The sequence below is a fragment of the Lampetra planeri genome, chromosome 49, assembly GCF_965212315.1.
Source record: "Lampetra planeri chromosome 49, kcLamPlan1.2.h2, whole genome shotgun sequence".
In the NCBI taxonomy this organism is placed as follows: Eukaryota; Metazoa; Chordata; class Hyperoartia; order Petromyzontiformes; family Petromyzontidae; genus Lampetra; species Lampetra planeri.
The window spans coordinates 3,659,474-3,718,019 of NC_136155.1; the positions used below are offsets into that span (position 1 = coordinate 3,659,474).

At 53.4% G+C, this 58,546-nt stretch overlaps 1 protein-coding gene across 1 annotated transcript; it reads left to right on the plus strand.

Moving 5' to 3' along the window:
- The first annotated feature begins 9,571 nt into the window (after window positions 1-9,571).
- LOC144734053 (roquin-1-like) lies at window positions 9,572-55,721 on the plus strand. The gene is given in 25 exon segments (XM_078616102.1): window positions 9,572-15,329; window positions 26,748-26,829; window positions 30,539-30,789; window positions 31,855-31,981; window positions 33,138-33,371; window positions 34,166-34,341; window positions 35,036-35,236; window positions 35,684-35,816; window positions 36,291-36,409; window positions 37,224-37,336; window positions 38,177-38,524; window positions 40,523-40,875; window positions 41,928-42,274; window positions 42,276-42,503; window positions 44,109-44,291; window positions 45,069-45,251; window positions 46,212-46,310; window positions 49,637-49,799; window positions 50,297-50,420; window positions 51,205-51,313; window positions 51,876-52,034; window positions 53,455-53,562; window positions 54,369-54,508; window positions 55,284-55,335; window positions 55,337-55,721. Coding segments are annotated over 23 exon segments (4,152 nt in total). The 5' UTR covers window positions 9,572-15,329; window positions 26,748-26,829; window positions 30,539-30,558; the 3' UTR covers window positions 55,559-55,721.
- The last annotated feature ends 2,825 nt before the right edge of the window (window positions 55,722-58,546 follow it).

Here is a 58,546-nt window from a genome sequence, read left to right on the forward strand (position 1 = left end):
GGAGGTGCGAGGTGTGTTGGTTTTCGGAAGTGTTTGATTAGCGGTACGGAAGGCAAAAGACGAAACACGTTTTGGGCAATAGGCCTCTGATGAAAGTGACTGTTTTTTCTCTCTCGGGCGAGAGCCCTGTGAGCAACATGACTTCACACCAACGTCCCGTTCACATTGGACCGTCTTTACGAGAGATACGTATGGCAAGACCTCGCTTAACGCGGTAGATGCGTTCCAGAGCGAACAGTTCTGCGTGCAGCAAAATCATTTTCCCCGTAAATAATGATCACGCTCGGCGAGATGCGATGTGCCACTGCGCACGTACGCGTTGAGATGGCGGCACAAATAACTGAGCGTACGCCACCACGGTGGTGTGTCCTTCAGCGATGCTGTATCACTCCGCTGAGCAGCGCAGCTCAAGAAATTCGTTGGTTGTCGGCTGCTCAGAAACCGTGTTACAGCGGAGCGCGTTCCGCGTTGTGCGAAAAGTGTTTCCCGAATAGAAGAATCGCGTCATCGCGAAAGCACGTTGTCGTGTGAACACCGCCACGCGTTCAGCGAGGACTTGCCGTATAGTGACCACCACCACCCCCACCCACCGCCCACATGACGGACGGAAAGACCCCAATGCATCATCGCTTTGAAGCTGAGAATACCAATTTATAAAAATCCAACGGGGATGCACGTTCGTCATTGACAGATTAGACCTGCATATAATTGTATTTCAGCGACGGGACTGACGTGCCCCCCCCCCCGCTCCATCTACCTGTTTTACAAATTTAATGGGTTTTTCCAAACACAAAAAAAACAAGGCGTTTTACTCATACCTTGCGCAGTCGTTGGCAAAGCAGACGCGCGAGGCTGCTCTAGTCAGCTGCTTGGAATGCGTTTGCGCGTGTGTGCGCGCGTGTGTGTGCGTGCACGCTGCTTCTACTGCTAAATTAAGAATGCCCGAGCCAGCCCCGACGCAATGGCGCGATGTTGATTTGCAGCTCGGCGACCCGATTTTGAGCCGGCACTCTTTACGGACACACTGTGCCCAGTGTCTTAAGTCTGTCGCACTTTTGCTTGCCAACCGCGAGCATAATTGTGATGCGGTCGGGGTGTTTGGAGACCCGCGCAGCTCTTAGGCCGCCTCCTCATTGCGTACGGCTGAGCGAATAGCAACTTCGCGACACCTTGAGGTGAGCTCGAGTGAACGGCTGCTGCTGCTGCTTCTGTGCCCTCCGTTAAGTTTGTGCAATTCTCCGTGGTTTGCGATGCGCCCCACGGTTTGCAAAGTGCCCTGTCGTGTGCAATGTGCCTGCCTATGATTTGCAACGTTATCTGAGGTTTGAATTGTGCTCTCTGGTTTTGAAATGTGCACTACGGTTTGCAATGTGCCCTACGGTTGGGGAAAATGTGTTAGCCCTGCTCCTTTACCCTGATTGGGCGCCCGAGCGAGATTGACACGTCCGCTTGTGAGACAAGGCGTTATTATCATCACGGTTCGGTTCCTGCTCAGCCGGTGGGGAATACCTACCGTGCTATGGGAGTCCCCTGGTGCTGGTATGGCTTGGATGGATGTGCCAGTGGAAAAATGGTAATGGGAGTCTTCAGGCTTTCTCCCGATAAATAAATTGCGAGGGCATTATAATACGCATAACAATTGATGGTGTACAGCGTATGCAAATTACATATGCAAATCAAATGCAAATGCAACATTCACGCAGATAGAACCAGTCAAATAAGCACTACAAACAATACAACCGGAAGATACAAACGATACAACAAACAACACAAAACAAAATTAGATTACTGGCCACCCTGTATTTATCCAGGAAAGTGCCGTTGAGTCTCAGGACTCTTTTATCGGGAGGGTCCTGCCTGCATTGGCAAAGCCGGCCAATTTCCTTCTGAACGAGTGAGGAAACCCGCGATCCTCCCGCAACCATGGAATTTGACGACCCGTGATGTCATTCGGGGCTGTGGGTGGTGATCCCATTCATGCCCCCTATCAATTAGCGATGGTAAGCTGCGCTTTGTCCCAACAACGGTTGTGATCGTGGCAATTAAGCATGGGCCAATTGTACGGCGAGCGTGCTCCACTCTGAACCCCCGTGACCTGAGTTCCGTTCCTGGCCACGACTAACATCAGTGGTGAGTAATATGGATGCCTAGTCGCGTGACGCCTCGGGTGGCTGCATGACCACGTGGTGGTTGGATGCAACAATAGCCATTGTTGTACCGTACTCCTGTTTCTATACTCCCATGCTTTTGAGCCCCGCCTTGACCAACCAGCACAGTGAAGTATGGTCAAACAACCCCCATCACGACCCACATGGTGTGGGTGTGGGGAGCCCCCCCCCCCATAATCCAGCAATGGATTGACATAGCGCTTAGAAGAAAAAAATCTTCTGAATATGATTTAACAGGCATGCGATAGCATATCGGTAAGCACTGCAGATGCTTGTTGCATTCCGTAGCTTGCTTACGTGAACCTATTTCTCAGCAGGACGCTGTGTACCGTGGCGTGTGCTCCTTGGCGAAGGATGTTTTGTGGGTCGGTTTGCCCTGAAAATAGTGATCTGCATTGAATCTTGATTTGAAGCTTTCGTGACTGCAGGAATCCATACTCTTTGGTTCTTTCGGTAAAGTCACGTAGGTATAAAATAAAATAAATCACTTTTTTAGTTATATACTTTTTTAGTGATTTATTTCTACGTGACTTTACCGAAAGATCCAAAAAGTATAGTGATCTGCATTGCTCGGTTGGTCACTCGGCAAAAAAAGTTCAGGCTAGGGTTACCGGTTTAATCCACCTTCACAATACAATCGTCTTCATCATCGTCGTCAGCGTTAGACATGCTCTTTCCACCGCTAGACCGCTTGTGGTGCAATATTCCTCGCTGTTCTCGTTCTCTGCCATGTTGACGTTTTTGTCTCATGTTGTTTTGTTGTTGTTTTGTTGTTGTTTTGTTGTTGCTCAAGCAGCACCAAGGATCTCCGGTGTAAAATAAGCGAGGCAACCGGTTAGATGGGACCATCATCCGAGCAACAGATAAAAAAAAACTTTAACTTCAATCTGTCACCGTCGCTGCTGGCTTTTTAATAACAATGATAACAATTGATTTTTTTAAACAATTGTGAATATCATCGCAATTGCCCCATCGGCGTCGCGTCACGGGATGATGAATCCACCGCTTGGCGTCACCGCGTTTGACATCGTGACGTAATCGCTCGTGAAACACCTCCGAGGTGGACGACCGCGATGTTGGGGAGCGTAACAGAATCCACGCATTGCGCGTTGTCGTGCTTCCCTGTCTCCGTAAAATGTTTTCTTCCGTGGGCGGCGACGTGGCCGAGTGGCGAAGAGATGTTAACTACCTCGCTTGGTATACAGGAGGTCGTGGGTTCGATCCCGACCTTGCCACCTGCTGTATATTTGGAGTTTGCGTCTCTCTCTCTCATCATCATCACAGTGGCTAGGAGATGTTAACTACCTCGCCTGGTATGCAGGAGGTCGTGGGTTCGTAACGTGGTTGTGTGGATTTTTCTCCGGATCCTCCGGTTCTTTCTTCCATTTTTTGAATCAACATCACACGTCTTAGAGTATTTTGCTGCTAGAAATTTCCACACGTTGATGATAAGCCCAACTTCGTTGATGACCAGGTCGCTTCTGAATAAGAGCTACGTAGGCTCAGTGGGCCTTACCTGGTCAAATAAATAGTTTATAGTTTTTATAGAGTAGTGGTAGCGGGCACCTTCATAGCAGAGATTCACGGTTTCAGCTCGGTGGTCACCCTGGTTAATACTGCGGTGGGCGGGGTGTAGTCACCGTAAAATTAGACCCAACTCTTTAATACTCCACGACTTGGGCCATGCATGCCGGTGTCACGGCCCAACGTTGCTAAATTACTCACAAACTACTCTTTTCTTGTTTGTTTACTTAGCTATGTCGCTTTTTTGAGAAGCGGCGTATCATCACGTGGAAATTTATAGCTGCCAAATACTCTTAAACGCTTGATGTTGAGTCCAAATGTGGAGGGGAAACCCCTGGAGGACCTTGAGAAAAATCCACGCGACCACGGGGAGAGAGAGGGAGAGAGACACCGCAAACTGCAAATATACAGCAGGCGGTCAGGGTCGGGATCGAACCCACAGAACCTCTGTATACCAGGCGAGGTAGTTAACATCTCGCCCTCAGTTGGCGTAACACACAGCAACGTCGCTACCTGTTGTCAGACGAATGCCCCGATTTGCAGGACGATGCCGCGTGTTTTAACCCCAAGTGCCCGCACAGAGACATCTGCCACCCCGGGGGGTGGGGGGGGGCAGATGCCATGAGTGGTGGCGGTGGCTGACGCACCGCGAGATGTAAGGCATGGCAGACGCGCGGTATAAATATTAATTGGTGCGGCGATGGCGATGACTGCGATAACAGGATTACAATTAGCAAGGCGAAACAGTTGGCGGAGGGGTATGATGGCTGGCAGCGTGGGAAGTTTACAGATTTTTCTATTATTGCCGCTCATACCCGCGGTGACTGCGACGTCAGAGCAGATGGTCACGCCCAGTACCCCCCCCCCCCTCATCGCCCCCCCCCCCTCATCGCCCCCCCCCTCCTTGCCCCCCCCCCCCTCGGCCAAGATCATCCGAATAGAAATCTGCGGAAGCCCCAACTCTGTGCCAGCCAGTTTCTTAAGTTGCGTAGCCCTTTCTCTGTAGCCAGGTCAGAACCAAGGCTACAACCCAGGCCTTCCGAGTGTTTTGAATATTTATCTCACCGACACTTATACGGGGGGGGGGGGGGGGGGCTTTGAATGATTCGCCCGTTTGTGATTGAATTAATTGTCACGTTTCAAGGTGATGATTTGAGTCAATTATTTTTTCAAAATATATAAAGTACACTGTATATGTACTGTGATTAATGTAGCGGCTGCAGGGGGTCACGTGACTCCTTTAAATACAATTCATCTGAATCGGAACACCACTTGAGTGTGTGTGTGTTGAACCTCTTTTGCCCTGTACGTGGCCAATCGTGCTAATCGGAGGTGCGGGGGAAGGACAACAAACAAAGTGGGTCTGTGTGTGAGTCTATGGATCTCGGAGGTGGCAACCGTGCTTTTATGTATCCGATAGTGAGCTATAAGAATCGATGACTTGACTAACGGTGGAACTCCAGAAACAAACTGTATACACGTTCGTCAGTGTAACACCGTAGCCTTGAAAGGAAAAAATATAATAGGTGACGTTTCAGGCAACGGCCCTTCCTCGTAGCACGTTTAAATTAAGTATGCATTAAATTTCGATATAAAGCTTTCGTGACTGCAGGGATTCATCTTCTTGGTTCTTTCGGTAAAGTCACGTAGAAGGGAAGTAATAAAATAATAAAAATAAAACACGATAAAATAATTCTCACGACGTTTCGGCCACAACGCAAGCAGCATTCTTCACCTGAGGACGGCTGCTTGCGTTGTGGCCGAAACGTCGTGAGAATTATTTTATTATGTTTTAGTTTATTACTTCCCTTCTACGTGACTTTACCGAAAGAACCAAGAAGATAAGTATGCATTGTGAAGGACTGTCACCCGAAACGCCGCCTATTATATATGCACATTTCCTTTTTAAGCCCACAGTTATTGATGAATGTGAGTTTTGTTCGTTTCGTTATTTAATGTTTGTTGCACCACTGCCATATCAGTATCATCAGATAATGTACGACTCGAGAAGAAATCTGCAGAAGCCACAACTATGGTTTTTTTCACCATTGGAACCACATTTGCCAGTAAAAAATATGATATTTGTTTTTTTTTACCCTTCTATCTGGCAACAAAACTGACACCTTTTTTCCCCCAGTTTTTTGTACGCGTCACTTTTTGTGTCAAGTTAAGAGAGTTAAATTTGCTCGTGTCCTCTGAAATCTGCGGAGACGGGGCCAGCGAGCTCGTGTGGTTCCTTAACGAACTGTGGGGGATTGGCCTTCTTAGTGTTTCCATTCAAATGAAAACCTTTCACGTCTTAATTGACCCAAGTGCTGTCATACTCACGGTCAACACGTCTGTAGATCTTGATTGAAAGCTTTCGTGACTGCAGGGATTCATATTCTTGGTTCTTTCGGTAAAGTCACGTAGAAGGGAAATAATAAAAGAATAACAATTTAAAACAATAAGTCACGTAGAAGGGAAATAATAAAATAATTTTAATTTAAAACTATATTTTTTATTATTACTATAATAATAAAATAATATTAATATAAAACAATATTGTTTTATATTACTATTATTTTATTATTTCCCTTCTACGTGACTTTACCGAAAGAACCAAGAATATACATCTGTAGACGTAGCAAACAAATATCTAATCTTGGTTTGTGTGAGGGGGGTGGTGGAAACATCGTATTAGATTCAAAAGATACTTGCAAACTTGCCAATAATGATTGCTGTTATTCAACCAGGCCCAGCAGACGAGCCCATTGTTTGTACAATTCGCCTCCAGATGGTTAGGGAAAGCGTCAATAAAAGCCGTGAATCTAAAGTCCTGTTTAAGACAAACCCTCCGACTTCCCCCTCTTGAAAAACTAAAACCCATCTGCCAGGCCCGGTGGTACATGCCCTCTGTGACCCAGTCAGTCCGTGCTTTGGGGGCCGTCCATAAATGACGTCACGCGGTTTTGGACGATTTTTGACCCCCCCCCCCCCGTCATCACACGGCGTCACAAAAAGTCAGACCCCCCCCCCCCTCAAATATGACGTCACAAAGCTCTGCCCCCCCCCCCCCCAAATAGAACACGTTTCAAATCGCTTTAAACTATTGTCATTGTAGTGCGTATTTAATGTGGCGCTGCACTCTGATGTAGGAGAAAACATTTAGTAAAAAGTCTATGTAATTAAATAGAACGTGTTGTCTATATTTATTTAAAGTTGCGCATTTTGATGTGACGTCTCAACCCCCCCCCCTCGTCACACATCGTCACAAATGTCTGACCCCCCCCCCCCAGGTGCGTGACGTCATTTATGGACGACCCCACAGTAGGTAGCACACAGGATGGGTGCAATCTGCCAGGCATCTGTCAGTCAACCCATGGGCACCTGTGTCTGTCCCGTTGAATATACGTACTGTATGTTGAACTTCTTTTAGTACCAGACGTAGCCAATCGCGCTCATTGGAGATGTGGGGCAAGGACGCTGTTGTGAGTTGTATCAGCTGATTTGAGCGTGGCCGTGGTCAAGATTTTGTGGTGGTCAAGGTTGGGGTGGGCCTCAAGTTGGCACGGTAGGGGGTGACACAGGTGGTGCATCTGCCAGTCATCTGTGTCAGTCAACCCATGGTCACCACCTTGGTCTGTCCCGTGACCTGTCAGCGAGCCTTCGACGCTTCACTTGGCCTCAAGGCGCCGTGGTGACATCACCGTCATTTAGTGGCGAATGGCGGCTATTGGTGGTCAAGGTGGTTGTTGTTGTGGGGAGCGGTGGCGCAGCGGTTAGCGCGTTGCGCTACGAACTCGGCGACCAAAGCAGATCTCCGTTGCTGTTCACGGCCAGCACCAGTGCCGATGCTCGTAACCGGTCCTGGGCCTCCCGCTAGTTCGACTCAGCCTCACACATGAGTCGTGTGCGCGACGTGTAAACATCCCCACGGGGGGAGACACGATGCGGCCTTGCGTGGTGCTGGTCCCCCCCCCCCCTGCTTGCGCCGTGCGCCACCTTTCATAAGTGCTGCCACTCGCTAACAGCACTTGCCCCTAGTCTGTTATAAGGCAATTGGGGGGGGGGGGGGAGAGATCTTTTGGTGGTGGTTGTAGTGGTGGACGATTCTGACACCGATGATGTGAGCCCCCCTGACCAGGAATTCAAACTCGGGTCTGTCCGCTTCGCAGGGCGGGCAGTGCGCTCGAACACTGCGTCGCTGTTTTTGGGGGTGGCGGCTGCGTGGATGTCACGCTGGTGAGCTCGGGGGTGGTGTTGTGAAGGCGGTCAGCCGCCTCCTCGTCCGTCCCGACTCACGTTGAACAACATGGACCTGGGGAACCTCCCTCCCACGCTTTCACGCGACATTCGCCCAACCGGATCGAGCTGGTTGTGCCCGCTTTGCTCGTTTTGGACCCGGCGTTCGCTCCCATTCGCTGCGTGCGTGTGGCTCTCCTCCCTCCCTCCCGCTCTGTCGCCTCCCACTCTCTCCTCCCTCCCCCTTCTCTTTCTCCCCCCCCTCTCTCCTTCCACTCTCTGCTCCCTCCCCCTTCTCTTTCAACCCCCTCTCTCCTCCCACTCTCTCCTCCCTCCCCCTTCTCTTTCTCCCCGCTCCTCATTCCCTCTCTGTCTCCTCCCACTCTCTCCTCCCTCCCCCCTCCTCCCTCCTACCTCCCCCCCTCTCTGGCTCCTCCCACTCTCTCCTCCCTCCCCCTCTTTCTCCCCCCTCCCTCCCCCCCTCTCCCCTCCCTCCCTCTCCCCTCCCCTTCTCTCCTCCCTCCCACTCTGCAATGTCGTGCCGCCTCCCTCCTCCCCACCATTCCCTCCCCACCCGCTCGACTGTTGCTCACTCGCATTGTTGCCACTGCGGCTCACCACCACCGCCTCTTCACCCCCCCTCTCTCGCTCCCCACCCCGCGGTCCCTCGGTTGTGCGTAACGCTCACACGGTTCGCTCTCTCACGCACGCACGCACTGGCGTCCTCCTCCTCCTGCCCGCCTGCCTACTACGACTACAACACAAGCTCTACGACCACACGTCTCCCTCCGCGTGCGTCTCTCTCTCTCTTCATCCTGCGCCGTGCCGTTCCACAGGAGATATTCGTCTCGATCGACAGTCGCACCCCCCCCCCCTCTCTACCCCGGCCACACCGCCGTCTTCCTCCACAAGGATCGGATCTATCGGCCGCTCGCTGCGTTGGGATTTTTGTTTGTTTGCTCCGACGTTTGCTGCTGCTGCTGCGTGCCGAGGGGGTTGGTGTGTGGACGACCCCGGCACCTCGACAGCACTTGCCCGCGTCCCGTAGCCACGGGCTGACTGGGTAGCGATCTCGGTGGTTGTGGCATTAACTAGCTCGGTGGCTACCTAGCTTACTGGCCTACTGGGTGAGTTAGCTAGCAAGCTAGATGATTGGTTGACTGACTGCCTCAGTATCTGACTGAGTATCTGGCTGACGTGTTGGTTAGCTGGTACTCTGCTTGGCTAGCTGACCGGTTGAGTGGCTTGCTAGGTGACTTTACCTTGCTGACTAGGTGACTAACTGGCTGGGTGGTCGACTGGCTGTCTGAGTGTTAAGCTGTTAGGCCGATGGCCTCACTATCTGACTGGCAACATTTTCCTGCCCGCCTTAGTGGCTGGTTGGTTTAGGTGGCCAACTGACTGGCTGGGGTCGACCGACTTGGCTTCCTAGCTGTTTGGGTGACTAGTTTGGTGGCTGGCCCGGGTGGCCAGCCAGTTCGGGGAGAGAGTGGTTGGTGGTGGTGGGGGGGGTGACGGTGTCCGGCCAATGAGCTCGTCTTGGACAAAGGGGCTTTGAGAAGGCCAGCTGTCACACGTCCACGCTGCTCCGTTGTCCGCTGAGCGAGTCACGTCCAGGGATGCTGCTGCTGCTTCTGCTGTGCAAGGTAATGCGCACGCATCTTCATCTCCTCCTCCTCCTCCCATCATCTCCCTTCTCTCTTGCTCGGCTCATCTCATCTCCCCGTGTGCCGCTCGTTCTGGGGCCGTTGTGTTGTCGTCGCCACGGTGGCTTTTGTTGTGGTTGTGCGGTGCGGGATGATACTCTGGGAGATTGGCACAATGAGTGGTGTGATGGTTAGGGGGTTGGGCATAATGAAATGGTGGTACGGTGTTTTGGTTGTGCGATGGTGTTGTGGTCGAGTGTGTACGGTGGTGGGGTGATATTGTGGTACGATGGAATGGTGGTATGGCGGATGGTGATTTGTGTAACCATGTTTATGGTCACCGCGGCCGTGCGTGGTGAGATTGGCGTGATGGAGGTGTGTGTGGTGAGACTGGCGTGATGGAGGTGTGTGTGTGGTGAGGCTGGTATGTTGGAGGTGTGTGTGTGTGCGTGGTGAGGTTGGTGTGATGGAGGTGTGTGTGTGTGGTGAGACTGGTGTGATGGAGGTGTGTGTGTGTGGTGAGACTGGTGTGATGGAGGTGTGTGTGTGGTGAGGCTGGTGTGATGGAGGTGTGTGTGTGTGTGTGGTGAGGCTGGTGTGATGGAGGTGTGTGTGTGTGGTGAGGCTGGTGTGATGGAGGTGTGTGTGTGTGCGTGTGGTGAGGCTGACGTGTTGGAGGTGTGTGTGTTTGCGTGGTGATTCACGAGGGGAGCTGTAGTGCAGCGGTTACCGCGCTGCGCTACGAACCTGTCAACCAGAATTCGATTGCCGCTCACGGCCAATACCAGTGACGATTATCTGAACCGGCCCTGTGCCTCCCCTAGGTCAACTGGGCCTCAAATGGGTACCTGGTGCAGTGTGTAAACGTCGCTCTTTGGGGAGACAATGCGGCCAGGGGTGGTGTCGTTCCGGCCTTCATAGGTGCTCGCTAACAGCACTTGCTCATAGAGTTTGTTAAGGTTATATGGGGGATCTTTATCTTTGTGGTGTTATTGATTTGTGGAATGACTGGGTCACTGGTTGACTAGTTGTGTGACTGGTCGAATAACTAACTGGCTGCCTGGCTAGTCGGGGTTGAGTCCCTGGCTGGGATACCTGACTGGATGAGTGGCTGGCAGAGTAGCTGCCAGCTGACCGTCTTGATTGACTGCCTTGATAGCTGGCTGGGCTTTAGGCAGCTTGGCAGCGCAGTTGGCCGTCTGGTTGCGTGTTTCGGTCGCCGAGTTAGCCGTGTGGTCAGCTTGTCTGGGTGATGGGCTGGCAGAATAAGCCTTGTCAGCGGCTGGCTATCCGGTTGATGGTGCTGGCCGAGTGTGACTCGCCTGTGCAAGGAGAGCACTGGGGGTGCGTGCGTGCGAGCGCTTGCGTGCGTGAGTAAACATCCATCGTAACCACCAGCATCGACCTCCCCCCCCCCTTCCTGCATTTCAAACGAAAACCACGGGGAGATGACATCGCAGCTAACGGCGGCAGCATATATAACCGAGCAGGGCACGCGGCCGCACGAAAACGTCGGACAATGTTAGGCCCCTCGTTTCGTCCTGAGAGACAAATGCAGCTCAGTGTGAAGATCCCCCCGTGTGGTTCTTTAACAGGCTGTTGGGGCAAGGGGTTTTTGGAAGGCCGGAACGACCGACAACGCCACACCTGGGCCACCTGTCTCCCCATTTGCTGATGTTTACCCACCAGCACCAGGAAACGAAATTTTAAGACCGTGCTAACCTTTGCCTGGTTGAGGGTGGGGAGTTAGGTGGGAGGCCTAGGACCGGTTCGAACACCGTGTTCGTTATTGGTCGTGGGCGAGAATCGAACTCGGCGGGGGCCGTCGTCTCTCAGCAGTGGATCGGAAGCCCCCTGTCCGAGACGACAAAGACCTTCCCGTATAGCCTTCACAGACTGTTGTGTCAAGTGCCGTTAGCGAGCAGCAGCAGCAGCACCACCACATGTGACATGTGAATGGCAACACGGCGTACGGGATGAACACACAGAGAGAGGAGATGCGGCGGCAAGCGCCTTCGGTTTGGCCCGCGGTGGGGAACCCTCCGCGTAGAATGTTCCATGGCTTTGCCGGTACACGAGCGAGAGGGCGGATAATAACACACACACACGAGCGCGCAAGCGTGGGAAGCGTGACCCCCGGTTCGCTCGTCTTGCTGCGGTGGGACGGAGAGAGAGAGAGGCGGGGGAGGGGAGGGCCAGGCTGCTGTGATTGGCTCGTTCCATCGTGTTTTTGTTTTGGTGGCCATTAAGCGCGCTGCCTTGTTTTTTTTGAGATCGCCCTCTCCTCGCTCCCCGGTTTTGCCATGATCCTCCACGTGCTTTGGGGGAGTTCGCTCCCGAGTTGGTGTGTCGGTGGCAATGTTGAGCGACGGATGTCGGAACGCTCGATGGTGATGATGAAACTATTGATGATAATGTAAAGCCGTGGATTGAATTGCCATTATGGTGAATTCACGGAGAGCTGCTGTGATTTTGTTGTTGGGTTTCCTGTCATTTGAGGACAAAGACTCGAGATTTCGCCCCCCACTACAGCCGTACATGACTGTTGAATGCTGACAGCACCATTAGTTGGGTGTCTCATCTCTGAACAGACACACGACCTTGACAATCACAATGTAAACACCCAACCACACTGCAGACACACACACCTCAACCACAATACAGACACACACCTCAACCACAACACAGACAGCAGAGACAATCACAATGTACACACCCCACCACACTGTAGACACACACCTCAACCACAACACAGACAGCAGAGACAGTCACAAGGTAGACACACCACCACACTGTAGACACACACCACAACCACAATACAGACACAACAGAGACAGTCACAAGGTAGACACACCCCACCACACTGTAGACACACACACACCTCAAAATCACAATACATACACAGACAACATTAACACCTCCATTTGCCACTAAGTGACGGTGATGTCACCACGGCGCCTGTACCAGGCCAGGTGCACTTTGAGGCCACGTGAAGTGTCGAATTCTCGTTGGCAGGAGGTCACAGGACAGACCTCGGTGCCAAGGGTCGACTTACTTGAGTTGGCTGGCAGATCCGCCAGCTATTCACACACAGACAAAGACCCCCCGTATAGCCTTAACAGACTGTAGGGGCAAGTGCTGTTAGCGAGCACCTATGAAGGCCGGCACGGCACACGAGGGGGTGGGTGGCCAACACCACACCCGGCCGCCTTTGTCTCCCTAGTGGCAATTTTTACACATCGCACTAAGTACTCATTTGAGGCTGAGTCGACCTAGGGGAGGGCCCGGGACCGGTTCAGATAATCGTCATTGGTGTTGGCCGTGAGCGGGAATCTAACCCAGGTCGCCAGATTCATAGCGCAACGCGCTAACCGCTACACTATCGCTCCCCACGTCAATACAAACACAACAGAGAGAGTCACGAGGTAAGCGCACGCACACCACCACAGTACAAAGACAACGATCTCCCTACAGCCGTACAGACTGTTGGGGCAGGTCCTGTTTGCGAGCACCTATTAAGGCCGGCATCGCGGATGATTGAATGGTGAGTTTTGTTCAATCCCGTGCCCGCCCACCTTTGTCGCCCCATTGAAGAGTTTCACACTGCACCAGGTGCTCCTAGGGGAATCCCAGGGACCGGTTCGCACAGATGTTGACAATGGGCAGGAATCGAAAACCGAGTTGGCTGGGTTTGGTCATCGTAATATTAATCACAATGTACACACCCCCTGATGACGGAGACTTGTGTTGCCTCCGAAACGTCGTGATTTTATTATTTAATTTTTTATAAAAATTTTAATTAATTTTAATTTAATTTTTTACCTACGTGACTTTACCGAAAGAACTAAGAGTATGAATCCTTGCAGTCACAAAAGCTTCAAATCTAGAAGTAATATTAATTATCAACGGATGGACTCGAGCAGACGTCGTGAACTCACGGACAATTTGCTGCACTCGCTGTTGCCTCGATTTGAGTTTTGATGTCATGTGAATTACATGCGTGTGGCCTATGACCAGATCACCTGAGAAACTGAGCAGGCTTGAATCCTGGGTAGGGCTTCGGATGGGTGACCACTGTGCATAACAGGTGTTATAGGTTCGCAGGGGTTATGTTGTGGGCCCATGCAGCAAGATGCAGTCTCGTGTACGTCCCTCGCGATAAAGTATCAAACCTTGTGCGCGCGCAAGAAAGTCCATGTTTTTAGATTTGTACATGTCGTATGTAACGAGTTCCCTTTTCCCCTGCAGCCACTAGAGGCCGCTACGTTCTTCCGGAGTGCAAAAAGTAAATAATAGATTATTAAATGGAATAGAGACCCAGGTTCGCAAGCAATTCGGGGATTGGCGACAGTGGCAAATCGTTGTAGTTAGATTGCCCGACTCACGGTTGGAAGAGTAACAGTTTGGCCCTGGTCAGGGGTTCAACTCACCTTTCCTTTGTGAGACGGGTTGACTTGCCTCCGTCACGGGAACGTGGAGTTTTCCCAGTAAGGAGACGCATTCGCTCCGAACCTGGCTCATGAACTTCAGCTGTTGTACACTCCTTGGCGTATACTCTGCATCAATGGCCACGCACATTCCACTGCTGGATTGGGGCCTACGGAGGCTGTCCCCACCCTCCCCGTCTCTCACAATCCTGCGACGTAGCGATCCGCCCGGCTCCACTCGAGCTGATCAAAATCGCTCCGTCTCCACGGCGGACGTTTCTCCTCTAGGACGCGTCCACTCACGTAGCTGCCTCCTCCGTCGTGTCGCGACTGCCGCCCCCTTTTTTATATTATACAGTTGGAGCGCCGCCGCCTCTAGCCCTACGCGTGCTCCGTCGTCTCTGTCGCGGATTGATGTCGGTCAGATGCCAGTCGTCTCAGTCGGTCAGATGCCAGTCGTCTCAGTCGGTCAGATGCCAGTCGTCTCAGTCGGTCGACCCATGGCACCTGGGGTCCGGACCCATGACCTCCTGGTCGTCGGAGCCTTAGACACATCACGTGGCCTGAGAGTGCACCTGGCCTGGCACAGGCGCCGTGGTGACGTCACTGTCACTTGGTGGTGAATGGCGGGTGTTGGTATTATTAAGCAAACCTCCCCATTCTTATTTTCACACGTTTCAGCTTTCGTTTTTATAAAATCATCGAGATTGAAAACTAATTTCTTTAGAAGCGCTTTTTGTGTTTCATTTGTTGTCCTTCCCCAGCACCTCCAATTATCACGGTTGGCTACGTATGGTGCGGAAGAAGTTCAACATCCTATATGTACAATTACCCACGTCTACCGACTTGCCGAACTATCCAGTCACCCACTTACCTGTCCACCTACCCAGCATCTCATCCGCCCACCTACCTACCTACTCCGCTGCCCACCTTATACGATGTCTTCAACCTGCTTACGCACGTTCTTGAATCCACGTTTTCCTCTTCTGTCGGTCAGTGTAATTCCAAGTAGGCGCCTCTCTCCCTGCACGCTTCTTTGCCTCGCTTGAGACGTTCGCATGGGTTGAACATTGAACTTGCGCTCGCTTAGTGGACTCTGGCACTGTGTTCATGTGTCCGGTTAATTGCTCCAATAGCCTGTGCCGACATGGGGCCGTGGGTTTAATATTCGCATCGTTGGCTCGGGTTCACCAGGGTTCACCGGCGCCTGACTCTCTATTCGTCCATTTCTCTCTCTCTGCTTTGTGCAGTTGATGGTGATGGTGTGTGGCTCCGGATAGAGGGGGGCGAAACGGACACGGCATGGGCGATGGAAGAAACGGGCTGTCGCGTTTTACGAGGTGATTTTGAGCTGAGTGGACTTGACGAGGAGGTTCGGTTCGTGAAGGACGCTCCTGGGCAGTTGGGAGGCAGTCGTGGCGGATCGACGCTCACAACAACGAGCAGAGCGCCGGGCAGCTAAAACACGGCACAGGCTGTGCAACTGCCAGTCGTCATCGCTACGACCCCTCGGTGAATCTTTGTATCTCTCGTGAGTCCGTGGGTCTCTATGCGAGTCCATAGTTCTCTTGTGATGCCATGAGTTTCGTGAATCTGTTGTAGTCGGCCTGTAACTTCCCACTGCTGGGTCAACGCCTTTTCCCTATTCTCTTCCATTCTCTCCTTGCTCCTTAGCAGTTGCTCTTGACCAGTTGCGACTTCTGAAACTCTGCGACTTCTACCCCGTGCCATCTCATCTGCGGTGGAGTGTGTATGTTCGCCCTCTGTTCTGCATGGATTTCTTCGAGGTTCTCCCGTTTGCTTCCCATAGCGATATGTGTAAAAACACCCCCCCCCCTCCCGTACAATGTAACTGATATTGATCAAAGCATACGAATGCTGTCCAAAGAAACCCGCTGTAAATGACTCGGTTGGGATCATCATACGCGGCAGCAGCAGCAGCAACATCACCCTCTGGCAGCAGCAGCAAAATCACCCTCTGCTGCGGAAACAAAAACTTGGCAGGACCCTTCTGAGAATCGGCGAGGCTTTCCTGCGTAAACAAATTGTAAATAACAATAATAAATAAATCTTGACTTAAAGCTTTCGTGACTGCAGGAATTCATATTCTTTGGGTCTTTCGGTAAAGTCACGTAGATAGAACAATAAAATAATAAAATTATAAATAAAGTGAATAAAAAATTATAAAAATATCACGACGTTTCAATCGTAACACAAGCAATCATAATCAGGTGACAAAAAAATGACGATTGCTTGTGTTGCGATCGAAACGTCGTGATATTTTTATAATTGTTTTATTCACTTTATTTTCATTTATTATTATTTTATTGTTCTATTTTATGTGACTTTACCGAAAGACCCAAAGAAAAATAAATATTTATTTATACTGGAGGAATCCGATGAGAGATATAAAGCTCTTTTTCACATGTCTAGTAGGGGCGGGTAAGAGCGTAACAGCACAAAAACACGATGGTAGTGCAGATTGCAAGAAAGGTAAAAAAACATCGTCGAAACGCATGCAAATCAAACTAAAACATCTTATTTTTCAGAAGCGACCTGGCCACAAATGATGGCCTCAACAAAGTGGCTTATCGTTTACACATTCATCGCAGCAACATAATCTAAATTATTTCTAATGATGACAATATTCACAAAAACACTCTAAAGTCGCGTGAGCCATAGCTGTTAGTGAGGTCACCGAGTTGTTTGACCGGAGCTGGATTCCTTTAGATCACCATTTTATTCAAGTTCATTATTATTATTTATTTTCTCAACAGTCCAGAGCCATCTCAAGTGCAAGAGTGACCTTTGGGTCGCTTGGCTCAAGGCGTACTTTGAAGTTGGGAGTTAGTTTTGTACCGGCTGAAAGCTTTTGGGGTGTGTCGGTAAGAGAGTGACGGTGGGTAAACACAAATTGCGATGCCTCAAGGAAGTACTGAGATTTGGGAAGTGAGAAAACGTGGTCCTGGGTAGAAATGTGGAGGGTGAAAGGTTTAGCTTTATTAAACTATTAAAACTGTTCAACTATAAATATATTTTGGTTTATTTCACCAGGTTAGGCCCACTGACATTTACAACTATTTTTCACAAGCAACCTGGTCAAAAATGATAACTCAACGAAGTGGATTGTCATTGTGTGGAAATTTCTAGCAGAGATTTTTACTACCTCGCCTGGTATACAAGGAGGTCGTGGGTTCGATCCCGATGTATATTTGGAGTTTGCGTGTTCTCCCCATGGTCGTGTGGATTCTTCTGCGGGTCCAAGGATTTTCCTCCACGTTTAGAATCAACGTGCGTTTCAGAGTCTTTGGCTGATCTAAATTTCCACGTGATAAGCCACTTCGTTGAGCCATCATTTGTGGCCAGGTCTCGAAATGTGGAGAGAAAAACCGGAGGACCCGGAGAAAAATCCACGCTACCACGGGGAGAGACGTGCAAACTTCAAATATACAGCAGGCGTCGGGATCGGGATTGAACCCAAGACCTCCTGTATACCAGGCGAGGTAGTCAACATCTCACCTGGTGGCACGGAGGTCAGAGTGCTGAGCCTGCACCTCTGAGTACCTGGGTTCGAATCCAGGTTTCGGCCGCCTGTAGTTCAAGCACTGTTGGCGGCAGAAGGGACTCCACTGGAGGGAGTTCGAGAGAGCCACCTCCTGCATTTGGCCTACTCTTCCACGCCGAGCCACATGTGCCACACGCGAGCTGCTGATTGACTAACCATAGCGAGCTCATTTACATTCCTGGGTGGACTGGAGGGGGGGGGGCGGCCTTGAGAAACTTTGCCCCCATTGTTTCGACTGCCACGCCGGAAGATGGAATTGGAACGGGGGAACCTCTGGATTGCAAGTTGAGGGTGCGAGCCATTTTCAGCGTGGAGCATAAACCGTCGCCGCGACCTCCGGTCATCCTCGCAGCGGCTGCTTTTGGCTAACCATCGAACAAAGACGGTTACCGGCATCGCGCGGCGCTTTCAGATGCGCTTCAACGGCCGTCTGCAATGCTCTTCCTTCCGATATTAGGAAGCCATTGGGGGCCTGCACACTTTTAAATCATCATCACCTCCGATTAGCACGGTTGGCAACGTTCGGTGCGAAAGAAATTCAACCTATATACACATACATACTGTGGCAGCATCAATAAAAATAATAACATGTTCGTTATTTATCCAGAAAGGCCTCGCTGAGTCCCAAGAGAGGGTGCTGCAACATAGGCGATGAATTCCGTTAGCGGTGAAAAATGTTTTGGCTTCGTGCGGGAAACAACCAGGGGTGAAAACCCACCACGCGCTCAAAGCTCCGCACAGATGGATTCATTTCAACCAAACACAACGGCAGCATCACATTGATTCTGACTGCCCGTTTGCATCCTTGTGTTTTATTTGTTTAATTGCCGTAATAATGCGATGTGGTGCGGCGCTGTCAATCGCCGTGCAGGTAATTAACGGAAACAGTGCTTTATCGTTCAGTTAGCTGCCTCTGCAGTCGCTTTGTTTTAGAGTTCCCGTAATACTTGGTAAACATACCAAGCAATTAGTGGCAGGCTGAGAAACAACACGTCTGTGTTTGGAGTGCAAACTTTTCAGCTTGTCCGGCCTTAACGAGCAACGTAACTTGCTTTGTTTTCATTTGCTTTCCAAACCGAGTGTGAAAACGTTGTGGGTTTAGCTCTCTCTCCGTCCATCTGTCGTGTTCCTAGCACAGGATTCGTGATAACTCGTGTGTCGACGGCCGCAGTGGCGACAAGATGCCAGCGTCATCTCGTGTTGCTATCAGGGGCTCGCTCTTCGTGTTTAGCTCTGCCCGTCCATAGGTCACTAACTCCAGGAGAGTTGATCCGATATAAATTGAATGTTGGTGTTAGGTCGCGTTGCTGTCGGAGACCAAGCCCAGAGAAAACCCGCCACGCGTCCGTTCATCTGTCGGTCTATTTATAACGCGGGGGTCACGATAATTCCTGTCGTGTTGATCCAATGCAGAGTGAAGTCTGCGCTGCTCTTAGGCAGTCGCCCGAGAGGATACCGGCCACACGCTGGTCGAACCGTCGCCCGCGCCCTCCCCGGCAGAGCTGCGGTCCGAGCACCGTGTCTCATTGCGGCCTACAGACGTAGCCGCCTCCTGCCGCTCGCCTGGCGCGAGCGAGCGCTACCGACCGCTTGCGCGGGACAAGCGGAAAACGCGTGTTGGGAAGTGCGATTTTTCCACGCTTTGTTTCCCTCTGTCTTTGTCCCCAGTTTGATTACAACCGTGCTATTGTTATCGTGCCGTCCGTGGCAGCAGCGTGCGTTTGGAACCTTTTCGCACACGATTAGATGCGTTCGTGTGTGTGTCGTGAGTGCTAATGTAGCTGTTCGAACGCTGTTCTATGAACCCGACGACCCGAGTTCGATTCCCGCTCACGGCCAACACCAGTGATGATTATCTGCACTGGTCCTGAGTCCTCCCCCAGGTCGACTCGGCCTCAAATAAGTGAAAACATGGGTACTGGGGAAACGAGTGCAGCGGGGCGTGGTGCTGGTCGCCCAGTCCCTCGTGTGCCGTGCTGGCATTCTTAGGTGCTCGTTAACAACACTTGCCCCAACAGTCTGTTCGGGCGAATCTTTATCTTTGTTTTTTTTGCCGTGAAATCTCTCACTTTGGTGGGGAAAGGTCGACCGGTTGATTCCGTACGCTTGCACCCCGATGATGCCTGCCAAGCCAGTGCGCGATTCCTGCGACGTTGAGAGCACATGCAGGTTTGCGGCTAGTTGGAACTTCATGCACCGCCATAGTTCAAAAGCTTACGTTGTGTTTTTGTTATTACCAGCTCTGCTCGTTTACCCACGAAAGCCTCGGCGAGTCTCAAGAATTTTGTTTTGTTTCAGGAGAGTCCTGCCAATTTTTGCGTGACAGGGGGGGGACATTGTTGCTGCTGATGCTGCCGCCGCTGCTGCTGTATGTGATCTCAATTTGTTACTCCACGTGGCCTTAAAGTGCACGTAGCCTGGCACAAGCGCCATGGTGATGTCACTGCCACATCTTGGCAATCGGTGGTTGTTGTTATTGATCCAAATTGGGTTCTTTGCTGGAAATTTTTGAGCATTGGGATTTTTTTCTGGCCAATACCAGTGATCTTGTATGATTAACGGGTTTTTTTTTTAAGCAGTGGGAGAAAATCTGAGAATCCCGGATGAATCCCATGCAGTGCAGAGGCAGAACATACCGACTCCACATAGAAAAGCTCCCCGGTCAGGATTCAAATCCAGACTCTTATTACTGTTGGGCACACCTCTTACCACTGTGCCCCACCCTCTGTGGGGCACAGGCCTTACCACTGTGCCCCACCCTCTGTGGGGCACACCTCTTACCACTGTGCCACCCTGCCGCCTAATGAACCCAACGACCTGAGTTCTATTCCTGGCCACGGTTGATATCGGTGGTGTGTGATATCTTAACCGGTCCCAGGCTTCACTTAGGGTGACTCAAGCCTTAAATGATCGCCTGGTGCAGAAAGTAGGGTGCCACGGTGACGAGATGTTAACTACTTCGCCTGGAATGTTGGAGGTCGTGCGTTTTATCCCGACTGTGACACTTGCTGTATAATTGGAGTTTGCGTGTCTCTCTCATCATCATCATCACGGTGGCTAGGAGATGTTAACTACCTTGCCTGGTATGCAGGAGGTCGTGGGTTCGATCCCGACCCTGACGCCTGCTGCATATTTGCAGTTTGCGTGTCTCTGTCTCATCATCATCATCACGGTGGCTAGGAGATGTTAACTACCTTGCCTGGTATGCAGGAGGTCGTGGGTTCGATCCCGACCCTGACGCCTGCTGCTGTATATTTGGAGTTTGCGTGTTCTTCTTGTGGTCGTGTGGTTTTTTCTCTGGATTCTCCGTTTTTTCCCTCCACGTTTAGAATCATGCGTTTAGAGTATTTGGCTACGATAAATTTCCACGTGATACTCCACTTCGTTGGGCTATCATTTGCGGCTTCTGAAAAAGAGCTTTATAGCTCAATGGGCCTTTCCTGGTGAAATAAAAAATAGTTTAGTTTAGTAAGCATCGGTGTTGCGGAGACAATGCTGCTGAGCACACCACCCCTCACGCACCGTACCTTCCTTAATAGGCGCTCGCTAACAAAACTTTCCCCAACAGTCTGTGTGCTACACCCAAGATCTCTGCATGTGTGTGTTGTGTACAGTATTTATTTGTGGCGCAGTGATGCAATGGCTTGTGCGCGTCGCTGTGATTTCCACTGCTTTTTGACCCGGCCTTAACAGGGTGCTCGCTTACAGCGCTTGCAACGACCGTCTGTAATGGCTACACGGGAATTATTTGTGGGTGTGTGCGCGCGTGGTTGGGAGGGGGGCGGTGTTGGCACAGTGCGCCTGGATGTGTGTGCGTGCGCGTCATTTCGAATTATTGACGGCATCTTCCGTCACGGCCTCACGCGAGCGTCACATGCACATGGCCTGAGATGGCACCTCTGTATAAGCAGCCGTGTCGATAAGCTCACACTACATTGTCTGCATGTTTGTCTGTATGCCCATCCGTCTGTGTATCTTTGTCTTTCCATCCCTGTTTATCTGTATGTCTCCCTTTCTGTTTGTTTTTCTGTCCGTCGATTGTTCTGTCTATCTGTCTGTCCCCTCCATTTGCTGTCTGTCTGCTTGCTTGTTTGACTGTCTGCATGTCTGTCCGTTTGCCTGCCTATCTTCCGTCTGCCTGTCTGCTCGGTCTGGCTGCCTTGAAAAATGTAACCATTGACATGCGCGCGTAAGACCGCGTGCATGCATGACACCGCGCGCTCGCTCGCTCCCCGCGCAAGGTATTGCGTTTCACGCACCACTCGCAGCGGCCGTATAAACAACCGAAATTAACTCCCGTGTTATCAGAATCTTTTTTTAGGCACAGATTGACAAATTTGGAAGTCGTCAGCTCCCGGGGCGTCGCGTGACATTCCCCTCCACGGTCGTCGCTGCCGCCACCGCCCCTTCGCATTTTCTCTCCCCGCGTCATTGTTGCTCATCATCGGCGAGCCACCTGCGGGGGCGGTAGGGGTCGTGCGGCGTTGCTGGTGAGACGGCAGCGCTGCGCCGCTTTTAACATCGCCCATCGTAAAAAACAAAAAATGCAAACCTCCGCCCGGCTGTGACCGTGCCTGCGGGCCCCCCGGGGCCTTGCGTGGAGCTATTAATCATGGCGACGGGTCGATGGTGCTCGGTGCCAGTCACGTTCCTTCCCAGCCCCCCCCCCACCACCGCCTACCCCTTTCCGCCGCCTTCAAACCTCCAGACGCATGGTCGACGCGGTCATTTATAACCCAGCCCCAACCCACACGCCCGCCTGAGATGACGATGCCGTGTTGCAAGTGGTTAGTCCGCCGCACTTGCAATCCAGAGGTCGCCCGGTTAGCTTTGAAATCCCGGCACGGCGTTTGAAACATTGGGGCGAATTACTTCAATCTACTCCCCCCCCCCCCCCCATTCGCCTGCCTACCCAGCAGTACAAATGGGTAGACCACAGATAGTCAAATTGTTCAGATCGCGTGTCGTTCTTGGCGCGTGCGTAGTCCTTCTTGTCCTTCCCCCGCACACTCCGATCAGCACGGTTGGCCCACGTACGGTGCGAAAGAAGTTCTGCGTGCGTGCGTATCACAAAGTGTGGGTCAGCCCCACGCTTTACTCAAGATGTCTGGCCAGCACGGCGGTCGGCCGAGGGATGCTCAAGAGGGTCTCTCCGGAGCCTTGCTCTAAGCGGGGGAGGCCCTTCCACCAATTAGTGGCGTGTGAGCAAGCGATTACAACCGTTGTTATTGAAAACTTCAATCGTAACGCAATTTTATTTCCCGCTCCCCTCCCCCCCTCGAACGATATGGCCAAGGTGTGAAGTTCAGCCCCTCCGAAATGTTGCCCCCACTGGTGGCGGCGAAGCGCCAGAGTTGATGTTAATGAATAAATTGTGCCGCCCCCCCCCCCCACCCACCCAAATAGAACTAACTTGGCAGGACCCTCCTGGAAACGAGATTCGGAAGCAAAACAACGACAACAACAATAATATCGGTTGCGGGGAACCGGACGCAAGGGGGAGGGACGATGAATCTTTGACGAGCGCCGCTCGGCACGTCCTTGATTAGCCGGAGTGCGACTCGTCTCCACCGATCACGTGGGTCAAGCCGCCCCTTGCCCCCCCCCACACCCCCGCCCCCCGGTCTCCTCGTCCCCATGCAGGTCTGGTTGACCGATCGCCTGTCACTTAGCGCGAGCAACATTTCCCTGGAGTGATTGCCCGCCGAAACGTCGTGCGCGCCTCTCTCCCGGGGGCCTTGCGCGTGTCTCTACGGCTCTGGAGAAAGAACGCCCGGTGCTTCCCTCGTGTTGTCCCTTTGTATGTTCGTATGTCATCATCGTCGTCATCGTCGTTATCTTTCGGCCACGGTCTAGCCCGCTTCCGGATGAAGGCTTCTCCCCAAGACGTCGCCGTCTCTCCCAGCGATGGAAATCGCTGCCTAGCGACCTACACACGACTGCGATTTTCTCTCTCCGTTGCTACAGCGGCGTGATCCCTCCTTTGGCTGCCGTTCCGTGGCGCCAGTCTTGACCGCCTGCCACGTGTCCTGCTTGGTCGGGCCCATGTTTACCTTTCTTAACAGTCGACGTTATCTCTCCAGCTTGTGTATGTTCTCTAAACGACGCGTTCTTCCTCTACTTGTCTCTCAGTTTAAACCCCACGCTCGCATTTTTCAATGCTTCTTTGAGCACCTCTCAGCTTTTGTTTCCATTTTCCTTTTTGTCCAACGGTGTCCGCGCTTCTGATTCACGGGTACATAGCAGGACGTGCGCACCCGACTGGGCATCTGCGATAAAGAGCTTCACAGCTCATGGCATTTCTCCAGGATAAATAAAGGTTGTGATTCCGTATGAAAGACCTGATGAAAAACCTTTCCTTGCCCTACATTCCCTCTCTGCACCACATCACTCCTGCGAGAAGAAAGGGTATGGGGGGGGGTGGTCCGGCCCTCCTAGCCTCTATTTATACAGAAGCTTGGGCCCGATCGGGTTCAACGTCTCAGCGAGTGGGCGACCGTGTGCACGCACGCGCGCGCGCGTCAGCTGCTCTGTGGAACGCGGTGCACGTCTTGCGACACTTGAGCAGGAATGCAGCAAAAACTTTGACTGCGCAGGGAGGTTTTACACGGTCGACTTGGACCTGTTACGGCGGGGTCTTGAAGCACGTGATGTCACGGCAACAGGGGCTGTCGGAGTGGGGGGGGGGTGTTGTCGGGGTGTGGATGTCGGGGTGTAGAGTGATGGTTGTGTGGAGTATGGAATGAGAGATGTGAAACTTTGAGGTTGCGATGGGTGTGTCCCGGTGCGGAGCGTTATGGGTTTGTTGGGGTTTGAAGGGGAGGGTTGTAGATCCATAGGTTTTTTTTGGGTTAGACCGCGTAAATATATAAATGTGTCGTTAAACCTGCCACCACCCGACAGCCAACTAGCAAGGGTTGTCACGTAAGCAGAACGTGGCCAATTCATCACTAGTACAGCACACCGGTGTGTTGGAGAGCAAAGCCACAACATTTACAATCTGAGTACGACGCTTCACAAGTAATTACAAATAGCTTCATCCGGATTTAACAACACATATATTTACGTGATCTAACCCAAAAAAACCTGTATTATGGATGATATTGATCGCGAAAGCCTACGTGTTAAACTTGGTTGTAGATTTTGAGATTTGGAGTGTGTGTGTGGTTTGGAGTGTGTGGTAGGAGCTGGGGAGCAGTGGCGTAGTAGTTAGCGCGCTGCGCTACAAACCCAGTAACCAGTTCGATTCCCGCCCACGGTCACCAACGCCAGTGACGATTATATGAACCGGTCCTGGGCCTTCCCAAGGGCGCCTCAAATGAGTACTTGCTGTGGTGTGTAATCATCGCCGCTGCGTAGATGAAGGCGGCCAGACGTGGTGCTGGCCACCCACCCCCTTCGCGTGCCGTTCCGGCCACCATAGGTGCTGCTCACAAACAGCACTTGCCCCAACAGTCTCTGATGGCTATGCGGGGCGGGGGGGGGATCTTTGTCTTTGTGGCGGGGAGGTATGCGTCGTGGGATAAGGAGCGTGGAGTTCGGGGTGCGGTTTTTGGTGTGTGCAGCTCGGCGGTTGGGGTGGGGGGGTGTCTGGCGAGAGGCGGTTAGCGTCGGGTGTGGAACTTTGGTTGGGGTGAGGAAGGGGGGGGTGGGTGGTAGGGGGCGGCGTGAGGTGTGGGGGGCGTTAGGCGGCCGTCGGTGCTGGCGCGGCGGTGAAGTGCGCGGGGAGGGTGTGTCCCTCCGCCCGAACGCCCGCCAGCTCTCTCTCTCGCTCGCCTGGCTGGTAAACAAGGAAGTTGGGGCCGCACGCGGCACGGCTCCTCTCTCTCCCGAGTGCACGTTACAATAATAAAGCACAAACGAGAACCGCGGCTTGCGTCACTGCGGTTAAACTGAACCTCGCCCCTGCCCGGCGGGCCAAAGCTTTAAAAGCTGCCGGTTGTCAGGGAGGCGGGTGTGGGGGGGGGCACGTCAGTCCGAGGCAGTACGTGACGACGGCTCTGCTGCTCCGTTGATGTTTGGGACCGCGCTTGGGGGCGGGAGTAAGGGGTGGGGGGGTTACTTTGGGTCACGTCCTTGCAGTCGTTGAAATGGCTGAAACGCGTCACCTGGGCATGTTTTTTTTGTTCATGCCCCGAGCGAGAGAAATCCGCGAGATTCTTTCCTTCCTCCAGAGTGTAGGACAAAAAAACATGAAACGCTCGCCGTTCTTACACCACAAATTATGCAGGACGTCTGAGGTACGCGTACGTACGTACGGCGCTTTTGTCAATCCACAGCTGGATGACAGCGAGCCTTTCCCGACTCCGTGCACGTCACGTGGGGTCGTTTTCCCATTCTTGACAACGCTCGGCAGGGCGGCACGAGTGACAGCGGGGCGCATAGAGAGTGAGCGTAGAAGTGCAGTACAACGACGTGATTTTTTTTGCTGAACCTCCTCCGGCTGGCAGTATCACTCCTGCAACAGTCCACAGGACTGACTTTGGAGCTTAGGTCGGTATCCTTCCGTATCCAGGGGTGGGTTGGTCGCAAATCTAAGCACCATATCCAGGCTCACAGCCTGCTTAGATATTCTGGCATCTGTGATCGGGCGCATTGCAGGTGACTCTGGTAGGACTATATTGTTGCGTGCAGTGCAACAAAAATCCATCATTGTACAGCATATCCATGCTCCCTGCATGTATATATTGTTGTCCGCGTCGACTAACCCGCGCCAAGCAAGCGTGGTAACGTACGGCGAAGTGGAGCCCTGTGGCCGACACGGTGGGCGAAGGCCTTCATCCAGAAATGGGTTTGCCTGGGCCGTGAAGGGTGAGGATTGCGTAGTCCCCCAGGGTTGTGTGTGTGTGACGGACACTGCTGATGAGTTGGAGGCATTCGCCCTCCCACATCAACGGAGGAGCGACGCTCGCAACAAGGAGCGGAGCGCCAGGCGGCTAAAACCCAAAAGGTTGGCACAGTGGGGAGCAACAGTTGGTGCATCTGCCAATCATCAGTCAACCCATGACACCTGGGGTCTGTCCCGTGACCTCCTGTCAGCGAGCCCTTCAACACTTGACGTGAAAGCCTCGCAGTGCACCTGGCCTGGCACAAGCGTCGTGGTGATGTCACCGCCACTTAGTGGTGAATGGTGGTTGTTGTTGTTGTTGATGATTGATTTTGTTTTCTCCTTTCGGGTCCGTGTGCTCTTCAGCGTAGGTTGAAAGCTGCGATGCGGTAGCTGGCGGACGACTCTGTTCCTGGACCAGCGGGTGACTCCGGGTGACCGGGAGCCGGTAAGTGACCTTGGCGAAGCGGAGGCGGCAGTGGCGGCGGCCTGCTCGCCACGATTATTATTATTATCATCATCATCGTAGTGCAGTAATTCCTCGTTGAACGTGGTAGATGCGTTTCTGAAAAGCGCCGCGTTAAGCGAAGAATTACCGTTCCGAATCACGCGTACACTGTGAACTCGGCCTTCAGTCGTCCCGTGGCGAGACGGAGAACCGAGATGAGGGCACGCCGCCGCATCACTGTGTCACTGTACCACTTAGCCGCGTAGCTCAAGAAAGTAGTTCGGTGTTGACCGCTCAGAAACCGCATTCAAATCGTGCCCATTCCGTGTTATTATTGAGTACGCGTTCCACTTTAAAACGGGTGGCGCCTTCCGCGTTTTAACGGTGGGGGGGGGGGGGGGCGGCGCTTTCCGCGTTGTGCAGGAGAAGCGTCCCCGAATGGAAGAACCGCGACATTGCGGAAACGCGTTGCGGTGTGAACACCGCTACGCGTTAAGCGAGCGCTCGCCCTACTATTATATTGTACTGAAGCTCGCGTACCCAGGCAAGCCCCAATGAAGACCCCCCCCCCCCCTCCGCACCGAGGAGGGTCTTGCCAAGTTTTTGCGGCAGTGGGCGATGTTCGCTGCCGCTGCCGTGTAATCCCATCAAGTGATTTTTCAGGTTAATTTTTCTGAATTGGGGAGGGGGGGGGTTCATGAGTCATGCGGTGCGTTTGCGGAGAATAATTTACCGGGGTGGCAATTTGCGTTCCAAATATAGCTCGTCATGCAAATGGTTTGCAAGGACTTTGGACGCTTTTGAAGTGGGTGGCTGCTGTGTTAGGTAAGCGTGGCAGGTTGGGGGGTGGCGGGGGGGGGATCGATTCGGGGTTGTGGTGGGTGGGGGGTTTGGGTGGGGTGGGGGTGAGTGAAGAAGTTGGTGGATTTGCAACAGGCAGGCAGGCAGGTATGTGGGTCGATAAGTGTGTGAATCCAATAAAAGTTCGGCGCAGCAGAGAGGCGTGGACAGATGCGTTTGTGGAATGACACCGAGAGGCAGGAAGTCTTGGACCCGCTAACTGGGTGGGAGAGGGCACACCACGCAGGTCGGAGATGGCCGTCTGGGCCAGCGGGATTTGCGATCGCCGCTCGTTGCCGAGGTTTAGTGGTTCGAGCTCCAGCGGGTTTTGATTCCTTACCCGTACCCGTACCCGGCCGCACCAGGGTCGCAAACGGGTACCCTACCCGATACCCGACTGGGTACGGGTAGCCGGGTATCGGGTAGGGTACGGGTATCGGGTACCCGATTGCGACCTCTGGGATGAAGCCATGTTGCAGGCGCGGGTGGGTTGATTCTAGGAACTTGAATTGTGAGAAGAGACAAGACGTTGGGAAAATGAGTGACAAACGGTTACTCACCAGTGACTCACGGCCTTCTCACTTAATGGTTGGGGTGAGTCACGTGCGGCTACCCGTACCCGGCCGCACCAGGGTCGCAAACGGGTACCCGTACCCAGCCGGGTACGGGTAGCCGGGTATCGGGTAGGGTACGGGTATCGGGTACCCGGTTGCGACCTCTGGCGCCTGTCCGCCTTCACCGCGGTGGACGTCACAGAGATGCCGTGACGGCGTTCGGAAAAGAGAGCTTAGGCCGTATGTGCGGCACGTGTGCTAGCGTCGCAGTCCTCATTTTGCCAACTTTTATAAAAGTTTCTCGCAAATTTCTTTAATTGGGTGAAGCGACGTAGAAACACCGTCCCACCACCCCCCTCCATCCCATATATTCTGAAACTGCCGCCGTAGTGGCTAAGAGATGTTAACTCCCTCGCCTGGTGTGCAGGAGGTTGTGGGTTCGATATCGACCCTGACCCCTGCTTGTATATTTGGAGTTTGCTTGTTCTCTCTCGCCGTGGTTGCGTGGATTTCTCTCCGGGCCCTCCGGTTTTTCCCCCCTTCACTTTTAGAATCGACATCACTCGTTCAAAGTATTTCCACACGACGATGATGAATCAATTCTCGTTGGGCTATCGTCTGCACATGCCAGGTCGCTTCTGAAAAAGAGCTACGTAGCTCAGTGGGGCCTCACCTGGTGAAAATAAAAATAAATAGTTGTAGCTCAGTCTCTGACACACGGCCCCTTCGCCAACAGCCTCGCTCAAACACCAAAGATGCGCGCAACGCTCCCATTTGATTTCTCCCGTCGTCGGCGTCGTCGTCATTTCCCCCTGGGGAAATGTAAAAGAAAAACTAACCAAACACCCGTTTAGGGGGCGGGCTGGAGGGTGTCACGGGTAAAGTATCCAGCCAAACCGGACTGCAGGGAACAAAGCAACAGGGGATATTGTCTGACGGGCGGGGTGGGTCTGTGGGTGGTGTTCTCCGTATACGTACGTGGGTGTTCCTTGTCAAAATGACTTGAGCGGAATCCGAATCGACAAAAAAACAACTCGCGGTGTCCCAAGTTGGGGCCAGGGCATCGCCGTGGCTCTTGTGAGCTGTGAGCGACGGTTCCGGTTCGTCCGAGCACCCCCTCTCTGGTTTTTATTTTATCTCTCGGGGTGAAATGTCGCGAAAGTGTACGTGGAATCGACTGCGGCTGTATCGCCGAGTCTCCCCCCTCTCTCTCGCGAGCGTACGGCTGGACGAATTGGAGAGGTCATGGCGCAGCCGTTCGACAGCTTTGCTCTCGCCCCCAACTGCTGCTGGAAGAGCCTCGGGAGGGAGATCCCCTCTCGCACGGAAGTCTGCCCCAACTCGTTCCACGCTCGCCAAACTGCCCCGGAAATCGGTGGCAGTACAACCCACGCTTTACAACCGCCACACGCCACCTGCCGATCGGCTAACTGTGGTGTGCAACGCCATGTTATGACAGACTCTTTTCTACTTACGAACGTTCGACTTAGGAGCTTTCAGAGATACGAACGAACCTGCCCGTGTTTGTCAAGTTGCCTGTTCGGATCGAGAGTCGTAAGTTCAACCCGCCGCGCGGTAGATGGCGGTGGTGGAATTCCACATCTGCAGAACGTGAGGAACCAGTGGCATCTACATCTACAAGGGATTGTTCAACTTTTAAAGCCATTCCCCATGTTTAGTGTACACGCCGTGTTTGGAATCGGCTGGAATAAAGTTGGGACTTACGAACAAATCGGCTTACGAACAGACCTGGCGACCTAACTCGTGTTTAAGTAGAGGAGTTCCTGTATACTACTTTGGGGGGGACGGTGGTGGGGTGGGTGGGAATTAAGAAGCCTGACCATTGTTGCAACTGCCCTGCCCGGAGATGGAGCCAACAACCGCTGGATTGTAATTCCATGGTCTCGAGCCTTTTACACCGTGGCCGTGTTGCAACTGTGTAATCCAAAGTGTGAGTTATTTGCAGGTGAATGTTCAAATTTGCCACAAATTCGACCCCATGACGCCGGCACGCAATGGTGACGTTGCGGTGAGCTTTAATAATGCGGTTAATGCCACCTGCATTGTTGGGGCCATGTCGGACGCTCGCGTTCAACGGTGAAGCTACACCAAGGCACGCTTAGGATTATTCGAGTCTCACTGCCGACACGAGAGTGCTCGTGAGGCCACGTTGAATCGTGTTTAAGAAATCTACGACTTTTAACCACCGGTAATGAAGCGAGTGCTTGATCCACACCCGGTTGCGCTAACCGTCGCCGTTACGCCCTCCCTCCCTCCCCTCTTCTTCCTCTACCCCCCCACACCCTCCGAGGCAGGCCGGGCGGCTTCGACAACGATGCCCGTGCAAGCGCCGCAGTGGACCGAGTTCCTGTCGTGCCCCATCTGCTGCCATGAGTTTGACGAGACCCTTCGGCGTCCCGTGAGCCTGGGCTGCGGCCACACGGCCTGCAAGACGTGCCTCAACAAGCTGCACCGCAAGGCCTGCCCCTTCGACCAGACGGCCATCCACACGGACATTGAGGCGCTGCCCGTCAACTTTGCCCTGCTGCAGCTGCTGGGCGCGCAGGTACGTGCATGCGCGTACGTTTGTGCGTGCTCAAGTTTGTGTGTGTGTGTGTGCGCGTGTGTGTGCGCGCACGCACCCCCTTGGGATCGTTTTCTTATTTGTGTCGTACATTGTCGTTGTTGTCGTCATCACCATGTCGTAATCGTCGTCGTCGTCATTAGCATGTCGTAATCATCTTCATTTTTATTATGCCATAATCATCGTCGTCATTATAATAATGTCATCATTGTCATCATGTTGTAATCATCGTCGTCATTATCATGTTGCAATCATCGTCGCCATTGTCATGTCGTCATGATGTCATAATCGTTGACGTCATCATCGTCATCTTAGTCCTAGTCAATGTCATTGTCTCGATGGGAATCTTTTTTTCTAGCATCATAATAAAAAAAAACGAATAGGCTTTTGTGTATGTGTGTACGTATGCACGTTGAACTTCTTTCGCCCCGCACGTAACCAGCCGCGCTAATAGGAGTGTGCGGGGGAAAGACAACAAAATGTTACAGAGCTACATGAAGGCAAGCTTCGGATTATTAATATTATAGGAGGTGTTAAGATGTGTTATCCACCTTTTGGTGTTGTTCTCTAGTCTAACAATGGTGGTGGGACAAGGCCACAAAGGAGGCGGTCTCTGGTGTAGGCCAATCAGTTTCAAAGACATTGCATACATTATTATTATTATTATCAAAGGATGTTTGTTTGCATAATTTACCACAAGCATGATGCGTGGTTAATGCAGACTGACACCTTGCAAATCGTCTCTGGTGTTTGAAGATCTTAACACTGTATAATTTCCTGGAAGGGGTAAAGCGTATTCTGTTTTCATCATCATTGTCGTCATGACCATCGTCATCATCGCTGCCTTGATCTCAGTCATCGTCATCATCGTCATCATCATCATCATTGTGGAATGCTAATTTACAGCACGCTAATCGCGCTGCGTTTGCCCGATCCCGTCGGTTTGCACCGGCAAACGGCGCGCATCGTACAAACTCCGCCACCGGCGTCGGTGATTGCCACGGCGGCGTCACGTAACCCGTCGGCACCTCTCCCCTGCCCGCACAGGTGCCGGACTCGCAGGCGCCCGGCGTAGCAGTGCCGAGCGTGGCAGAGAATGGCGCCCACTACGACGCCTCCAAGAAGTGCGTGGAGGAGCTGGCACTGCTGCTCAAACCTCTCAGCGGCGCCAAGGGTGAGTCGGGTGGTGGCGGCGGTGGCGACGGTGGAGATGATGGCGGCGACTGCTTGTTTTCTCAGTTGGTCGACCCCATATAACACCTGTGTCCGTCCTGGGACTTCCTACCAGCTGAGAGATTCCATAGCCTCAAACTCCACCTAGCCTGGTACAAGCACTGCGATGACGTCGCCACCACTGGTGCCGATTGTGGTGGCGATGCTGGTGATAGCGGTAGTGCCAATTAAGACGGCGGTGCTGGTTGTGATGGCGGTTGCGGTAGTATTAGTGGTGGTGGTGCGGGTGTTGGTCACGATGGTGATGTTGATGGTGCTTTTGTGGTGGTTTGTAAAACTTGTGAGGTGGCAGTACAGGAAGCGGCTTGGTGAACCCCGGCCTGGATGCTTTGCCGAGCGGCCACCAAACCCACCACAGGTTGTTTTGGGCTGCGGCGCTACATGGTGACCGGCACGGCAAAGCGTGGTCACATGAACCTTTTATAATTTTGCAAATGAGATTGACCTCTTCTCTCGACTTCTCACTTTGATCCTTCCGTATCGACAGTTCAATATTAACGCGCAATGTAATCGAGGGACGACTGTGTGTTGTGGTCTGGGGTTTGTTGTTGTTGTTTTTCTGCCTTACCCCAAGCTTGCATTTGGTGTTGACATTTCCGCAGGAATTTACATACTCATACCTGTCAACTCATACGGTTTACCCCGTATTCTTATACAGGGAAATGGAGTTTTCAGGTCCATACGGCGTACAGCCGTTTCAATGCGGGCAACACATTTTATTTGTCTATTTGTTTGTTTTTCCCTTGTGATGGGACTTTGTAGGATGAATGTTGAGATTTGTAAGGGCACTGGGTGACCAATAAGATCTGAATCGGTCTCTAATAGGGTAGGCACTAATAAGGGGTTGACAGGTATGCGTAATTATGCAATTTATACTTATTTAATTTTTGTTATATATATTTTAGTGACTTGCTAACTTGGCTCTGTTTTGCACGCCTATCGTTTTTTTGTATTGTTTGTTCATGTAACCTCGCTGATCCCACCCCCACACCGTGCCCCCTGCTGGACATCCGTGAAAAAGATCGAGGCGGTGCATAACAACCCACCACGCGTCTCTCTGCCTGTGTGTCCCTGCCCCTATCCGACCCCGCCCGCAGGCGTGGTGGCAGCGTCGCAGTCCCAGCTATCGCGGCCCATGCAGCGCAAGCTGGTGACGCTGGTCAACTGCCAGCTGGTGGAGGAGGAGGGCCGGCTGCGGGCGATGCGGGCGGCGCGGTCCCTGGGCGAGCGCACCGTCACCGAGCTCATCCTACAGCACCAGAACCCGCAGCAGCTCTCCTCCAACCTGTGGGCGGCCGTGCGCGCCCGCGGATGCCAGTTCCTCGGGCCCGGTGAGTGGTTGCGTGCGTGCGTGCGTGTGTGTGTGTGGGTGTTGTGTCTGCCGATGACTGGTATCAGCGGTGTCAAGATCGGCCTCTGTGGAGGAGGCTCGTGAAGGACGCTACTGGGCAGTTGGAGGCAGTCGCCCTCCAACAACAACGGAGGGCGGAGGAGCGACGCTCACAATAACGAGCGGAGCGCCGGGTGGCTAAAGCACAGCAAGTTGGTACAGTAGGGGGCACAGGTGGTGCATCAGCCAGTCATCTCGGTCATCTCAGTCAGTCGACCCGTGGCACCTGGGTCTGCCCCGACACTTCACGTGGCCTCAAGGTGCACATGGCCTGGCACAAGCGTCGTGGTGACGTCACCGCCACTTAGTGGCGAATGGCGGTTGTTGTGTGTCTGTGTTGTGTCTTTGTTGAGTGTTGTGGGGGTATTGTGTCTGTGTTGCGTGTGGGTGTCTGTGTTCGATTCCCGCTCACGGCCACCAACACGACCTCCCCTAGGTTGACTCAGCCACCCTCTCGTGTGCCGGCCTTAATAGGTGCTACTCGCTAACAGCACTTGCCCCAACAGTCTGTTTATTCTATAGGGGGGGATCTTTGTATTTGTGTCTACTTACGTAATTAGAGTTGGCGAAGCCTGTGTAAGGCCTCGCTGCATCAGTTGATTTCTCGTGGCTGAATGACGGATGACTCGGATGAAATCGTCATCTCACTCAATCCGGTCGTCATCGTGACAACGCTCGTATCCCTCGTTGCCTCCCCTGTCCGGCCTCCCTCCCTCCCCTTCCTGACTCCCCCAGCCATGCAGGAGGAGGCGCTGAAGCTGGTGCTGCTGGCGCTGGAGGACGGCTCGGCACTGTCGCGCAAGGTGCTCGTGCTGTTTGTGGTCCAGCGGTTGGAGACGCGATTTCCGCAGGCGTCCAAAACCAGCATCGGACACGTGGTGCAGCTGCTTTACCGCGCTTCCTGCTTCAAGGTACGCCTGCCCTTCGGGGAGCGCCACCATCACGGGCGCCGTCACACACGCGCGCCAACTGTAGTTATAAACATGCCTGTGTACGTGCGTTGAACTTCTTTCGCACTACGTAGCCGACCGTGATAATCAGAGGTGTGGCGAGGGAAGGACTACAAACTAAGCGCACCACAACGACGAGCAGTTTTAAAGAAATTAGTTTTCAATCTAGAAACACAGCGAGCTGCCGTGGGAGGCTCCCGTGGGCAGCTTGCACCAGAGATGGTGAGCTGACGAACGATACAACATGTACGCACGCAACAGAAGGTCATAACCCTAAACCCCCTAAGCCCCTAACTCTAGGCCCATAATCCTAAGCCATAACTATAAGCCCCTAATCCTAAGCCCCCCAACTCTAAGCCCATAACCTTAATCCCGTGATCCTCAGGTCATTACCGTAGGACCCTTATTCTAAGCCCATAATGCTAAGCCCAAAACCCTAAGCCCCGAGTCCTAAACCTCTTTACTCCTAATCCTAAACCCTTAAACCTCTGACCTTGTATGCAAGTATGTATGTTGAACTTTTTTGGCACCGTACATTGCCAACCGTGCTACTCGGAGGTTGCGTGGAAGAACAACAAACTTTAAACGCGAAAAAAATCAACCTTAACCGCTAACCCCCGTGTGTGGCTCCCCCGTCTCTCCGGCCCCGGCGCAGGTGACGAAACGCGACGAGGACTCGTCGCTGATGCAGCTCAAGGAGGAGTTCCGCACGTACGAGGCGCTGCGTCGCGAACACGACTCGCAGATTGTGCAGATCGCCATGGAGGCCGGGCTTCGCATCGCGCCCGACCAGTGGTCGTCGCTGCTCTACGGAGACCTGGCCCACAAGTCGCACATGCAGTCCATCATCGACAAGGTGAGAGCCAGACCTGCGCACACACACACACGCACACACACGCATACATATATATGCACGTATGGAGACATGCAGTCCATCGTCGACAAGGCGAGAGACAGACTTGCGCGCAAACACACTCGCACACGCACGCATACGTAGACGCGCATGTATGTACGCGTGTCTGTAAAAACAAAGATCTCCCCTGTATTGTCTGAATAGACTGTTGAAGCAAGTGCTTTTAGCGAGCACCTCCGATTAGCACGGCTGGCTACGTACGGTGCGAAAGAAATTCAATATACATACATACAAGGCCGGCACGGTACACGAGGGGGTGGGTGGCCAGCACCACGCCCAAGCCACCTTTGTATTCTCCAAGACGATGTTTTTACACACTCGTGCGTGCGTGTGTTTATTTCTTGTGTCTGCCTTACCACTAACGCCCTCTGCCCCCCCCGCTCCCAACAGCTGCAGACGCCGGCATCGTTTGCGCAGAGCGTGCAGGAGCTGACGATCGCGCTGCAGAGAACGGGCGACCCCGCCAACCTCAACCAGCTCCGGCCCCACCTGGAACTGCTGGCCAACATCGACCCCAGCCCAGGTAAGCAAGTCTTACGATTAAAAAAACTGAACTAATGTTTTACTTTACCAGGTCAGGCCCCACTAAGCTCTTTTTCAGAAGCGGCCCGGCCGTCACAAATGATAGCTGAACGAGAAGTGGCTCATCGTGTGGAAAAACCCGGGGACCCGGAGAAAAATTCACGCGACTGCGAGGAGAGAACATGCAAACTCCAAATATACAGCAGGCTAGAAACAGTTCGGTCGTCCTTACCTGGTAAAATAAAAATAGTAAAAAAAATAGTTTTAGTGATACGTCCGGTTTAGTTTGAAGGCATGGGGTGGTAGGGGGGGGAGGGCCTGCACCCCCCCCCCCCACCGCTCCTTATGGGACAGTCCTGGTGGCCGGGGTCTCGCGATCAACACCACGGGGTCAAATCATCGTCAGGATCGCTAAGTCTGAACACGTCGGCGCTTTTCACCGGCCTTCACACCGACGCTTCCGCCCCGCACGCAGACGCGGCGGCGCCCACGTGGGAGCAGCTGGCGGCGGCGATGGTTGCGGTGAAGACGGTCGTGCAGGGACTGGTGGACTTCATTCAGAACTACAGCAAGAAGGGCTTCGAGCAGACGCAGGTGCCCTCGCTAACGCCACGACCACCGCCCCCGATATTCGTCATCAACGTCGTCACCAGTTTTGGCACCGCTGTCGTTGCTATTACCGTCACCGCCGTTATGCACGTCACCATGAGTATCGTCATTCCAATCATTGACATGCACATCATCGTTTCTGTCGTTGTTATTTCCGTCATCATTACCATCGTGATCATTGCTGTCGTCGTCGTCACCATCATTACTGTTACTATCATCTTCATCATCATGACCTTACTTGATCATCGTCACTGTTACTATCATCATTATCATTACCTTGATCATCATCACTGTTACTATCATCATCTTCATTATCATTCCCTTCATTTAAATCACCACTATGACTATCATCATCACCCACTGTAATTACCACCGTCGTTGGCACCGTCACCATCGTCGTCACCTTTATCATCTATTTAAGACCGAAACAGGAGGATTTCTCCACAGCTCTGGCTGTCGCCTGATGATGCCGGTTGTAATTACTGGCGAAACGTCACGGTACTCGAATTGTAAATGTTGTGGGTTTACTCTCCAACACACTGGTGTGCTGTACTAGTACACTATACACTACATTATATACTACACTACTACAGTATACACTAGTGCTGAACTAGTGACTAATTGGCACGTTCTGTTTACGTGACAACACCTCACTAATTGGCTGTGTCGGGTGGCTGCAGGTTTAACGGCGCATTTATATTTACGCGCTCTAACCCAAAACCTCTGCTGTGGATGATATTGGCCTACTACTTGTTAAAGTCACCGTTGCCCTTTGCGCGTTGTGTTCCGCGCCGCGCAGCCGCTGCAGAACAGCAAGTACAAGACGAGCATGTGCCGCGACCTGACGCAGCAGGGCGGCTGCCCCCGCGGCGCCAGCTGCACGTTCGCTCACTCCCAGGACGAGCTGGAGAGGTGAGAACGAATCGCGGGCGTCGTACTCCCGTCGTGCCGCGGTGACTCGGGGATGTTAACTCCCTCGCCTGGTGTGCAGGAGGTCGTGCGTTCGATTCCGACCCCCTTTGATGCCTGCTGTATATTTGAAGTTAGTGGTGTCTCTCTCCCCGTGGTCGCGTGGATTTTTCTCGGGGCCCTCTGGATTTTCCCTCCACGTGTGGAATCAACATCATACGTTTCGAGGATTTGGCTGCTACTATAAAAACACATTTTCACTTGATGATGAGCCAATTCGTTTGAGCTATCATTTGATATTTCTAGATTTGATAGCCAGGTCGTTTCTGAAAGAGCTAAATAACTCAGTGGGCCTTACCTGGTAAAGTAAAAAATAATATTTTTCTATATCGGATGTCGCCACCCACTGGTTTATTTCACTCTGCAACCACAGTTGTGTTTGTTGAGCTATCACTGTCCATCGGTCTTGTCTCTATCATGGTTCACGATAACTGCCCCTAAAGACAATCCGATACGATTAACATTTTTGTATAAAGTTGCGTTGCTATTAGGGACTTATTCTGGAGAAAATTGGCCTTACCGATCAGAGAATTTGCCCAAAATTTTGTGATAGAATCCAGCGCCGGATGGATCAGCCCTTTGCGGCCGAGGCGATGACATCACACGCCACACGCGTCTCACTTCCGCACCCCCCGTAATGTAATTACGCGCGACATCGTCTCGTCATTGACGCACAGCATCCCGATTTGCTCAAATGAATCTGAACAACGGCGACCCCTCGTACATCTTCGCGCTACCAAAACCACACGACCGCTTCCTCCAAACCCCCCCCCTCCCAACCAGGTACCGCTTGAAAAACAAGAAACTGGCGGGCGGTCGAGGCACCAGCCAATCTCTCACGCAACTCAACAAGGTTGGCATGGGCTCCTCGGGACTGGAGCCGCTTGCGTCCAAGCTCCTGCCGACGCAGAACGGCCTCATGAGCGGAGGCGGCAGCTCGCCGCAGCTGCTGGCGCGCGGCACGGACCCGGGTGGGTTCGGCGCGGAGGTCAGCGGGGGCCTGGGCCTGCCGGCCGGGCTCAGCATCAGCCACGCGGCCGGCCTGGGGGTGAGGATTGCGCTGGGAGGCGGCAAGGTGGGAGAGGCGAGCGCCAGCGCGCCGGGGTCGCTGTCGGGGTCGCCGCCGGACAAGTAAGGGCGCTGGCACGCACACACTCGCACACACACACTCGCACACACACACTCGCACACACACACATTCGCACACATTCGCACACATTCGCACACGTGTTTGTGTTTCCGCGCGAAAGCATGTGCGCACCAAAATGCACACTCGCATACGTACGGACACGCACGTTAAATTTCACCAAGATAAAGATCCTCTGTATAGTCTGCTAGACTGTTGGGGCAAGCTCTGTTAAGCGAGCGCCTCTGAAGGCCTGCACGGCACACGAGGGGTGGGTCGTGCAATTTTTCACGCACGCACGAACACAAGACAAAGACAGATCCCCCGTATAGCCTTAACAGACTGTTGGGGCAAGTGCTGTTAGCGAGCACTTGTGAAACTAAACTATGTTTCATCTTACCAAGTAAAGCCCACTGAGCGATTAGATACTTTTTCAGAAGCAACCTGGCCACAAATAGCAGCAAAAGAATCTTAATCGCACGTTTATAAATGTGGAAGGAAAAACCGGTGGGTCCGGAGAAAAATCCATGCGACCACGGGGAGAGAGAGACACCGCAAACTCTAAATATGCAGCAGGCGTCAGGGTCGGGATCGAATCCACGACCTCCTGTATATCAGGCGAGGTAGTTAACATCTCCTAGCCACCGTGATGATGATGAGAGAGAGAGAGACACGCAAACTCCAAATATACAGCAGGCGTCAGGGTCGGGATCGAACCCACGACCTCCTGTATACCAGGCGAGGGAGTTAACATCTCCTAGCCACCGTGATGATGATGAGAGAGAGACACGCAAACTCCAAATATACAGCAGGCGTCAGGGTCGGGATCGAACCCACGACCTCCTGTATACCAGGCGAGGTAGTTAACATCTCCTAGCCACCGTGATGATGAGAGAGAGAGACACGCAAACTCCAAATATAGAGCAGGCGTTAGGGTCGGGATCGAACCCACGACCTCCTGTATACCAGGCGAGGTAGTTAACATCTCCTAGCCACCGCGGCGCCCAGTTAAGGCTGTAACAGAGCACGAGGCGACAGACAGCACTACGCGCAGCATTAACAGCCGATGTTCACTCCACATCCCGATCAAGCCCCACCCCCTTGTGTGGTTAAGTTTCTTGGCGATTGGCGCTGTGGGTTTTGTAGTTTTGGTCTGGAGCGTTGTAAAGTTGTTAGTCGTACGTATGTGTATATATGTATGTCGCCGGACAGACGTAACATTTGCCCCGGCCATTGCCGGAGAGACGCGTCATAACATTAAAACCAAAGTGTTTCAACGCGACTGTTTCAAGCCCGGTTCGACAAGGAGTGGCTCTGCTGAATCAAAATAAGGGCACGTATTGCTTCGCCAGTTGGGACAAGTCTGCACTGTCCCGAACTGAAACTGGAAAACCGCTGTGATTGGTTGATAGGTTCATCGGAATACGGCCGTCACATGGGCCCCCACCACCGTGTGTCAGATCGGTACGCGACGATCCACCTCCACCCCCCTCCACACGCGTTACGACGAATTTGATTGCTTCTGGGAGATGCTTTCAATCACGAAGCTCGTGTGGCATGCCAGGCGGTGGTGGCTACGCACATGGCCTTGTTATCCTGGGCTGTGGAAATGGGGGTGGGGGGGGGGGTAGGTTTGGTGGGTCACCGCACAACCCGGCTCGCCCAGGAGATGGTGGTACATTGAGTGAATCTGTTCCCTCCGTGTTCTCCGGTTTCCTCCCACGTAAATGGCTGAAAACATCTTAATAGAGAGAGGACGGCAGAGCTTGGGCAGTTGTTGATAGCGCCGGCTCACTACCACCTGGCTGCCATCCCACTTGTCCATGCTTTGCCACGCCTCTTAACCGTAACAAAACACTTGCGCACGTTTGATAGCTGCAAGATGAGTTGGCGTCTGCTATGTGTGTACGTAATGTTGAATATCTTTCGCGCCGTACGTAGCCAACCGTGCTAACGAGAGGCGTGTGTTGCGTGCGGCTCGCCCCCGTGTCCGTCTCTTACAGCAAAATCGGCTCCCCTCCGAAATCCCACCTGGGTCCCTACGCGGCTCTGGGTGGTCACCTTCAACCGGGCGGACTCGGCGCTCCCGACCTGACTGGCAAAGGTGTCCCGGTGCCGCACGGCCACCACCACCACCACCACCCGCACGCCCATGGGCACCCCCACGCGCACCCCATGAGCCGGGTGCTCTACCCCCCGCCACCGCCGCAGCAGCCGCAGCAACCGCCGCCGCCGCAACCGCCCCCCCACCACGCGCCCCCCGTCGACATTTACTTCCAGGACCCACGCGGTGGGCAGCAGCAGCAACAGCCGCCGCCGCCGCCAGCGCTAGCGTACGACCACCAGCACTACCGAGGTGAGGGTCTGCAATGCGTGCGGCGCGCTTGCGGCGGTGGCCTTGGCGTTGAACCCAAATTAAGTTGGCGCCGCGGTGGCTGGGAGATGTCGACTACCTCGCCTGGTATACAGGAGGTCGTGGGTTCGATCGCAACCCTGACGCCTGCTGCTGTATATTTGTACAGGTAGTCCCCGACTTGCGATGGTCCGACTTGCGATATTTCGATTTTACGATGACGATAGGGATATGACAAAATTGTCAAATATTTTACATTTTGCGCAGCAGGCAAACGTACGTGCGTTGGGACGCTGCTGGGATGTACTGTACGCATATAGTTTGTACAGTACTGTAAATTGCTCTGTTTTGCTAAATTATCACCATTCTTTGACTCCTGGATAGGCTGGGCCATTTTCGACTTACGATATTTTCGACTTACGATGGGGTCGTCGTAACGCATCTCCATCGTAAGTCGGGGACTACCTGGAGTTTGCATGTCTGTCTCCTTGTGGTCGCGTGGATTTTTCTCCGGGTCCTCCGGTTTTTCCCTCCACGTTTAGAATCAACATGCATTTAGAGTATGCAGCTGCTATACATTTACACGTGATAAGCCACTTCGTTGAGCTATCATTTGTGGCCAGGTCTCTTCTGAAAAGAGTTACATAGCTCATTACCTGGTAAAATAAAAATAGTAAATGGTAGTAGTAGTTTTAGTTGAGACGATATAGAATGCACGACGTACGATTACCGTGTCACGTGTCCCCGATACAGTCAGGATGTCAACGCGAATTTAGAATTTCGCGGAGCGATCTAAATTCTTAAACGTACGGCACAAAAAAATATCAACTGTCGCCGTACGATGCGAAATTGTACAGCGTGGCCATTGGTCGCCTTCCTCCAGCCATCCGTGCTGTCGACCCTCTGCCCTTTTTCCAAGTCCAGCCTCAAGACCTTCCTATTGTCCGAAGACCGACTGCATCTCTCCCGTCATGTCCTATTCAGACGGTCCATAATTGCTCATTGTATCGTTGTCTTCGTCATCTTGAGTGTCTTCCGCGTTTGTGTCTCCGCAGCCCCGTACTGTCAGACCCAACACCCAAGCTCCCCCTACGCTCCCCGCTACGTGCACAGGCAGGGGGCCCCCCCGGACTCCTCTTTGGGGGGCCCTACCGTGCCCCACGCGTACCCTCCCCCGTCACCGGCGGACCCCTACGGTCCCTACCCGCCGCCACCGCCGCCCCCCACGCACCACGCTTATGCGTCGCCACCTCCGCCGCCGCTCCCGGGCGGGTACCACATGGGTCACCACGGAGCGCCGCCTCCGCCGCCGCCACCGCCCCACCACCACCACCATCACCACCACCACGCCGCCGCGGCGGCAGCGGCGTACGACTCTCGGCGGGCGTGGCGTGCGCCGCCGCCCCCCCCACGCGCCGTCACCGTACCCGCCGGGCCAGCGCGATGGCGGCATCGGCCCGGGGCACGAGAGCGGCTACGCGGTGAGGGGTGGGCCGCTGCCACCGTCGCACGGCCACCCGGAGGCCGGGTACTACCAGCCGCCGCAGGGCGGGCACATGCCAGCGGCACCACACGGACCGCCGCAGATGCAGCAGCAGCAGCAGCAGCACCGGCCCGCCAGCGTGCCACGGGTGAGAGCCACAGTCGATTTTAGCTGTGCGGTCGCGAAAGAAAACATTGTCGAATCTCGTAACGATACGGTTGTTGGCCGGCACGCTTGTGCGCAGATGTGATTTACCACGATTCGGCTGATTCCAGGTCTCGGGATTATGAAATATAAGTGTAACCGTCGTGAGACGGACAGCTTGCAGCTGGTGGGGTGAGGCACGCAAGTGCTGCTCCCTTCTGCGTGGACCGGAGGTCACGTGTAGCGATCTCGGGGGTAGTTTTGTGGTATCCGCTTTTGTGAGCCGTACAGCACCTTTAACCACACTAAATCGGGGGGGATGTTTTAATCCTGGCAACAACTGTGTTTATAAATTTGCGCTCTATGTTTGAATGCGTGGCCTGCCTAAGCCTATCGGACCGCAGTGGTAACCATCCCTAAGATCGCACAGGGGCCTGTTCACGCAGCGCCAGCCTGCCCAAGCGCTCGTTAGCCTTCCAGGAACATAATACAAATTAACTCGGCTTTCTATATGCAGTGGCGCAATTCACACGCTTTTTACATGAAGCTTAAGTTACGGAGAGAAGGCCTGTCGGGAAAAGAACAGGAGTTTTAAGACGATTTAAAAAAGCGTAACAGATTTAGCTTCATGGTAGGTTTTTACCCTTTTAACTGGTACAAAACTGTACCAGTTAAAAGGGTAAAAACCTACCATTATATTTTGCCACTGGTAAAAGAGATCTCATAGTGTAGATTTAGCTTCAGCACGAAGGGAATTCCACAATCGCGTAGCCTGGCTTCAAACACGCTCTGTTTTCTCCCACTGAGTGATGTTGCTGCTGTGTGCTTTTACCGACAATTTAAATTGTAGGTGTGTTGGGGGGGGGGCATATATTTTGAAAATTAAAATTGGTAATTTATTTTTATTTTTATATTACCAAGTAAGGCCCCCACAGAAGCAACCTAGACATCACAGATGATAACGAAGTGGCTTATCATCACCTGGAAATTTATAGCAGCCAAATGCTCTAAACGCGTGACATTGATTCTAAATGTGGATGTGAAAAAAACCGGAGGCCCGGAAGAAAAATCCATGCGACCACAGAGAGAGAGACGCACAGACTCCAAATAAACAGCAGGCTTCAAGGTCGGGATTGAACCCACAACCTCCTGTATACCAGGCGAGGTAGTTAACATCTCCTAGCCACCGTGATGATGATGAGAGAGAGAGACACGCAGACTCCAAATAAATAGCAGGCGTCAGGGTTAGGATTGAACCCACAACCTCCTGTATACCAGGCGAGGTAGTTAACATCTCCTAGCCACCGTGATGATGATGAGAGAGAGACATGCAAACTCCAAATATACAGCAGGCTTCAAGGTCGGGATTGAACCCACAACCTCCTGTATACCAGGCGAGGTAGTTAACATCTCCTAGCCACCGTGATGATGATGATGAAAGAGAAAGAGAGACACGCACACTCTAAATATACAGCAGGCGTCAGGGTTAGGATTCAACCAAACGACCGCCTGTATATCACGCGAGGCAGTTAACAATGTCGCCAATTTGGACCGCGACGTGCGTTTAACCGTGCCCCGGCTCCAACGCTCTCCTGGTGTCGTCCCGCAGGATCCGTACGCGCAGCCCCCGCCGAGCCTGGAGGAGCTGCACCGCCGGCGTGCCGAGCTGCTAGCGCAGCTGAAGGTGGCTCGCCCGGGCGCCCCGCCCGTCTCCCCGCCCCCCTTCGCCCACTCCCCTACGCCGCCCCCCCTCGCCATGGCCCCTTACGGCGGAGAGGAGTACGCGCCAATGGTGAGCGGCCGCATTGCGTTGGGCCCCCCCCCCCCCCCCCAACCGGGAGAGCGCGTGTCGGGCTGGGTGCACGTTGGTGCGCCTCGCTGCTGCTGCTGCTGCTGCAACAGCTAATGCCGATGAATCTGCTGTGAGCTAAAGTGCTGTTGCCATTACTGCTGTTGCTAGAGCTGCTGCATGTCGAGAGAGAGTACGTCCACCGAGTAGCATGGAGCCTGGTGGTTGCTGTGTTCGGGAGTAGGAGTACGGGGAGTGATGGGGGTTGTGGTAGGCGTAGTGATAGATGTAATGGTAAGTGTAGTGTTGGGGTAGGGTTAATGATAGGGGTGATAGGTGTTAACAACGAGCGGAGCGCCGGGTGGCTAAAGCACAGCAAGTCGGCACAGTAGGGGGCACAGGTGGTGCATCAGCCAGTCATCTCAGTCAGCCGGCCCGTGGCACCTGGGTTTGCCCCGTGACCTCCTGCCAGCGGGCGTTCGACACTTCACGTGGCCTCAACGTGCACCTAGCCAGGCACAAGCGTCGTGGTGACGTCACCGCCACTGAGTGGCGAATGGCGGTTATTGTTGGTAGGCATTCAAATGAGTGTCGCCGGGTGCGATGTGTCAAACATCACCACTTGGGGGAGAAAGGCAGCCGGGCGTGGTGCTGGCCACCCACCCCCCTCGTCTGCCGGTGATCGCCTTCGTTGGCGCTGCTGCTCACTGACGGCGCTTGCCCCCAACAGTCGGTTAAGGCTTCACGGGTTTTGGGGGGGGGACCCTTTTGCCCTCGCAGTACTCGGAGGAGGAGGACGACGGAGGCGGCGAGGCGTGCGGGCGCGCGCCCCCCCTCGCCTACGCGGACAGCGAGTTCCCGTCGCAGTACTCCCCGTGGTCGTGCGAGGCCATCAGCTCGTACATCGCTGACAAGGAGGCAAAGCCGCGCGACGTCATGGCCACCAGCGGCTCTGACATGACGGTACGGCTCCTGCGCGCGCTGCTTGGGGGGCGGAGAGCGGCGTTTGCGTCTTCAGGTGCTTTCATCTGGCTCTGTGAGCCTCGAGTAGCAACACTGAATTATCAGACTCTTATAGGGGCCTTGGTCTGGCTCTGTGAGCCTCGAGTAGCAATACTGAATTATAAGACTCCTATAGGGGCCTTGGTATAGCTCTTGAGGCTTAGGCCAGCAACACTGAATTATAAGACTCCTATAGGGGCCTTGGTCTGGCTCTGTGAGCCTCGGGTAGCAACACTGAATTATAAGACCCCTATAGGGACATTGGTATGGCTCTCGAGGCTTTTGCCAGCAACACTGAATTATAAGACTCTCCGATAGGGGCTTTGCGCTGGCTCTTTGAGTTTTGGGCAGCAACATTGAATAATAATACTCCGATAGGGGCCTTGGTCTGGCTCTGAGCCTCAGGCCAGTAACACTGAATGATGACTCCTTTAGGAGCCTCGCTCTGGCTCTCTGAGTCTGGGGCAGCAACACTGAATGATAAGAATTCTCTACCGACCGTGGTCTGGCTCTACGAGTACCCGGTGCAGAGTGAAACATCAGCACTGGGGAGACAAAGGCGGGCCACACCACCGTGTACAGATCGACAGTCTACCAGCAACCGACAAAATATTCGGTGAGAAAGGAACCCACGCCCATGGGTCTCCGTGAGATTGGAGCTTAATTGTAGTCGGGTTCGTCCGTGTCTGCGTTCAAGAAAATATTGAAACACCCGGCATACCACATCCAGGACACCTCTGGCTACCGCCGCGGTTTTCTACTAGCCACGTGCCACTTACTCGATTCTACCAGCGACTCAAGTAAGATTCAGCGAGACATTAAACCCCGGCGCGGGACGAGGTGGGGCTGCCCCCGGCGATTTGATGAATTCTGCCGTTCCGGCGTCCGTCTCCGTGACACGCCCGCGTCTCTCTGCCGCAGGTGAAGCTGAGTCGTAGCGACACCCCGTCGTCGCAGACGGAGTGCGTGCGCTGGGGCGAGGCGTACCACCGCTCCACCGACGAGATGTGGCTCGACCAGGTACTACTTCCTGTCCGTCCGTCCGTCCGTCCCCCCCCACCACCCCCCAACTCCCGATGGAGTCGTCCTGTTGGGTGACGGTAATGGAGTCGTCCTGTTGGGTGACGGTAATGGAGTCGTCCTGTTGGGTGACGTTAATGGAGTCGTCCTGTTGGGTGACGTTAATGGAGTCGTCCTATTGGGTGACGTTAATGGAGTCGTCCTATTGGGTGACGTTAATGGAGTCGTCCTATTGGGTGACGGTAATGGAGTCGTCCTGTTGGGTGACGGTAATGGAGTCGTCCTATTGGGTGACGGTAATGGAGTCGTCCTATTGGGTGACGTTAATGGAGTCGTCCTGTTGGGTGACGTTAATGGAGTCGTCCTGTTGGGTGATGTTAATGGAGTCGTCCTGTTGGGTGACGTTAATGGAGTCGTCCTGTTGGGTGACGTTAATGGAGTCGTCCTGTTGGGTGACGTTAATGGAGTCGTCCAATTGGGTGATGTTAATGGAGTCGTCCTGTTGGGTGACGTTAATGGAGTCGTCCAATTGGGTGACGGTAATGGAGTCGTCCTGTTGGGTGACGTTAATGGAGTCGTCCAATTGGGTGACGTTAATGGAGTCGTCCAATTGGGTGACGGTAATGGAGTCGTCCTGTTGGGTGACGTTAATGGAGTCGTCCAATTGGGTGACGTTAATGGAGTCGTCCTGTTGGGTGACGTTAATGGAGTCGTCCTGTTGGGTGATGTTAATGGAGTCGTCCAATTGGGTGACGTTAATGGAGTCGTCCTGTTGGGTGACGTTAATGGAGTCGTCCTGTTGGGTGACGTTAATGGAGTCGTCCTGTTGGGTGACGTTAATGGAGTCGTCCTGTTGGGTGACGTTAATGGAGTCGTCCTGTTGGGTGACGTTAATGGAGTCGTCCTGTTGGGTGACGTTAATGGAGTTGTCCTGTTGGGTGACGTTAATGGAGTCGTCCAATTGGGTGACGTTAATGGAGTCGTCCAATTGGGTGACGTTAATGGAGTCGTCCTGTTGGGTGATGTTAATGGAGTCGTCCTATTGGGTGATGTTAATGGAGTCGTCCTGTTGGGTGATGTTAATGGAGTCGTCCTGTTGGGTGATGTTAATGGAGTCGTCCTGTTGGGTGATGTTAATGGAGTCGTCCTGTTGGGTGACGTTAATGGAGTCGTCCTGTTGGGTGATGTTAATGGAGTCGTCCTGTTGGGTGATGTTAATGGAGTCGTCCTGTTGGGTGACGTTAATGGAGTCGTCCTGTTGGGTGATGTTAATGGAGTCGTCCTGTTGGGTGATGTTAATGGAGTCGTCCTGTTGGGTGACGTTAATGGAGTCGTCCAATTGGGTGATGTTAATGGAGTCGTCCTGTTGGGTGACGTTAATGGAGTCGTCCTATTGGGTGACGTTAATGGAGTCGTCCTGTTGGGTGACGTTAATAGAGACGTCCTGTTGGGTGACGGTAATGGAGTCGTCCTATTGGGTGACGTTAATGGAGTCGTCCTGTTGGGTGACGTTAATAGAGACGTCCTGTTGGGTGACTGTAATGGAGTCGTCCTATTGGGTGACGGTAATGGAGTCGTCCTATTGGGTGACGTTAATGGAGTCTTCCTATCGGGTGACTTTAACAAAGTCGTCCTTTCAGGTGATTTAACGGAGTCGTCCTATGCAGTGACTTCAATGAAGTCGTCCAGGAGCGATTGGAAGATCGGTTCGATAGCAACCATAGGCAGGCACACACGGGCGTTCAAAACCGGCGTGTCGCAGATGCGGGGCAGAGGAGGCGTCGCTGAGATGCTGCGGTGGTTCAAGCTCCGGGCCCTGCAGAGGCTTCAGGCCCGTGATGCAATTGTCACTCGCAGTGGTTGCTGCTGATATTTACCACCACACCCCCTCTCCCCACCACCGTGGTGAACAATTTAACAGCGCTCCCTGGTGGTCGATTGATGATTTTTTCTTCACTGGCGATGAAGTCGCGTTCCATCCAATGTCCCTTCGTGCATGGATTCATGAATATATTTTGACGTTAGTTGATTTGTTCATGGGCCTCTTAATTAATTTGTTCACAATTGCATTTCAATGTGCATTCGTTCGACTGCCAATGCTCATTACCTCGCCTGGTATACAGGAGGTCGTGGGTTCGATCCTGCTGTATATTTGGAGTTTGCATGTGTCTCTCTTCCCGTTGTCACGTAGATTTTTCTCCGAGTCCTCCCGGTTTTTCCCCTCCACATTTAGAGACGTGCATCTCGAGTATTTCGCTGTTATTAATTTCCACGCGATAAGCCACTTTCATTGAGCTATCAGGTTAATTCTGAATAAGTATAACCCGTAAAAACAAAGTTTATCACTATAAATCCTTTATATGCGTGGCGGCTAGAGTACTCTCGTCCTCTAGCTTGAGATGGCTGCCACCTATGGGTCAGATGATTGCATTGCTCCTAAAAAGTGTAAAATTTTGGAAAAAAATGTTCACGAACATTAATTGTCACGCACAACGAGTCTGTGTGGAAAATGTCAGCTCGATTGGATCACGGGAAGTGGGTTAAAAAACGACCGAAAGATTTGCACGGTCCTAAGCAAGCAAGCAAGCGAACTTAATAGAAAGGATTTAAAAAGAGCTATATAGCTCAGTGTGCCTTACCCTGGTAAAATAAAATAAATAGTTTAGTTTCGATTTACACCATCGTGCCTTTGTTTCGTGACCACATCACCCGCCTGCTCTCTTGTCTCTGCACTGGCTACCCGTTAAGTCTCGAGCGAGCTGTCTGATCCTGCAGACCTGCAAGGCACTCACTGGGTTAGCCCCACGATATCTACTGGAACTGATTCTGTTTTTAAGCTCCCAACGAGGTCCCTGAGTTCTTCGGGGATCGCCTTCTTCTCTAAGTACTCCGAGGTCAAGGTTCTGTTCTTGAGGTGATCGGGATTTTTCCAGCGCTGCTTCCAGGTTTTTTGGATCGCTTTTTGTCTTTACTCGTTAGACGATCGGAGTCGTTAGAACCATTGTTTAAGTCCTCTCTTGACAAACTCACCTGACAAGTTCTGGCCGTTTACCCTGCAGGTTCTGTTTATTTCCTGGCTTTCCATACATGGTGGTGTCTCGTTGTGATCCACGGATGCAGTGCGGCACTTTTACAAATGTGAATTGTTATTATTTCCATTAATTCATCGGTGCACTCGTGCATTCATTCGCCGATTCAATTGGGCATTCGATCATTCGTCGGTTATGTACATTAACGTGCTCGCTCGTTCGTTCGTACGGCCATCCGTCGCCCGTCCTCATGCCCGCTCGCCCCTTAACCCTGTCGTCACGTGCTCTCCGCCCCAGCGCCGCCCCAAGGACGAGGACCCCATAATCCCATTTGGCGAGAGCCCCACGGTGTCCAAGTGGGGCGCCATCTCCCGCTCGGCGCGCACCTCCTTCCGCAACACGGGCCCTGTGCAGGCCACAGCCTCCCAGGGCTCGGCCACGCGGCCTGTCAACGTCACCGGTGAGCGCCGACGGCCACGCACGCCCTGCCACCCACACACACCCAGCCAGGCAACTACCCACCCACCCCAGCCAAATATCCTGCTACCCACCCACTCAGCCACACAACCAACCAAACACCCGCCCAGCCAACCACCTACCCAGCAAACCACCGACCGACCCACCCACCCAGCCAACCACTCACCCAGCCAACTACTCAACCACCGACTCACCCAGCCACCTACCCACCCAGTCACCCACCCACCCATCCACGCAGCCACCCATCCAGCCACCTACCCACCCAGCCACCTACCCACCTATTCACCCATCCACGCACCCACCCAGCCACCAACCCAGCCACCTACCCACCCACCCATCCACGCACCCACCCACCTGGTCGTGTATAAAGCACTGACCTTGCGGTGGCCGGGCGGCTCAAGAGGGGCCGCGCGACACCGTCCTTGATGTGCAGCGCGCACCGTACTGATCGGTCCATGTCCGCCTGTCACTCGTCCTTAGACGCCCCGATTCTCACCCCGTGCTTCGCAGACTACTTTGTCAACTACTCGAGCTCCTGCGGCTGGAACTCGCCCACCAACGTGTACCCGTCTCAGCCCAGCCCCACCCCGCAGTACACGGACAGGTACGACCACGGCACGCGACGATCCGGCCTTCCATACACACACGGGGACCCCCCCCACCCCACCCACACGGCCCGTTGGTAGGCTCCTGACTCGGTTAAATTAATAACCACAAAAACTTTTTATTTTACCAGGTGAGCACCCACTGAGCCGGCAACAAATGATAGCTCAACAAAGTGGCTTAGCGCGTGGGAAATTATAGCAGAGATGTTGACTACCTCGCCTGGTATACAAGGAGGTCGTGGGTTCGATCCCGATCCTCACTCCTGTATATTTGGAGTTTGCATGTTCTCCCCATGATCGTGTGGATTTTTCTCTTGGTCACTCCAGATTTTTCCCTCCACGTTTCGAAAACGTGTTTTTGAAGTATTTGGCTGCTCTAAATTTCCACGCGATAATATGCAAATTCGTTGAGCTATCATTTGTGGCCAGGTCTCTTCTGAAAAATAGCGATATTGCTCAAGTGTGCCTTACCAGCTTAAATATACGCTCCAAGCTTGGTGGTGTTTCATTCTTCACCTGAGGACGGCTGCTTGCGTTGTGGCCGAAACGTCGTGAGAATTATTTTATTATGTTTTATTTTTATTATTTTATTACTTCCCTTCTACGTGACTTTACCGAAAGAACCAAGAAGATGAATCCCTGCAGTCACGACAGCTTTAAATCGAAAGCTAAGCATAGTTTTTAAGTTTTAGGTTTTAGTTTCCCTCGCCATGCGACTGAACGGCCGTGACGATGTCGTGATTGTGCTCGTGTCCGCGTCGGTGCGTGTCTTGCGTGCGACAGGGAGCGGGCGATGGCACCTTGCTCGGAGCGAGACCACATGCGGCTGGAGATGGAGCTGCAGGCGGTGAACCACCAGATCAGCCAGCAGAGCCAGATACACGGCATGCAGGTAGGCGTGTGCCACAAGCCATAACCGTAACCACAGCAGATGGTCAGGACCCTTGCCTTGATCCTTACCCTAGCCATAACAGTCACCACACCAAATAACCGCCCGCTAGCCTTAACCCTTTCCATAATTATACTCGCTCACTTGACCCCACTGGTAGCCGTAACCATAACCACACGAGATGTGGAATTTCCAGCGTCCGTATAATTTCCTGTAAACCGGAGATGCACACCACGCCCATCTCTAACTTGGAGTCTGGAACTCTGGGTCTGGAGCTCTGGGTCTGGAACTCTGGGTCTGGAACTTGGAGGCTTGAACTTGAAGCTTTGAACTTCGGATCTTGAACTTCGGATCTTGAACTTGGGAGTCTTGAAATCCGGGTCTTGAACTTCTGGGCTAGAACTTCTGGTCTTGAACTTTCAGGCTTGAACTTGAAGCCTTGAACCCCAGGTGTTGAACTTCGTGGCTCGAACTTGGAGGCTTGCAATTTTGAAGCTTTATGCTTCGGGTCTGTAACTCGGGCGTGTGTGGAGCTGACGGTGATGCGCCTCGTTGTGCCGCGCAGGCGGCCAGCAACACGGCCCTGCTGCAGAGAGAGGCGCAGGCGCTCGCGCTGCAGCCGTCGGCGGGGCCACGTCGCAGCCCGGAGGAAGCCGGCGGCGGCATCGGCGGCGGCGGGGTGGCGTACGGCGCCAGCGGCGGGCGCGTCGGCGCTCGGGCGACGGTGAGTCCCAGTCGTCCCACACGACGGACCGCACCGCAACAAAAATGTGGGGGGAGCGGTGGCACAGCGGTCAGCGCTCGCGTGCGCTGCGAGCACGGCGACCCGAGTTCGATTCCCACTTACGGACGACACCGGTGAACCGGTCCTGGGCATCCCCTAGGTCGACTCGGCCTCAAATGAGTCCCTGGTGTGGTGTTTAAAAACATCGCCACTGTGGAGACAAAGGCGGTCGGGCGTGGTGTTGGCAACCCACCACCTCATGTGCCGTACAGGCCTTCATAGGCGCTACTCGCTAACAGCACTCAGGTTCACCATTGGAACCTCATTTGCCAGTAAAAAATATGATAATTGGTTTTTTACCCTTCTATCTGGCAACAAAACTGACACCTTTTTTACAAGGAGTCATGTTTGCATAGACCACAATACCTGCAGTCATAATGCAAACAAAAAACACAACTCTGATAATCAGCATTCAGGTTATATGGAAATCTTTAGCTTCCTGCCCCTGCTCAAGTCCAGGCTTAAGAACGTACTTCTCTCCCTCTCTCACTGCCTCTGTCTGTAATATAAATACGTCCACTGTTCCTGAACAGAATCTTGAAAGTGCATTTGCGTTTAGACGCTGCGTGAAGCCACGTTGCGTTGACTTATAGAGACCCATAGACTCGCACAGAGACCCACAGCTTCACCCATACACCCAGATAGTGAACCCATAGACTATCAGAGATCCCCATGTACCCAGATCGGGACCCATAGACTTGGATAGAGACCTATGACTGACTTTCTATTACACAACTACGCCCACTGTTTCTGTACTGAATGTTGAGACGCAGTCACATTTAGATGTTACACAAGCCATGCCTTGTGCATGACTTTGTGTCTTACACCAAACAAGTGAGTAGTCAAATTTCGATTTAAAGCTTTCGTGACTGCAGGGATTCATCTTCTTGGTTCTTTCGGTAAAGTCACGTAGAAGGGAAGTAATAAAATAATAAAAATAAAAATAATAAAATAATTCTCACGACGTTTCGGCTACAACGCAAGCAGCCGTCACCTGAAGATGGCTGCTTGCGTTGTAGTCGAAACGTCGTGAGAATTGTATTTTATTATGTTTTATTTTTATTATTTTATTACTTCCCTTCTACGTGACTTTACCGAAAGAACCAAGAAGAAGTGAGTGGTCAGTTGCGTAAATGATGTTAAGCATTCATTTTGCTTGGTTTGCGACGTAAGTTCACGGGAACTAACCGGTAATGTCACTTGCCGAAATTTGACGCAACTGGCCACACGGCTCCTTTTTGTCCGGTCGGTGCATTCCCTCCTCCTCCCGACCCCCACGTCGCCACTTTACACCCCCCCCCCCCACCCCCCGCGTGATGATGAGCTTTGCCCGGCGGGTGTCTCTGTTTGCGGGTCGCAGACCGACCCACTGCAGGCGGATGGGGGGGTGACGGTGTCCGCTACCGCGACGGATGGTGGGGCTGGCGCCGACGAGCAGGTGGCTGACGGGGAGGGGCCGGACGATCTGGTGAGTGCGTGCGCGTGTGTGCGTGTGTGTGTGTGCGTGCTTGTGCACGTGTGTGCGTGCTTGTGCGTGTGTGCGCGCTTGTGCGTGTGTGCGCGCTTGTGTGCGTGTGTGCGCGTGTGTGTGCGTGTGTGCGCGTGTGTGTGCGTGTGTGCGCGTGTGTGTGCGTGTGTGCGCGTGTGTGCGCGTGTGTGCGCGCTTGTGCGTGTGTGCGCACTTGTGCGCTTGTGCGTGCGTGCGCGCTTGTGCGCTTGCGCGCTTGTGCGTGTGTGTGCGCTTGTGCGCGTATATGGGGAGCGGTAGTTTAGCGTTTTGCGCGCTTCACACCGAACCTGGCGGCCCGAGTTCGATTCCCGCTCGTAGCCACCAACCGCAGTGATGATTCATCTTGTTGGTTCTTTCGGTAAAGTCACGTAGAAGGGAAATAATAAAATAATAAAAATAAAACATAATAAAATACAATTCTCACAACGTTTCGGCCACAACGCAAGCAGCCGTCCTCAGGTGAAGAACAGGTCTGTCGGGAAGACAGCGTCTGAATGATCGAAACCAGTGACGATTATTTCAACCGTTCCTGGGCCTTCCGTAGGTTGACTCGCCCTTAAAATGAGTACATCATACAAGTGTGTATACATCATCAGTTGGTTGACAAAGGTGTCTGGGTATGATGCTAGTCACCCCCCCCCCCCCACACCTCGTCCACCATACCAGCCTTTAACAGTGACATGGGGGAATCTGTCTCTGCTTTTTGTGTATCCGTACATTTACACGTGTGTCTGTGTGTGTACGCGCCTCCCTCCCTTGACCAGGACTTTGAGCACTGCCTGGCGCTGGAGCTAACCCAGGATGAGTTGGACTGCCCTGGGGATGCCGGCCAGGCGAGCTGCCAGGCCTCGCCAGGTCCAAGCAGCGACGAATCCCGCGCGGCGCCGCAAATGTACACGGCCTCGTACGTCTCTCCCATACCCACGCCCCAAAATATTCACCCCCCCCCCCCAACACTCACCACTCACCTATTATACTCACCACTCACCTCCGACAGTAGCACAGTTCGAGGCTACGTACGGTGTGAAAGAAGTTCCACGTGCATACGTATGTACACACATTCTGATCGTGCCTATTAATTTCACGTCTTAAGATTAAATATTAATTTGGAACATTCACGGCGCCAAGAACCTAGCCCTCCCAAGTTCGATTCCCTTTTCACGACCCAACATCGGTGACGAACAACCGAACCGGTTCTAGGGCCTCCACGAGGTCGAGTGCCTGGTACGGTGTGTCACCATCAGCACCGGGGAGACGGGCCACCCACCCCCCACCCTCGTGTGCCGTGCCGGCCTTCATAGGTGCTCGCTAACAGCACTTGCCCCAACAGTCTGTTACAGGCTACACGGGCGATCTTTGTGTGTTTGAGAGTGAGTGCGTGTGAGTTTGCCTCTGGAGTGTGAATATTCTCCCCCTGTTCTGCTTCGAGGGCTTCCTCCCCGAGCCAAAACACACAGACACACACACACACGGTGTATTTGCCTAACATACCAACAATAGATCCCACACAGCAACTGAAACTACACGGGGCGTTGCTGCTGCAGAGCCTCAGCGAGAGTCTTTCCTGGGTAGACAAGCCAAATTATAATAATGATGTTAAACAATAACAGCTAAATCGCGGGTCGGGAAGCTGTCCGTAATCCACGCGCATGCACGATTGTTTTCGTCTTTGTACACAGCGACATGATGGCGGGGGTCACCGGCCCTCCCCCCAGCGTTTGTGTCGTCACCCGCGGCGGCAATGGCAGCTACGGCCGCGGCCGCTTCGACGGCATCGGCGGGAGCGGCATCGGCGCCTTCGTCGTCATCGGCGGCGGCCTGCCACGGCGGTCGTGACGACGCCGCTGCCTCGGCACTGGCAACGAAGACCGCCGCGCTCGCCATCTCCTCCTCCGCGCAGCCTCAACCGCAGCTGAACGGCGTCGCCGATGCCGGCTCGCTGGCTTCCGTGTGACGCCGCGCCATGCCTCGCCGCCACGCCAGCGGCGGCGGCAGTGACAGCTTGCCGCCGATAACTAAATGAGACGACGGGCGCTTGCTTTTTCAGCAGGCGCCGTACGCCGGTAGGGGGTGTGCGCGCTCTCGGGCTAGGGTCCGGCACCTCTCGTGCCGATCGACAGGGGTGGGGGGGGAAAGCTCCCGGCCTTGGCGTGGGGGTGGGGGGTGGATGGCGCGGGGGCTGGTGGCTTGGAGCGGTTGGGTTTGTGTCGGCGCCGTTCGCGACATTGGGACGATTTCAAACGGGTGACGATGATCGACGGGATGATCTACGCGTAGTTTTCAAACAAAAATGAAAGTCTGGTGCTGTCGCCGGGGGAGTGGGGGGGCCAGGATGGGGGGGGGCGGCTGCTCTCCCACTGGTCTCCCGGCGCGCTCGAACCCCGTTGGGTTGTTCGTTTTCTCACAGCCCATTTTTTATTTTTTTGGGGATTTCGTTCAATTCTGTCGTTCACCGTTATGTCTTCGCGGCGCGGCTTGCCTGGACGCGCCGTTTGTTCTTCGACGGGGGGGGGGAAAAGAGAGAGAGAAAGAGTTTAATTGTCAAAGTGTTAGAACCGTTGGGACGCATGGCGATGGACGATCGACTCGATTAGCGAGTCGGTGCATTTGATTGCATGCCTTCCCCGCCCCCCAACCGCCACTTCCTAAGACGTCCCATCGTCCAATGCAGCCCCCTTCGTTGTTAACGATACGACCACCACCACCAACCGTGCACGCGTTGCAACTCTCGCACCTTCTCTGTCTCTCCCCCTCCAAGATGTCGTCAATAGCCAGCAAGGCAGTGTGGCTCGTTAGCGGTTGACTAGTGCGACACAAACGAAGCTGACTTTGCGTGCCTTGATTGGTCGGTTAGGGAAACAAACGAACAACAAGAAAAAAGGGAACCGGGAAAGGTGGTGTTCTGCGAAGCGACTTTCGATTTGGCGGGTGCTCATCGCGTAGCCGATCGGTCGCTGAGAGCAAAGGGGGGGGGGGTGCTCTTCGCCCTCCCCCCCCAGGTTTGAGACGTGTAACGTGACGCCGTACGTCAATGAGCCAGCCGACAACCGGAGGCGACGATCGTGGGCGGCGAGTCGGTCCGGGATTGCCGCTGATTTGTCTGACGTCATAAACGCGGCGTCCGCACCGTTGCGAGCGGTTAACGAGGTGGCTGCCCGAGGCCCGCTCCCGTTTTTTATTTTTTACACCACCGCCACCACCGTCGCCGCCTTTGTTGCCAGCCAGAGTTCGAGAGCGGGTTTTAGAAGAGGCTGCCTCGAGGTCTCCTCAACTTATCACAACCCTTTGGCGATGATTGATTCGAGGGCGTTGCCACTTTCACTTTCTCTTCCCCTCCGCTCGCCGACGTGACGGCGCTTTTATCGGTTAGCCCGAGGACAAAATGTTTGGCTCACCTTTGAGTAAATGTGCAGGAAGAGGTGTTTTTTTCCCACTGCTGGGTCCTGGGGAATGGGTAGCGCGGGGGGCTAGGAGAGAGGAGGGGAAGATAACGGGTGGGGTGGATTGGGCAAGGTGGTTGTCGCAGCTGTTGCTGTGCCCGATGTTAAAACACGCCAAAATTACAACCAACGGAGATGGTGAGGGGGGGTATGGGATTTGTAACGTGAGCTGTTATTATCGGTTTTAATTGTTTCCCTGCTCGTACCTGGTGAGGAACGCCCACACGGTGAGGGCGCCCACGCTCACAGTGGTTGGGCAGGAGAGGTGGGCGACGTTGGGTGATGCGCCGAGTGCTTAACTGGAAAGCATTTTAATTTTTTTATTCCTGCACCAGGAAGAAAACCCGTTTCCTCTTCACGTTACCGTTCCGTTTTTCTTGAGCGTTCACTTCCGCCCAATTCTTCCACCGCGCCGCCCCCGCCGCCTCTCTTTCCGCCAGGCCCTTTGGCGGCTCTCGAGCTAACGGCGGGCCCAGATCACCGGCTCGAGGTTTTTTTTATTTTCTTTTTTCGAAGCCCTGGCTTCTGTGAAGCGGGGCAAAATGCAGTGTCCGAGCCGAGCGTTTGTCCCCGACAGAGCTCGCTCGGCATTTCTCTCGACGACGCAGAGGAAACGCGTCGAGAGAGGCCCATAACCGGCACCAGCTGCACCAGCGGCAGCATCAAAACGGACCCGTCCAAACGCACCGTCAGATTTGAAAGGGGAACGAACGGGAGGAGTAACGCCCGCGTGGCCGTGGAGCTGGGTGGGTGGGTCGAGAAGGCGTCGCCGCGGTGCGGTTTTCCCCGTCGCGGTTTCGGCGCTGCCGGTGAGCGCAGGGAATCGTGGCGGCGACGCCGCAGATTTCAACGCGGGCAGAGTTTTGAGGGGGGGGGGGGGCGGTGGGAGGGGTGCGATCCGCCGCCAGTGTCTTCCAATCCACTTCTCCGCGTGCGTGCGTGCGTGCGTGGGTGGTTGAGTGAATTTCTCGGCTGGAAAACCTGAAGCGGGACCTCTCCCACCTACCCGACCTGGCACCTTGAACACTCCACTGGCTCAGAGCAGAGATGTTTTACGCGTCAGCCGCCGCTTGAGCGGTGAGCCCATCTTTCGCGGTATCATTTTGCTTGCGTGGCCAACGGGTGGAGACATTTTTTTTTTAACGATTAATCTGCCGCGCTATCTGCGCGTGCGTTTTTTTGCGGCTGCGCTGCATGTAGCTCTCACCGGTTTTTTTTTTCTTGGCACCAAGCGCCGTTTTGCGTGAGACGCGTCCGAGAGGAAAGCTCCCAGCGCACGTGGGTGAGACATCGGGACAAATCGCGCCAGACCGTCACGCGTCACCAAGCCGGAAGCTTATCGGCCACATTTTTTTCTTTAATCGCCCGTAGGAGATCGATTCCGCTAAAGAATGACCGCACCTCTCTTGTGGCGCCACCAACTTCTGCCGTGGCCCATGGGCTTAATTGTCGCCGCCGTTGTGTTTTGTTATATTTTTATACGATTCGGAGCGAGGGTTATG